Source organism: Xiphophorus hellerii, chromosome 3 (genome assembly GCF_003331165.1).
Source record: "Xiphophorus hellerii strain 12219 chromosome 3, Xiphophorus_hellerii-4.1, whole genome shotgun sequence".
Lineage (NCBI taxonomy): Eukaryota > Metazoa > Chordata > Actinopteri > Cyprinodontiformes > Poeciliidae > Xiphophorus > Xiphophorus hellerii.
Window position 1 is genome coordinate 20,955,688 of NC_045674.1, and position 70,728 is coordinate 21,026,415.

General features: G+C 37.8%; 7 protein-coding genes and 1 long non-coding RNA gene across 8 annotated transcripts in view; 4 read left to right on the top strand and 4 right to left on the bottom strand.

Moving 5' to 3' along the window:
• Positions 1-460: 460 nt before the first annotated feature.
• Positions 461-18,107, bottom strand: LOC116717201 (syndecan-2-B-like). The gene is made up of 5 exons (XM_032558402.1): positions 17,824-18,107; positions 4,899-5,037; positions 4,035-4,207; positions 3,341-3,581; positions 461-3,211 (listed from the first exon to the last, which is right to left on the bottom strand). Exons 1-5 carry the CDS (start codon positions 17,881-17,883, stop codon positions 3,048-3,050), a joined length of 777 nt encoding a protein of 258 aa, XP_032414293.1. The 5' UTR covers positions 17,884-18,107; the 3' UTR covers positions 461-3,047.
• A 1,759-nt stretch (positions 18,108-19,866) lies between these two features.
• On the bottom strand, positions 19,867-31,979 carry mrs2 (magnesium transporter MRS2). The gene is made up of 12 exons (XM_032559303.1): positions 31,160-31,979; positions 30,212-30,276; positions 29,950-29,986; positions 28,990-29,102; positions 24,860-25,021; positions 24,648-24,778; positions 24,443-24,559; positions 23,534-23,603; positions 21,961-22,043; positions 21,629-21,746; positions 21,026-21,139; positions 19,867-20,491 (listed from the first exon to the last, which is right to left on the bottom strand). The coding sequence occupies exons 1-12, from the start codon at positions 31,485-31,487 to the stop codon at positions 20,432-20,434; spliced, it is 1,398 nt and encodes a 465-aa protein (XP_032415194.1). The 5' UTR covers positions 31,488-31,979; the 3' UTR covers positions 19,867-20,431.
• LOC116717727 (integrin beta-1-like) lies at positions 25,051-28,921 on the top strand. The gene is made up of 7 exons (XM_032559304.1): positions 25,051-25,352; positions 25,450-25,695; positions 26,772-26,982; positions 27,053-27,182; positions 27,263-27,566; positions 28,248-28,526; positions 28,671-28,921. Exons 2-7 carry the CDS (start codon positions 25,451-25,453, stop codon positions 28,834-28,836), a joined length of 1,335 nt encoding a protein of 444 aa, XP_032415195.1. The 5' UTR covers positions 25,051-25,352; position 25,450; the 3' UTR covers positions 28,837-28,921.
• A 1,385-nt stretch (positions 31,980-33,364) lies between the features above and the next one.
• On the top strand, positions 33,365-36,785 carry LOC116716761 (uncharacterized). Its single transcript, XM_032557596.1, has 4 exons — positions 33,365-34,339; positions 34,591-34,704; positions 35,066-35,701; positions 36,753-36,785. The coding sequence occupies exons 1-4, from the start codon at positions 33,425-33,427 to the stop codon at positions 36,783-36,785; spliced, it is 1,698 nt and encodes a 565-aa protein (XP_032413487.1). The 5' UTR covers positions 33,365-33,424.
• Positions 36,786-37,161: 376 nt separating this feature from the next.
• LOC116716081 (uncharacterized) lies at positions 37,162-39,944 on the bottom strand. The gene is made up of 2 exons (XM_032556865.1): positions 38,998-39,944; positions 37,162-37,734 (listed from the first exon to the last, which is right to left on the bottom strand). Exons 1-2 carry the CDS (start codon positions 39,832-39,834, stop codon positions 37,408-37,410), a joined length of 1,164 nt encoding a protein of 387 aa, XP_032412756.1. The 5' UTR covers positions 39,835-39,944; the 3' UTR covers positions 37,162-37,407.
• Positions 39,945-40,852: 908 nt separating this feature from the next.
• On the top strand, positions 40,853-44,271 carry LOC116716762 (uncharacterized). Its single transcript, XM_032557597.1, has 4 exons — positions 40,853-41,827; positions 42,079-42,192; positions 42,552-43,187; positions 44,239-44,271. Exons 1-4 carry the CDS (start codon positions 40,913-40,915, stop codon positions 44,269-44,271), a joined length of 1,698 nt encoding a protein of 565 aa, XP_032413488.1. The 5' UTR covers positions 40,853-40,912.
• A 376-nt stretch (positions 44,272-44,647) lies between these two features.
• LOC116715929 (uncharacterized) lies at positions 44,648-47,537 on the bottom strand. The gene is made up of 2 exons (XM_032556700.1): positions 46,484-47,537; positions 44,648-45,220 (listed from the first exon to the last, which is right to left on the bottom strand). The coding sequence occupies exons 1-2, from the start codon at positions 47,318-47,320 to the stop codon at positions 44,894-44,896; spliced, it is 1,164 nt and encodes a 387-aa protein (XP_032412591.1). The 5' UTR covers positions 47,321-47,537; the 3' UTR covers positions 44,648-44,893.
• Positions 47,538-68,250: 20,713 nt separating this feature from the next.
• LOC116717752 (uncharacterized) overlaps positions 68,251-70,728 on the top strand; it is a 15,699-nt gene continuing 13,221 nt past the window's right edge. The window contains exon 1 of the long non-coding RNA XR_004338800.1: positions 68,251-68,343. This is a non-coding gene — a long non-coding RNA (uncharacterized LOC116717752). The remainder of the gene's footprint in view (positions 68,344-70,728) is intronic.

A 70,728-nucleotide genomic window follows, 5' to 3' on the forward strand; every position in this document is an offset into this window, starting at 1 on the left:
CCCATTCATTGGCGGCTTTACTGGAGTACTGTAGATCATGTCATCACACCACCACCACCGTAGTGTTTATGCACCAGGTTGTTCTTTTGCAATGCTGTTTTATGATTACGATGGACAGAGATTCACATGTTCCAAAAAGTGACTGATATCACTTTTTGACAACAGCTTTCCAAAAAATGGGGTCAAACGCAGTTCAGACATGATTCAACAAGGTTATTTTTTCACCTCTTAATTTGCATAGGCTTTGCTCGTAATAAATGAAATAATTAAAAAAAAGGCTTTTTGTGTTTTTTCTGGCAATGCTTTCTTACCGAAATGTGCTTACCAAGAGGTTACAAAGTAATGCACAAATCAATTTGGAGATTGTTCAGCTGACATAAATTTGCAAAAACCACAATATTGTTTTATGTTTGCAAAAATTCAAAAATGTTCAGATAAAAAAGGCCACTTTCAACATTGCAATAATGTCACATTTTTATTGAGAATAAAAATGAGATCCACCAACAACACAGTTCCTCCCACAATGCATCAGCATTTTTGGTGAGTTGATTGGTGCTCACACAATTGTTTTTGTTTCTTCGACGACAAACAAGTCAGTCCATCTATCGTCAACACTGATAAAGACAATCATTATTTTTAACATGCTCCATTTTAATTATGTACCAATTAAATTTATAAGATTTTTTTTTAATAAATGACATCTATGCTGCAAAGCAACATTGAAGTTTGTCAACTACAAACCTCAATGTAGTTGACATTAGAAACAGCTTACACAAGAGGGAAAAATCATCTTGTATTCTATTCGCAAGTATCACTGACATAATGTGCTAATCTTAGAAGAGAGTATGTATAAATTATGTATAAATTAAAATGTAATTTACTTGCCATTTATGATAAAAGATAGAATAACACATACGTCGCTGTGTCCCATTACCTACTGGATTGTGGCAAATGCTAAGCCACCGTTTGCCTTCGTTCTGGTTTTTGCAACGGTCAAAGTTTTCTGGACAGCGCTGCAGTGGCCTCTGACACAGATAAGGCCGATTTTGATTGAGTGCAGCTCAAAGTTCAAAACCCAAAACTAATACTGTAACAGCACAGCAGACGAAAGCCCTGCGAGAGGCACTGACGGTTTGAGTGTTCGCTAAACACCACGTTAACAGAAGGTCGGTGACCACATCCTCCCGTTTATTCCAGCTACAGTGAATAGGTAGTTTGCATTTGCATTCAGATAACTTCATAGTGTCTCTTCTATGAACAGAGATAACTGCAAAATAACAAATCAAATATGAAAACAAAAAAAAATGACAAAGACAATGACTTTTGATTTAACATGTAATGAAATAAGGCATGACAAAAAAACCCAGCAATTCAGTAACTGTTAAAATCTTTATGACATTAAACAAAATTCATAAAAAGGCCTGAAATCTCTCTTTTGGCAATACCTTGAAAATGAGGCCCAACTATTTGCTCAATCCTCTGAATCAAAAACTGATCTCAGTTATCCAGATAAAAGCATATCTGGATCATATTCCTGGTATTCAAAAGGATACATTTTGAATCTCCAAGAAGCATTTATAAAACAATCTTCAACATATATTATAGGCAGTAAGTAAATAAAGTCCATACATAATAAAATGTCTAACCTTCCTATTAAAATATTGCATCAGCTGGGTGTATATGTATGTGCTAATAAAAATGAATACCACCCTTTTGTCATTGCTGTAACCTGTATTATTACTGTAGCTCCCGCTATGCTTCTTTGGCCATTTGAGGTAAAGTTTAACAACCAGGTAAGCCTATAAAACTTATGTACATGCATATTAAACCAATAAAAAGAATATTGTAGTTCGGAAACAGACCTTTATAGCCAACACTAAAATAATAAGTAACACAAGATGCTTTTACTTTAACTCCAAACCCTCTTTCACAGCTGCAAACAGTGGACAGTCGGGAAGGAATGTGCTTTGGCTGTCACCAGACACTTTGGTCACTTCTGTGGGTTCTGAATTATAGTCATTAGCTTTGGCTCTACCTGTCCCACATGCCTGCAGAACTCAGTCACCAAGTCAGATAATCCTGAAAATATAAGAAATGTTTGAAACATGCTATACCTGAGGGACCGTTCTGGAATGGAAATCTCTTGGCCTACAGAAATATATCTGCTAAACATCAACATAAAAGTTTTTGAAAAAGGTAAAGCATGTTTATTATATTTGGTCAGTTTCTATAACTGTTAAATACCTATAGGGAGAAAAAAACAAAAAACATACATTTATATTGAACTTGTACCTGCAGCGTAAGAAAATCTCTCATGGCAATACTGGGCAGCTTATGAAAAGATTCATTGTCATAACAAAAATATTAAGATTTCAACAAAGAAACATAAACGTTTATGCGAAATATAACAGAAGTGAACTAACGAAGAAAGCATGACCTCAACAAGAACAGGGTTTGTTTTAAGGACCCTTTGTAATACTAATATGTAGTACCATTTTAATTAAAAGCATTCAAAAATGATTGGAGTCAGGTTTTCTCAGTTTTTTTTCCCCATCTTCTTGTTGAACTCCTCTAAAAAGGGACAATGAATTACAGTGTGATTCAGCTGAAAAGGTCTGAAGGCACAGTGTTAAAACAAGTTTTAATTTGATAAACGTACAAAATTAGAACAGCTGTGGTCCATTTAGAGTGAAGGAAAGGTTCCTTTTACAAAAAAAAAAAAAAAAAATGCTCATTCAATATTTATGCCACGGTCCTTCCCAGGAAGGAAATGACACAAATGCATTTTAGGAGCAATGCATTTGTTTCCTTATGACCCTTTCTGCATAGAAAGCTGAGCATTAAGTAGAGAAAAGCAGAAAATGGTGGCAAACACAAACAGACGGGGATGGATGAGGATGCAAAAAAAACCTTATGTCTGCAGCACTGGAGGAGAACAGACACTTCAAACTTCATCTGAAGGAATCTTCTTCAGCTGTTTAAAGATCCTTATTTAGTCCTGATCAGAAGGAGCCAGACTCCACATTAGATTGTCCCTGCTGGTCAGTTCAGGCATAGAACTCCTTGGTGGGCGCTTTGTGATAAGCTGTTGCAGACATTTTGGTGTCGCCCAAATCATAACTTCCTTCATCCTTCTTCTTCATGCGGTAGGCGAGGAGGAGGAGGAGGGAAATGGCACAAAGGAATCCGACCACTCCACAGGCAATGACAGCTGAGGACAAAAATGATAACAATTGATTTTATTTGCAGTCTTAAACTGTTAAAAAGTCATTTTTAAAAAAAAATTTTCAGAGCCTTATTTGAATTAGAAATCCAACTAACTTATAAAACTTATCCTCACCTGCAAGAACCTCTGTCCTCTCCCACAGGTTCTCAGAGGTGACTTCCTGTGGAGAGTTGAGCTCGTTCCGCCGGTTGTTTCGTCCGCCTTCAGGAAAATTGTCACTTTCAACTTTGATCAGGACTTTGGTGTCCACTAGGATCTCTTCATTCACAGGAGGGCTAAAGTCAGTAGTTGCATCGACAGGACTGGCACTGGTACTCAGGTCTTCATCGACAAAGTTGGATGTGGAGTCTGGAGTCTGTAGTGATCATAGACATGACACATCTGAAAACAAACCTGACACGTTGTCTAGTTTTATTGCTTTTAATTAGTGTTCACATACTGCACAGTGCAGTTATTTACATTTCATCAATGTTCAACAAAAACGAGAAAGCATACAACGAAACCTTTTCAAATTGTAAACAAAATTGCTTCAGCAATTTTTTTTTTAATGTTTGGTTTCATTTTCCCATTATGCCACATTACAAAATACAGATCAACAGTGCATTAATGAAAAACAAAAAGCAGAGGTACTGAGGGTCAGTGACTGAATGTGTGTGTGTATAGGAGCAAATTATAGATGATTAAAATGAAACTGAGATTATCATCAATGAATAAAAAGTTAATAATGTCCCTATTAATAACGTAACAGGGACAAAATAATAATAATAAACAGTAAAATTAAAATTAAAATGATGTGTGTTTGTTCTACCTCATCAGTGTCATCTGGTTCTGGATCCTGCTTGTCTGCTGATTTGGTTTGTGGGTCGGAAATGGAGCTCACAGTCGGCTGTGCTGGAAGTGGCAGCACCTCTTTGTAAAGGATGCTCTCAGTGATGTTCAGGAACCTGAATACTTCGTCTTGATCTGACAGGATACTGAAACCTGTGTCAAAAGTAGATATAAGGTGTAAGACAAAATTTAAATTGAAACTATTGAGAGAAAGAGTCAGCAAGACTTTCAGGGTGTTGACAGAAAGACTTCTGGTCTTCTGGCTTTTTTAGTAAAGCCAGTAGCGCTAACCTAAGGTGATGTAGACAGTCGAATTTCCAGTCGTGACAAAAATTATTTATTGTGATAACAATAATATCCAATTAATGATGTCTGAAAACCCCAAAGACTGACAGTAATGTTAGTTTTACAAGAAACTACTAATGAATATTAATTAATTCAAAAGTATTATTACAATAAATGCAGTAACTCTGTACAGTTGAGTGATTAAAACATAGATAAAAATCACACTTGTTTATATAACTGGTGCCCTGAAGAAGACACATTAGTCTTGCATGTTTTTTAATGGCAGTAATTGCATTTGCGGAGCTTTGACTGCAGTGAGTGAAGTCACAGGCATGTTTGTAATTCTCTAAAAAGGATTGCAAATATATTAGAAATACTTTTTTTTATTGTCACTTTCCTCATTATCACAAAAAAATTGCACAAAATATTATGATGAAATTTAAGTTTGTATCGCCCTTCTCTCTGCTGGGATGGATATATAAATTCATATATATAAATTTTAAATTTGCATTGAACTAAAACCACCAAAATAAGCTTACAAAAGCAAAGCCACTCTTACCATGGTCTCCAGACCCTGACCCAGAGCCAGATCCATCATCTTCACCGTCTTCATCATCTATGGGGACGTCACCTGATCCTGGTTCCTCTATGTAAAGATCATCTGCTTGGGAAGTAGTTGAATGGGACAGGACAAGGAGCTGGAAAAAAGAAGAAAAACAGTACAGTAATTTAAGGGGAGGGGGCATACAAAGAAAGACATAAAAGGAAACGAGAGACACTGATGCACATAAATTTACACTTTCAGAAATCCACCCACTAATTGAAACCATGTGAAAACCTCTGCAGATCTAGAGTAAGACAATACCTCTCGTAACCAATGATGTATGCAGGCCAAATATGCTGGAAGTGTGCACTGCTGTCTGTGAGAGAAACCACGGTGTGAGTTGTGAGCTGCAGCCATTCTATTGTATGAATAGTTGGCCTAAGCTGGATTTATGCTCATTTCATGTCATGATTGTAATTTGTGATACTCCCCAGAGCCAGACAGCTGAGACCAAAGTGTTTTTGAGAGGAGTGGGAGTGAGAAAGAAAAGAGATAGAGCAACTTCAAAGACAACAGACAAAACAGACAAAGTGCATACACATGTTAAAAAGGTTACTGCCGTTGCTCTGGATACCCTCCTAGCAACCCAGCGCTACACAAATGTGACGTGCTGAAAACCATTGAGAAACTGCACGCAAAGCCCAGTCGGTGAGGAGCTGATGCAACGAACACACTAGGCAGGCAAAATGGAAAACAAGAGAAGCCTAATAATGACTGAGATGTTTAAAAAAAAAAGTGAAGGAGAGAGGGGAATCACACAGTTGGTGTTAAGACAGAAAGACACACACAGACATGGATGAATATGGTCCTTTGAGACTTCAGCTATGTCTGGTATGTATACTATGCTTCCACTAACACAGGTGCTGAGAGAGTTAGAGAGGAGAAAGCCTGGAGAAAGGAAAGGGAGAGAGAGGAAGAAGAGAGGCAAAAAAAGCTATTTGTCTGACAAAACAGGTGCTGACGACAACAAAAAGTGTGAGATAAGGTGACCGATTCAGTTTTACTACAACTATTGTAAATGACTCAAACTTAGCATTACAAAGAGATCATCAGCATCAGCTTTAGGGAGAAAACCGAACACGCGGTTTAAAAACTCACTACAACGGTAATTTTTTATCATATGCTCTTGCTTAAGGTGTTCAATGGACCAAGCTGGCCCAGAATAGACTAATAGGCATTAGCCTATTACTAATAGGCATTAGCCTATTCTGCTAATAGAGGCAGAAACTTCTGCCTCTATTAGCAGAATAGAGGCCAGATCCCTCTGAGCAAAAGATCTCTCTGTAAGAGATCTGTGGCTCAGATCTGTGGCTCAGATCTCTTACAGACAAATGACTAATTTGAGGTAAAACTAAAGAACACCAAATAAGCTCACACTGTGGCAATAGAGAAAATCTCCACCCGTTTCTAAAGGCAGCAGAATAGGCTAATGCACAACATGGCTAAACAACAGAAGAGGCTTCTGTTTTTAGCCAACAATTACAAATCCAGATGATGAAAACTTATGAGCAGACATAAAGGACTGAACTTTTATCTTATTCCAACAGATACGGCCAACAATTAGACCAAATGGCTTTAAATTCAGTCTGTGCTGATGAAGAAAGATAGTTGTTATCTTTAAACTGTTTGAGATTCACCTCCGAGCTCCAACTGAGGCCAGACATCAGTTGTTTAAACTGTGTCTGCTGCAAAGCAAAAAGAGCAGGTCACGCCCACCTCTACAATGGCCTCCGCACACCCCTTGGGATTTTTCCACATTTACTCACAGGACAACTTCAAAGTGTCTTGTTGAGATCTGAAGTCATAGATAAACAAGAAGTGGTGCAGATAGGTGAAATGAAAGAAAGACAATTTGCTTTTAATTTCTTTTTCCAAACAAAAATCTGAAAAGCGTGCATTTGTACTCCGCCCTACTCAGTCACTCCTTTATAGAACCAATTACAGCTGCAAGCCTTTTAACATATGTCCCCACAACAAAACACAGTTGTTGCCCTTTTTTCTTATGTAAATTCATTCAAGCTCACACTGATGGGATATAGAGGTTATAACAAACAGCAAGTTTCCAAATCTTGCCACAGCCAAACAAATGCATTCCAGTCTAGAATCTACTGGGCCATACAAATGTAGTGGGTTGAGAAAAAAAGGTTTAAAAAAATCAATAAATAAATAGAAAATACACCCCCTATTTTTCTATCGGAGTTGGTCTTGTCTTTTGTCTTTGTTTTTTTCCTGTGTGTGTAGACGTGTTTGTTGTGTGCGTGTGTCTTCTTGCCAGTGGGGGCGCTCTCGCGCCGCTGTGGGTCTAGCGAGGAGAACGAGTTTCCTGGCTCTGGGCATGCGCGGCTCAGAATAAACGAGCTCTGCCAGAGTAACATTGTTTCAACTCGCTTCCTCTGTGATCCACAGGTAAGATAGAAGGCCACTCTTATAAGCCATGTAAAATGATCTGTATAAAGATTAATTTCAGAGTCTATTGTATAACTTACATATATAATTGCAAAGTTTTGTATTGCCGTTGATCTGTGTCGGCGTGTAGCTTGCTTTTTGTTGTTGGAGCCTTGGGGATTTTAAAATTTATTTATATCACTTGATCGGTCAGTATTGTTTGGGCAGCATTATAATATTTTTGTTTCTTATAACAGTGTATTTATTTGTGGTGGGCTTGATCTCTTTTGTGGCCGCTGTAACGGTTACAACTGACAAACGTTAAAAAAACAGTTGTAACTGACAAACGTTGGTGTGTCAGTTTACTGTGTGTTGTAGATGGAATGTTTTGTTCAGTTGGGTTATGTTAATTTAGGATTAGATTTTCTTAATTTCTTTTGTTATTATGTTATTTTATTTGAGGATTTTATTTTATTTTATTTTACTTTATTTTATTTCTTTGTGGAAACTCCGGATGTTGTTGACTGCATTTGAATTGTATTGTGGTTGTGTTTGTTTAATTGAAAATGCTCAGAATAAACGAGCTCTGCCAGAGTAACATTGTTTCAACTCGCTTCCTCTGTGATCCACAGAAATTGGTTGCAAAGGATTCATGTGCCTTTGCACCGCTTGATACTGGCTCAGATTCCCCTAGGTCTGGTGCCAGTAACAATTGGGGGCTCGTCCGGGATCCCGAGTTTCGTGCCAGGAGAGGTTGGTGTGGAGACGACGAGAGACGGTTCCTGAGGCTTCAGGGAAGGCTGCATTGAGTGTGTCATCCAGAGAGCTAAGGCAATCGGTGAAACGTCAGCATGGCTACCATCAATCCACGGCGAGTACTCATATTCAAGATACAAAAAAAACTTTGCACATTGAGTACACAGCAGCTGACAGAGCAGTCGAGGCTTTGGTTTCTGCCCTCCAGATTTCAACCTCTGATGAGGCTACCCATTGCAGTGTGAGGACTGGTAATAAAGGTGTGATCATTCCAGCAGGACATATTTGTGAAGTGGAGTGCAAAGTTAGGGAACGGCCAAGAGGTGGTTCAATGCTATTCCAGCCTAGTGTTGAGAATAATTGCCCTGAAGGTCTAGAGCTTTTCCCAGCTCTTGTTGAGGTTCTCAGTGGATTAACAGCGGTTGTTAAAATCCCCATTCAAAACCCCACTAAACGTGACATCTACCTTGGTAAGAGAACAATTATAGGAAATTTAGAGGAGGTCATAGAAGTGAATCCAGTTCAGTACAACCAAAATGATTCATGGACAACCCCTCATCTTCCTTTAACCTCATGCACAGCACAGTTAGTACCAGAAACCAGTGAGACACAAGATGAGACGTGTCTGAGGTGGCATCCTCCTGTTGATTTGTCTCACTTGGGGAAGAATGAACAGAAATTAGTCAGGGATATGTTGTATGAGGAGTCGGAAGTCTTTGCTCAGCATGACTCTGACATTGGCTGCATTCCAAATTTGCAGTTGAAAATTCACCTTAAGGATGAAACACCTGTCCAGATGTCCTATAATGCAATTCCTAAACCCTTATATAAGGAGGTGAAAGAATATGTACAAAATCTTCTCGACCATGATTGGATTAGGAAATCCACCTCACCATATTCGTCCCCTGTCGTCTGCGTCAGAAAGAAGGACCAGAGTTTACGACTTTGTATTGATTTTAGGAAACTGAACCAAAGAACTATTGCTGACCGCCACCCACTTCCACGTATCCAAGATTTGTTGGACAATCTGGGGGGTTACTCGTGGTTTTCACTACTTGACCAAGGCAGTACATATCATCAAGGCTTTGTTGATGGGAGTTCAAGACACATGACTGCATTCAGCACACCTTGGGGCTTGTATGAGTGGGTCCGCCTCCCATTTGGCCTTACTAATGCACCAGCTGCTTTCCAAAGATGCATGGAAGGGATCCTCGATGGTCTGAGGGATGAGTGCTGCTCTCCATATTTGGATGATGTGCTTTGTTTTTCCAGAACTTTCCAGGATCACATTGATGATTTGAGGCTTGTGCTTCGCCGCCTGCGAGAGCACGGTGTCAAACTGCGACCAAAAAAATGTGAGTTTTTTAAACGTCAGGTCAGATATGTTGGCCGATTAGTAACTGGTGAAGGTGTTCAGATTGACCCACAAGATCTTGAGGCGGTGAGACAACTTAAAGACAGAGAACCAAAAAACGTGGGAGAGGTTAGGGCCCTTCTAGGTTTCCTAGGCTATTACCGCACTTTCATTCAGGACTTTTCCAGGGTAGCTAAACCACTGTTCAAACTCATAGAAAGCTCCAGAGAGTGTAATCAGAAACCTGACTCAGCTAATTCGGAAACCCGGTCGAAGTCTAAGAATGGTGGCCAGTTACCATCCAAAACCCCAGTAAAGTGGACAACAACACACAGCAATGTAGTGTCCCAGCTTGTTGACATGCTAACAAGTCCACCCATATTGGCCTACCCAGATTTTAATGTACCCTTTGTCCTCCACACTGATGCATCAAATGAAGGTCTGGGAGCAGTACTTTATCAGCAACAGGAAAACAAGCTCCGTGTTATCGCATATGGGTCCAGAACACTCACACCTGCTGAGAAAAATTACCATCTTCATTCCGGCAAGCTAGAATTTTTGGCTTTAAAGTGGGCTATTTGTGATAAATTTAGGGATTATCTGTACTATGCACCCACCTTCACTGTGTACACTGATAATAATCCCCTTACTTATGTCCTGAGCACAGCTAAGTTAAATGCCACTGGACATCGCTGGGTTGGGGAGCTAGCTGACTTTCATTTCACCATAAAGTATAGGCCTGGAAAAACTAACGCTGATGCTGACACCCTCTCACGTTACCCAGTCCCTCTAGAGAATCATCTGAGTGAATATACAGAAGTCATGCCCCCAGAGGTGGTCTCTGCAACCTGGCAGGGGGACAAAGCTATGAGAGATGGTGATGTACCATGGGTGGCTGCATTAAATTTGCACCACATTGATGACGACACAAACATTGAAGGCACCCCAGTTATTACCCCAGATAATATTAGTGCAGCACAGAGGGAAGATTCTGTCATCTGTGAGGTGATAAACCTGAAAATGAAAGGGTGGAAGCCAAACAGTAAAGATAAGAGTCAGATGGGTCGAGAGACACGCAGGCTTGTAAATGAGTGGAAAAGACTAACATTGGACAGGGAAGTGTTGTACAGACAGACAGAACACAGAAAACAGCTAGTTTTACCCAGTAAACTGAAGCAAACTGTGTTAAAAACGCTACATGATGATATGGGGCATGTTGGTGCTGACAAAGTCATCCAGCTTGCCAGAGAGAGGTTTTATTGGCCTTTTATGCAAAATGACATTGAAGATTATGTCATTCGTCAGTGCAGTTGTGTCAAGCAGAAACAACCAAACCAGCTCCAGAAAGCACCAATGGGTTCAATAACAACCACCAGCCCTTTTGAGCTCATTTCTGTAGATTATTTGCACCTTGAACCAAGCAGAGGTGGTTATGAGTACATTCTGGTACTGGTTGATCATTTTACTCGCTTTGCACAAGCCTATGCAACTAAGAACAAATCAGGCAAAACGGCAGCGGAGAAGATTTTTTATGACTTTATTCCCCGCTTTGGCTACCCTGAAAAGTTACATCATGACCAGGGAAAAGAGTTTGAGAACAATCTGTTCCACCGACTCCAACAACTAGCAGGAATAACCCATTCTCGAACAACTCCATATCATCCCCAGGGGAACCCAGTCGAGCGTCTAAACCGAACTCTTCTTCAGATGCTTCGCACCCTGCATGAAAAAAAAAAATCTGAGTGGAAAGACCACCTGCCACACATAGTTCATGCATACAATTGTACTAAACACGAGTCAACAGGTTACTCACCTTTCTTTCTTCTGTATGGCAGAGATCCCCGTTTGCCAATTGATTTGCTTTTTGATTTAAAATCTAAAGAGAAGCAACATTCTAGACATGAGTATGCACAAAAATGGGCTTCACGGATGCAGGAGGCATACAAAATTGCTTCAGAGAACAGTGCGAAATCCTCTGAAAAAGGGAAACAATATTATGATCGCCATGCTAAAGGGGTTGTATTACAACTAGGAGATCGGGTTCTTGTAAGAAATCTATCTGAGAGAGGTGGTCCAGGAAAAACTCCGTGCTTATTGGGAGAAAAATATTCATCGAGTTGTTGACAGGATCGGTGATGGGCCCATCTACCGTGTACAACCAGAAACTGGAAACAAAACATTCCGTGTTCTGCATCGGAATCTACTGCTACCTGTTAATGAATTGCCCTTTGATCAAGATGAACAGATTAAATCCTCAAACCAAACACGAAGACAGACTGAATGCCAGAATAATGACAATCTGACAGTCGAGCAGAAATATGAAAATTCTGACGAGGAAGAAGAGTACAACTATGTCCTCAGAACTATTCCTGTTTATGTTCCTCAGCCAAATATCCACCGTAATCTCAGAGCAGGAGCTTCAGAGTTCCAGCCTGCAGGACATTTAGGACAGAATGCTGAAATGCCACATCAAAGTTCAACACAGTTGGGGGTACAAGAATTTGTACCTCCAGGGGCACCATTAACTGAAGAACTGTATGGAGAACCATTAATGCAGAATGAGGTGGAAAATGGAGGGTTGGAGGAACAAGGGGATAGTTCTGAATCTGGCATGCACACACCAGAAGAAGAAGTGCTGCCAGTAAGGAGGTCAGCCAGAGCTGTAAAAGCTAGAGAGGTCTTCACATATGACCATCTGGGTCAACCATCCTATCACCCATTGCAACCTGGAGTAAACCTGATGATTGCATGTCTTCCTTGCCCCATACTGTCTTACCCTGCTACATCTGACTGTATGCCAATATGGACATTTTAAGGACAGTGACACTTTGACAAATGATAGACATTTCAAGCGACAAACCTGACTTTTCATGGTTATATTTGTTAATTCTATTCCGGATGTCTGGAGACATCTTTTAAAACGGGGGAGAGTGTAGTGGGTTGAGAAAAAAAGGTTTAAAAAAATCAATAAATAAATAGAAAATACACCCCCTATTTTTCTATCGGAGTTGGTCTTGTCTTTTGTCTTTGTTTTTTTCCTGTGTGTGTAGACGTGTTTGTTGTGTGCGTGTGTCTTCTTGCCAGTGGGGGCGCTCTCGCGCCGCTGTGGGTCTAGCGAGGAGAACGAGTTTCCTGGCTCTGGGCATGCGCGGCTCAGAATAAACGAGCTCTGCCAGAGTAACATTGTTTCAGCTCGCTTCCTCTGTGATCCACAGGTAAGATAGAAGGCCACTCTTATAAGCCATGTAAAATGATCTGTATAAAGATTAATTTCAGAGTCTATTGTATAACTTACATGTATAATTGCAAAGTTTTGTATTGCCGTTGATCTGTGTCGGCGTGTAGCTTGCTTTTTGTTGTTGGAGCCTTGGGGATTTTAAAATTTATTTATATCACTTGATCGGTCAGTATTGTTTGGGCAGCATTATAATATTTTTGTTTCTTATAACAGTGTATTTATTTGTGGTGGGCTTGATCTCTTTTGTGGCCGCTGTAACGGTTACAACTGACAAACGTTAAAAAAACAGTTGTAACTGACAAACGTTGGTGTGTCAGTTTACTGTGTGTTGTAGATGGAATGTTTTGTTCAGTTGGGTTATGTTAATTTAGGATTAGATTTTCTTAATTTCTTTTGTTATTATGTTATTTTATTTGAGGATTTTATTTTATTTTATTTTACTTTATTTTATTTCTTTGTGGAAACTCCGGATGTTGTTGACTGCATTTGAATTGTATTGTGGTTGTGTTTGTTTAATTGAAAATGCTCAGAATAAACGAGCTCTGCCAGAGTAACATTGTTTCAACTCGCTTCCTCTGTGATCCACAGAAATTGGTTGCAAAGGATTCATGTGCCTTTGCACCGCTTGATACTGGCTCAGATTCCCCTAGGTCTGGTGCCAGTAACACAAACACATTAATTGCTTTAAATCAAAACCATGTAATCATAAATCCAGCTGTAGGGCCACTGGATCCCCACTCCTTTTTCAGCCGTCTAACACGATTTTTTCCCCCAGGATTTTTTTCTGAAAAGCATCCCCACACCAAGATGCTGCCACCACTATGTGTCACATTGAAGTTTGGGTTGTATTGTGACAAAAGAGTTGATTAAATTCTTAGATTATTAAGAATGTGTCAGTACACTGACTTTGCTGCATCAATGAAAAAGCCTTCTAAGAGTGCAATAAGTTTGAATTTAATTTAGGTTTTAGTGAATTAGCAGCTAAAGTTGTGAACTTCATGATTCATCATTATCATCAAAAGAAAAAAAAAGATCATTGTAGGTTAGTTGATATATATATATATCACAATATTGAAACATTGTAATTGAATGCTTTTATTAAATTAAATAATAAGACTAACTCCAGATAGTGCCCCTTAAGCAATTTGTTTTAGCTTAATAAACGTTAAATAAAGATGACATGTTTTGGTGGATAAGTCAGGCTAATCTTTTATTCAAGTAATTTTCTGTTGAGCTATTACTTTGATTAATGGACATAAACACCATATTTTCTGTTAAGGTAAATATTTTAATACATCTAATTGATAAATATAACAACATTTATAAGTTGTTAAAGAGAATCATAAGTATCCACACTTGAAATCAGCAGAGCAGACCCCAGGTTTGCAGTAAAAAAAAAGATTAAAATTATGTATGAAAAGTTAATTTTCATACCAACATCCCGCCTTCCTTATTGCTTTTTCCTTTTAATTGAACAAAAATTGTTGAAACATAAAATCCATAATGTAACAAACGAGCCAATACTCTGTGCTTTCCTCGCTAGAAGTAGGTTGTGTCAGAGTTTACTGGTAGATGTGACACAAAGGTCAAACATCTGGAAAACACACATATGCAATGTACATAGCGTATACACTGGTGTGGTTTTCTAAAGCTTTATCAAACTGAGGACAGTTTACTGGAAACAGCTGGAACGGGGCAGTACAGCTATTTAAACATTCAGTGGGGGTGAGTGTGTTAGAAGAGTGTGTTATAAAATTTAGCAACCCCCTCCTATCGTGCGTTTCTGGGGATGACATGTAAATATTTCTCCTGGGAGATGGGAGCCAGTGAGTAGAGACAAGAGAGAGATTGTGTAACAGGCCAAAGCACACAGAGAGCCTATCATCGTCATCGAGATGCCTGCTTTACACAATGCTGTGTAAAGAGGGTGCATGTTTGATCAAGGCAACAAAGAACAGAACGTTTGACCACCTCAACATCAAGCCAGCGTCTTTTTAACAGCTTCAAAGGTGTCAGAAATAAACAAATCTGAGCATTTTTGTTGTAGCTCAGCAGGCCTTCATGATCTTTAAACTTTAGAGTGTAGTTTCCAGACATCTAACTGTGACATTATCTGTCGCTAAGGGGTTCAGCATGGAGATAACGACAGAGCAGAACTGTAATGCAAAGGTCCTGGTCCACACAATAGGAAAGTCATTACAAAGTTTTAGCTACGGGAAGAAAGGAGGAAGAGTGATCCTCAAAAAAATAACTAAAACAACCTGCCTTGGTTTATTGGGTCGGACCTGAAGTGGTTGCCTTATCTCTGTTCAACAATGCCGTGACTCACACTGTTAAAACCTGAAACTGCAGCTACGCAGCACAGCGCCACAAGTAATACTAGCCTACTTTTATTTACATTTCATTATATCTCATTTTACTGAGCAGGGGAAGAGTAATTTTACAGCCACATGTGCGTTTTGGGAGCAGGCTTTTAAAGCGCCATAAAAAGACTCATTAAAACCAGTGTGACAAAGTGTCACTGTCTTCCTCCTTCTTTGTGTGGTTCGGCAGAAAACTACGTGTGCTCCACGCAGTAACGTGCCTGCCTGGACAAGTCCGGAGGGACTCACTGTGAGTCATCCATCCAGAAAATGACACAACTACCGGCCCACATGCTGGCATGGACCAAACGCCCGCTTCGATGTTCTGCTTTCAGAGGAAAGCAGCGCTACCGGCTGACGAAGCACTCACTCTTTAGCCAACTCAACCACACAAGGAGAAGGATAGTTTGGAGATATATATATATATATATATATATATATATATATATATATATATGTGTGATGCAACCCATCACACCCAGCAATTTAGTCCTGGAGCCTGTATTAGAGACATAAAGTAAGGAGGAATCTGAGCAGAATGGTGAAATAAGTATCAGCCACTATTCTGGGAAGATAATGTTTCTGTTGCCTCTGAGAAAAAAGAAACACAATTAGATATGCTTTTTTTGGGTGGGGGGAGAATACAAGGTTTTCATTTTCTTTTAGGCCTGATTTTCAATGGGTTTTGGTTTCCCGAGAACTTCAGCAAATGACAGAGAAAAGAAAATCTTTTATGGAGGTAGGAAGTTAATCCCCATTTATGCATTGATGCATATGACTCCAACACCCACTTGATTCTAATGAAACTAAAATGCATCAACGGTCAACACGTCCACCTGGTTCCAGGTGATTTGGTTTTTCACCTGGAACCAGAAATAAACACACAAAAAAAACAAAACTGGAGTTTTTAAATTATTATTTTGGTTTTAAAATACATAAGAATATAGATCATTTTAAATTTTTGGTTTGATTCCCTTTTGTATTCTTCTACAAAAAAAATCACTGATGAAGAAAAACTGAAAGTTTGTTCATTTTTTTGACCTAAATTTTCAAAGCAAAAAATATGCTTAAACTAGTCCCTCCATGATGTTGCAAGTTTTTTGTTGTTGTTGTTGTTTTTTTGTGATTCTTGCTATCTAAAATTACAGATTTTGTGGCACCTTTTTCAAAAGTTTGTGATCAAATTTGCAAATTTCTTAAGGCTTTATTTATGCCATGACATAGTCTTACAAAAACCTAACATTGCTTTTCCCTTCTCTCTTTCTCATCAAGTTAAATAAATCCATGACATCACTGGTCATATAGGGTAGAAGTGTATATAAACATGTATACACATACACTTCATTTTAGATATGTTTTTTTTGTGATCTTTATTTACAATATTTGTTCTGCAATGAAACAAAGAAGCAGGACAACACCTTTTTGATGTACATAGTCTTAAAGTCACTACGTTCTCAGATTTATGTGCCACCTTGATTTTACTGTATTTGAGACACAGTTCAACATTATGGGGGATCAAGGCTGATTCCCAGTGATTGATTGGTGCATCTATATTTGCAAAACAGATGCATTTAAAACGAATTTAAGCAGAACTTCAATAACTGGATTGGAGAACAAACTCAACAACCGGGGTTGAGATTATCTGAGGTTTCACAAATCAACAAGCCTGGGGTCTTACGATCCTCTTCAAAAATGAGACTCAGTTAAAAATAAAATACAACAATGTGTATTCATGTGTATGAATGCACATATAGTTTATTTTTCCCCCAAGGCTACTTTGTGACTTGGTAGATCAAGAAGTTTGGCAGCCACTGATCTACAGAATAAGAACAAACAAAACAAAAATCCAAACAGTACATCCACAACTCTAAGTCTTGCTCCCCACCCCTCATTTAGCAGAATGGTCTCAAGTTTCAACTCCCTTTATTTCACAACATATAGTCCATAAATCTTAAAGAATCCTTTTTTGGGGTCTGTGGCTCTCACTCTGGATTTTTTTTTTTTTTAAAGTCAAGTCTTGTAAACAGGTTATTATTTTTATTACCCAACACAACAAACAGCTGCGTTTTATCCTATTATCTCCAAGAACATTTCTGACTATGGAACTGGGACGGCTGTAGCTGTAGAAGAATCCTGACCAAATATTGATATTTCTCTTCAGATTTCAATTATTATTATTATTATTATTATTATTAATTATTTTTGTTTTATATAATCTGTGTATTAAACCCGAAGCCCAGGGTAAATGGGAGTTCAGGTCTCAAGCTTTTGGTTTAAATGTCAAAGCTTTGAGCCAGAGGCTAGCCAGACTTGTGAACTTGACACCAGCTGGTGGAAAGCTTGAACTTGGCTATGATCCACAACATGATTATCAGCCAACATCTGTGCTAGTAACAGCATTTTTCACATCACAGCTTGATAATGTCATCCATGTTTATGTTTAACTTAATTATTTGAGACACACTTTTGATTAAAAAAAAAAAAAAAATCTAAACATGAGACTCTATAAAATAAACAAACACACTGGCAAAACAACTTCGAACAACATGAAAATACACTTTTGAGAAGATCTGGAAAATGTTGATAACTCTTCGGGAAGAACGTTAAACGAAAAACAACAAACCATCTGAACCAAAACAAACGTTATGGGATTTTTCCAAACGCATTTTAACGGCTGGAAAAGACGCTAAATTGGACGTAAAATGAGAACAAAACATCAAGTTTGTCGCTAACTATGTGAGCGAACCCACTGTGAAAGCAGAACCCAAAATAAAAGCTCGTTACCTTGTCGCCGATAAACCCAGTCGACAGCGCGACGAGGAAGAAAAGCCACAGATTATTCATCTTGACGACCAAACGGAAAAAGAAAAAAAAAATTGTACAAGGAAAAAAACTTCACGATTAAAACCACAAACCGAGAAAAAATATAAATAGTTAAGATAACTGATGAGAAAACAGAACTGCTCAAAATTTCCGTGACGGTTTGACGCTGTAAATGTAAATAGTTTGCTTAAATCTCAGATCCGTCGGGAACAACTCCCCAGCTCGGTGTGAAGCAAAGTTCCACTGTGGAGATGTTTAGACTGGCTGTGCAGCGTGGCTGCGCAATGACGTCAGCGCGGCGTGACGTTCATTCATGAAGGTGATGGGTTGGCTGGGGGTTTGTTATTCTGAGATTGGTTGACGTGACAACGCATTTATTTTCGTGGTATTTTAAAATACGTCTTTTCTACGTCGCCTCAGTTGTATTATCTTTATTTTCATAAGTAAAGTAATTCAAGCTGTTTTTTTTAATCGCTTAAATGAAGTTACCTGCTTATGGGTCCCGACTTTTTAATAAAGTGTGAAACAACCCAACTGTTTGAGGATAAAACATAAAAAAATAAAAAATCTCATTGAGCTTCTTACAGCAAAAACAGAAAAGTCACAAAACAATCATAAGTCAGGCTGGTTTGTGACATTGTGTTGCCACTCAGATAGATGGAGCAAGGCGGTATGGTCTCTGCACAGTTTGTGCCCTCTAGTGAAGAATGATAGCTAAAACAGAAAATAAAAACATTGCCTTTTTGAAGTAAGAAATAAAACAAGCAACAACAAAAAAAGAGCCCCTTTGGCTTTGTGGCAGATTCCCGAACTGATAGGTATTAATAAGGTCATTTCTCGTCTGTGTTGACTTTGGCGGTATTTCAGCCTACTTCATGTTGTCAGACTGGTTCTATTTAAGTGATTTTTTCAAATTCTAGAGGTCTGATAGTAATCAGGCCAAGTGAAATGTTGTAATCCCAGTTAATTGTTTAATAAGAGACCAATTACATAATAATGTTATAATGTAATATAAAATATATTAATAATAATATAAAATAATGTTAAAAAGGTTGAATATATCTTTTCTCTAAATAAATAAATAATCTGAAAACTTTTTGTATTTACTCAGGTTAAATACATGAGTATTTAACCTCAGGTATTTATATCAAATGCAAAGTTTGATGTAAAACTTTGCATTTTAACCAAAAAGCTAAACCAAAAGGGCAAAAAATTCCATCAACAATTATAAACTACATAAAACAAACCATTAAGACATTAGCTGCTAATGCATTAAGTTACTGATAGGATTTAGTTTGCCAAAATCAAGAGTTGAATATCAAAAACACTCAAACTGAAATGCCAAATACCTATTATAGCTGAACTTTTTTATTCAAACCATTGATATAAATAAAAATGCCTTTTAATAAGTATATTTATGACTTAGTTACCTAAAGTCCCTTTGTTTAGTGTTAAATAATAAATAAATTGCACTAAATGCTGTTGACAAAATTTACAAAAATCAGTGCCAATTATTTCATAGGTTTGAAAAGCAAACAGTGAGGCACTAATACTTTTTTGCAGAGGGGCTTAAGATTTTGCAATCAAACCAACAGTTGAATAGTATGTTTTACTGTTTTAATAGATTAGATCATCTTCAGAAAAAAACCGACTAACTATAGTTTAAAAACTTTCATCCTGAAGGGTTCAAATACCTGCAATTTTCATCGTCAGCTGCCCAATTACCTTGTTCAGTAAGAAGTAATTTTCTTCCCCAACAATTCCAATTTGTGGTTCACGTTTTAGGTTTAAAGTGATAAAACCTCTCAATTAAAAGGGATTTGCATGTTTTTCACTGATGGTTCACCATTAAATTTCTGAATAGGATTAGTGATAGAGCAAAGTCAATAGCAGCATGAAGCCTTAAAGCATTGCATGTAAATATTGTGATCATTTTTTCAACACAGGACAAACTAGTTAGACCGCTCAGCCATTGTTTTAATCGGAAATGACACGGACCAGTCGTTATGCATCAGTTAATTTTAATGACGCATGTTGGCAACCGCAGAACATACCAGATTATCATCTCAAAGTCACTCTTTCCAAAGCAGTGTGTGCCACACTGTAAGAACTCTGGTTTAAATTCAAAGCCTTTCTTTATGTAAAGTCAGAGGCCGACCTTTAGCTTTAATCACATATTAAAATTTCAAATTAAAATAAATATACATCTACTCTTGAAAACGCCACTTTTTAAAGTACCGCTCCTTTAATGGTTAGGACGGTCATCTGTCTCCGGTCAGGACCTGCCGCTCACCTTCCGAGGCTTTAACACCAGAAACAGCAAAGCAATTTTCCGTAACTTTACTCTGAATAAAACAGGTTGTGAACATATCCATTTGGAGGTCTGAAATAGCCAAATGATACAATAAAAACACAGAATAATGTGGACACATCCTCGACTGCTACTAGTACCACAAAAAAGGGGAACACAAAGGTGAGAGTCATAGTGTCTTATAGGCATGGTGATAGGATCGTCTTCACAGCTGCAGGCTCTGGTCTGTTGTTTTTTTCCTACATTGAAACCAGGACCTCATCTGACTCCAGGCTTAGTATCTTGTGGTTTTATATTTCTTTTCCAAATGGAAGGAATCTGTGTCACAAACAAAACACAAATTAGCCTTTAAAACACAATAATTTATAGGAGTTCACACAGGGATTCACATACATACATGTGCAAATACACACAACAGTGTAACTGTACACTTTAACATGTTATAACCGTGATCTTCAATGTAGTTTGCTGGGTTTTTATTTGTTAGACTAAAGCAAAATTGTTCTTAAAATAAAGAAAATTTGAAACCCCTAAATAAAACCCAGTGCAATTAACTGCCATCAGAAGTCGTAATTAATTAGTTAATAGAGCCCACATGTGAGTAATTGAATTGAAGTTGGATGGAGATAGAGGGCTGGAGGGAAATACAAATGAATACTACTCTTTTTAGATTTAAATTTGTAAAACAGAATGTAGAAAAATGACATTAGATGAAATATGCCATAATTATTGCTTTGTGATAGTCCACCTCATAATAATCCAATAAAATACTCTGGAGAACGTGGTTGCGGCGTGACAAAACGTTTAAACGTACAACAATGCGGTGTAGTGGAACTGCACAGTTTGGATTACCAGTGATGGAGCTGAGGGATGTAGATGCCGTCCTAGAAACGATAAGAGGCGTCTCCATATTAACCCGCTGCCCAAAAACATGAAGCCTGTTACCAGCCAGAAAGCACGAGGGTCCTGTGATGAACAAAGATAGGCAGACACTTAACAGATAAACAAACAATTTTAACTATAAGGCATTGTTACGGCCCTGGGCCTTGTGGGCTGGGTTGCAGGTTTTGTCTGTCTTTGTGCTCCTCCCCTTTGCAGGTTTTGCTCGTCCGTTGATTTGGAGAACAGAGTATTTAAGTCTGGCTGTCTCCACCTCTGGGTTGCCTTTGGCGTCCACTCTGCTCTCGAAGCTTGTGGTGCTCTGCTGCCAGGCCTTAGCTCCCCTCTTTTTGCACATTTGAGTTTGTCTTTGTTTTTGCACTTCAATGCTTCCATACGCACTCATACACCACATCCAAGCATTTGCCTTACACTACTGATACTGACTTTCACAATCCATTGTAGTTTTTGTTAATAAATATATCTTTTTATGCATTTTAACCATTGCATGGTCTCCTGTTTTGTAATGACTTCGAGCCAGTCGTAACAGGCATGATTAACAGTAGAATGACTTACATCTTCAAAGGCCGTCGTTAAATTCATTCCAAAAGCCACCCCGATGAGCCCAAACAAGGTCAGGGAGAAGGAACCCATAGTCAGCTGCAGATTCAGACGCATCATCACATTACGGTGGCTACAGCAGGAAAGACATAGTTACATGCAAAGCTATGTCACATGAACTGTAAATATTTTGCCAATCTTTCTGAAGAATCAAAGAAAGAATAGCAAAGTGGACAGAACAGCGGTTTCCAACAAGACCCTGACTACTTATTGTGCTGACATGTCACTTTCTCCGGACATGGTTGTACATATAACATTTTAAAATAATGTCCAATCAGGGTGTGTACCTGTCCAGATTGATAAAGATGACACTCTCTGAGTCGTCTATCAGTCCCTTGAGCTCTCTGGTCTTGTTGGCGAGCTCCTCTGCCTGTATGCAGTGAAGAGATTATGATCTGAACGCACAGTCATGGCCAAAAACAAAAACATCCTCTGTTTAATTAGGTTTCCTGTTTCAGAACACACCAGAAATCATCTGGTCCACCCTGAAAATTAAAGATAAGTGGATAAAATCCTAGATGAAAACAGTAACTGAGATACATTGAGTCATTAACATGGAGTCGAGGTCTGAGCTTTGTTTTCCACAGAGCAACATCATCATTCTTTTTGTCTTCCGGGATTCATTTGTTGATTAGGATCTTTCGTCTTAGTTTCTTTTTGTCTAATTGTCTCACTGATGTACTCAAGAACATTTTACTGAACAGAACGAGTTAATGACAGGTCCAGCCCAAAGCATCGTCCCTCCACTGCAGCTCTCAAAAACTTTTAAAAAGTTGTTTTTTGCCAACAGGCTGTGTTTAGTTTAAATCGAATACAGCTCTGTAAATTACAGACACATCTTAAATTTGGAGTTGTCTGTTTCTTCCAATCATCACCTGAAGCGGAGAAAACATTCAAAAGCAAAATTGCATCTTTTGGAAGCAACCTTCAAAAGAGACATGTTTGAGTGATTACAGTACTGATTAATTGACAAGTGATAAGATCCCAACTGCTTGGAAATGTCATTTTATTCCTGTCCAGAATGCTTGGATACGTTAATGAACACCTAAATGCTTCAGATGAGGGGAGTTGGACTCATTCTTGAGGGTTTACAACTCAACAAATGAATCTGAATAGTCACAAGCAGCGTTTTTTTTTTTTTTCACAAGTTTATTAGTCTCAGGTTGTGAGTTGTAGTTCTCTTCAACAAAAAAAGCTTTTGAGCATCTTGGAAGACAAATCCAATTTGTCAGCAAAATGTGCACTTCATTTGTCATTATTTGGCAACGCGAAAAGTGCTGCATGTTTTCTCAGCTGACCCTCCCACAAGTGCAGCTGGTGCACACTCATCTTGAGCCGCAAGCTGCATTGAACTGTGACATATGTAGTGTGACTGGTGATCTATGAATCATTCATTACAGATATTGAATATTGCATGCAGCCTGTTTATCCATGGCACCTGGCATCAGTTAAATTTTTTGAAACTGTACCTCTCCATATGTGTCTCTATAGTGACACATCCAACTCAGCATTATTTAGCACTTTTCAAAAGAAATTACTTTTCTTTCTTAAATATAAATGTATCAAAAACAAGTAGAAGTCTAGTAGAAGTCTATCAATTGTTGATAGTTTTTTTACTAAGCGATTTTCCCTCTGTGCCTTTTGTTTAAAAGTAAATAAATCAAAATTTTAGTCCAAAAGACATTTGTTTTAACATTTATTATTTATGTTAAAAAGTCAAGTCAAAGTTTATTTATATAGCACATTTACAACAGCCTCAGCTGACCAAAGTGCTTCACAACAAACACAACATCACAGGTAGATAAATGATAAAATAGAAATAAAATTATGTTTAAAAAAAAAAAAAAAAAGCACAACTACCTGCATGTAGTAATTCTCAAGTAAAAGTTCCATCTCCTCACAGTGGTCGATACCCAAACTGCTCTCCTCACTAAAAAGCAGAAACAAACAGACATATATTTATCATTTAAGAATAAAAAACATTTAAAGTGCAGCAAAATGAACCTCAGCGAGAAAGAAAATGCTGCAATAACATATAATGTTATTGCATTAAAATGTACTTTTACTTTTCCAGTATCTATTATAAAATATTCACCGCTAGCAGAAATTTAAAATTTGTGGCGTCTGCATGTATTTAACCTCCTTTACGTTGACAATTACCTTCAGTCACATAATCGGTGAATATAGTCCAGCTCAGGTTACTATGACAAAACTATAAACAGCGGACTGAGTATCAGTAGGTTTCGGCAAGTCAGATTTAAGACTTTTTAAGACATTTTTAAAGCCAGCGTGAATAAATTACAAGACTGAAAAACAATAAGTGAAGGGGATAATTGGGAGATCCTGCTGGCTTGTATGGGCAAGCGACAAACTTACATGAGGGAGTGGCAAAAACAAACATCATCCAGCCAACTGGTGATATTTGCCTTTACACATGATAGATGCAAACAAGCGAGCTGGCAGCTAGTTACTATCCGCCTATCCACCACAGAATGCAAAAATAGAAAAATAAAATTCTATCCTTTTTCTTTATACTTTTAGACTGCCTTTTGTCAGTCTATCAAAAATAAAATAACATCCAATTAAATAGACTTGATTCCTGATGTGTGAGAAGAGTGAAAAGCCGACTTTGACCGTTTACAATTGATCAAAGTGTTGGGTTTTTTTTTGTTTTCACAGAAACTACTGTACTTAACCACTGTCCTTTTAGAACTCTCAGAAATTGATTTCAGCATTTAGAAACACAAATTAAATTACACAGGAACATACAAAATCCTTGGATCTGTCCATCTGGTGAGACACAATTGCTCAATCATCGCATCCTCGTCCAGGATTTTCAGCAAGGACTCCTTGAAAACTTTGATGTCTGTTTCCAACTCCGACAAGCTGCCAGACAGAAGATAATAAGTCAAGTTAAAACATGAAAGGACTCAGTGTTTTGGGTCCAACTCTGCCATCTGATTGTGCTCTTTACCTCTTGCTGTTCTGCAGCAGAATATGCAGCTTACTTCTATCCGCAGAAACGATTTTAGGATCCACGAGAGACTCCAAGGTGTCCAGTATGCTCGGTTCGACATCGTTCAACCAGGTTTGCAAGGTGTTTACCTGTTGACACAGATCTATGAGGACACACAAACAAACACAAGGTTCCTGTTATTTTGAATGAGAGCGTAAAGCGTGTGGAACCTTGTGCTGCAGGATGGCCTCCAGTGCTCTAAACTCAAAGGGCAGAGAGTGAGTCTGCGCTGCTAGCTGAGGGGCGAGCTCCAGGACCAGCCAGCGTTCCAGACTCAAACCACGATAATCCAGCACCAAAAGCGACTCCTGGGTCAGGATAACTTTCAAAGTCTGAAAAGACAATATTTTGAATGAATTAAAACTTGCAATGTTATTACATAAGATGCAGACACTTTTTTTTGTTTTTTAAAAGCGATTTTATCTGCATGTTGTGGATGTGTTGTAGTCTGGCCACGTGTGTATTTTAAAGTCTGTCCTTTCAAGAGTTGACTCTGATCTGTAAATATTTGCAGCGAGCAGCCAGATCAATAAAATCTTACTGATCCTCTATAGGTCGGTGTATAGGGCTGGGGATGTTTGCGGGCAGCATATCGGTGTATCGCACTCTGCAGAAGTAGATCTGATAACTCTGATAAAGCACTGAGGGCTGGCAACACATCAGGTAAAGAACAAGGCATTGTATCACAACGTTTGTTACTTTTATTTATGTTAGGCTTGCAGTCGAAAGGTTATTATCCAATAATTTCCCTTGGCTGCAGGATGGCTGTGAAGCTGCTGTTTCTTTGGCTGTTGTTCTGTCTAAGCTGGGCCCAGGAACAAAGGTGTCTGCAGTCCGCCTCAAGCTGCGATGAGTGCATCCAGGCCGGCTCTGGCTGTGCTTGGTGCAACTCCCCTCAAGCTCACATTCGTTGTGCGACAACAGAAAAGCTGTGGAGCTCTGGTTGTCATGGGAGACACATATATAATCCTTCTGGCAGCATCCAGGTGGTAAAAAAGTATAGTGGGTAAGCGTCCTAACTTGTTAATGGGTGCCTATGTAGAAGCAAAAATGACTTCCTTTTGTAACTTTCCACTTGCACATTCCAATAATTTTCATGTTATTTTGCACTGACAAAACTTATTAGGAATAGCAATATTAGCTGAAATAAACTAAACCACTTTATGTTGGTTTAGTTTATTTCTTTATGTTGATAAAAAAAAAAACTGATTGGAAAAATTGTGAATGTTTATAGGATTTCTGCAGTCTAAAAAATCTACAGTTACCTTTTAGTGTTATTTTCAATACAATCAAAAACTTTAATGTACTTTATTTAGATGTTGTGTGATGAATCAACATAAAGTGTAGCTACAGTAGACGGAAAGTAAAAATAAAAATCTGAACGATGTGGCGTGAATTTGCATTTGTCCTACTTTTTGCTGGTTGCTCTTAGTATTTGTCGCTACCAGTTTTTCCACATCTAGACATTGAAATTATTCCATATTTTTCCACGCAAAACAGCTCAAGCTCAGTCAAACTGAATGCTTGCCGCAAATTTCTGTGGTATTTAGTTCTGAACTGTGACTGGGCCATCTTACCGTATCACTATGGTTTGATCTAAACGTTCTCATTGCAGCTCTGTCTTTGCAGATTCAAACATCATTATTTTTTGTGCAAAATTGTCTTCCATTTAGCTCCATTCATCCTCTAGTCAACTGATCAACTTTTCTTTCCCTGCTGAAAACAAGACACTGCCACCACCATGTGCCACTGGGGCAGAGTGAAGTACACTTTCCCAGAAAGCAGTTGTGGACGTGGGCCAAAGGTTTAGCTTTGGTCTCATCTGACTATTGGAGGCCTTCACAGAACAGTTATACATATACTGAGATTACACAGCCGTGGACACTTGGACCTCTGAAGGCAATTGGTTATACTATATTTATTTACGAGTATCAGACTATATTGCAGTGAATACAAAGGCATACCACATTTCTCAGGTTTTGTTTTGAACAACATTTTGAAAGCATCACTTTTCATCCAGGAATAATAGTATGATTACTTCCAGAAGGCGCCTTTTACATTCTGACAAATGATTTCCTGCAGGGCTGACCCAGCAGATGACGAAGCCTTGCTCCTGCATCCCCAGGAGGTCTCCCTCCACCTAAGGCCAGGAGTTAGCGAGTCCTTTCCTCTCACCATCTCCAGAGCAACAGACCACCCTACACTAGAGCCGATTATGGACGTCAGCAATGTGCCAGCTGGAGTTCATGTCACATTCAGCAGCATAACCAAAGGAAACCCGCAGCTCTTACAGGTCAGAAAGGTAATGCAGAATAACGTGCTGAGGACAGTTTAACAATATTCATAGCTATTTTTCAATGTAGGTGAGTGTGGAAGCTGCCCAGTGTCCCAGTAAGAGTGGAACCTCAAACCAGAACAGAACTGGACCCTGGTCCATTCTTATCACACCCAGAGGGTTTTCAGTGAGCCTCAAGCTAGAGATAACATTGCTATGTAAGCCATCAGAAAGCATCTTTGTTTATTACCTGGTAAAAAAAAAAGTTTTGTTACTGAATTAATATTGCTTCCCACAGGTGAGTGTAACTGCACTGGAAGCCATGAGGAAAACAGCCCTGACTGCAGCGGCCATGGGACTCTGGTCTGTGGCCAATGTGAGTGCTATGTGTCTTATTTTGGGAAACGATGCCAGATGAATGGTGACTCAGTCTCACCACAATATGAAGATCTGTGCCGCAAGGGCCCAAACGCCCCAGTCTGCAGCGGCAGGGGCACCTGTGTGGCGGGTTTCTGTGAGTGCAACAGGCTGGAAGATCCAAAAGAGTACAGTGGACGATACTGTGAGTGCAGCAACTTTGACTGTCCACACCATAACAACAGGTACAGTACCACAAGAAAAAAAAATCAAAAGGTCTCCTTTTCATCAGTATCAAACACAACATTTTCAATGCATTCCTGATAAAGATGTGCAAAAAGGAAAGAAAATATGGTGATATTTGTGTCATAAACTCAAGCTGAAAATTATAGAAAAATACTAATTTTAACTTCAGTATGTGATTGTTTTTAATAAAACCCCCCTGCAAAAAGAATGATCGTTGTGCCGAAATATTTTTTCCCTTAATTTTCTACAAATATAGAAAAGGTCTCATCAGAAAATCATTCTCTCTTTGTTACTGTGTGATGGCCTTCATTGTTTTAAAACCCAACAGAAGAAATTAACTTGTGGTTCTTTTAATTAGCTATAAAATAAACTAATTTCATTCGGTAGACATATAAAAAACTTGAAAGGTGATCCATTCTTTAAAAGGTCATGAAGGTTTTGCAGCTCTCGTCAGATTGAGGGACAAATAGCTGTTTAACAAGCTGTGTTTTGGCCACAGACTACATTGCGTCAAGTTGAGTAGTGGATTTCTCTCTATTTCTCACTGTGAGATGAGGCTTTATTTTAAAGTTTGTTTTGTTTTTACACATCTTTACCAGGACTGAAAATAAGTGTGGCCGCCACTGTAATTTTAGAACCGATGCCAAAAACACTGACGTTGGAACATTTCTATTTACCAGACTCTGCGGAGGCAATGGGAGGTGTGAATGTGGGAGGTGTGTGTGTAACAGTGAGTGGATCGACAGTGCCTGCAGCTGCTCCATGGAAACCACTTCCTGTATGGCCAAAAACCAAATGCTGTGCAATGGCAGAGGGGTGTGTGAATGCGGAAAGTGTGATTGCATTCCTCCGTATGTCGGTGCGACCTGCGAGGAATGCTCTGATTGCGTGGACGGTTGTCAGGATCATGCTGCGTGTATGGAGTGCCGAGCGTTTCGAACCGGAGCAAAAAAGGACACGTGAGAACATATATTTATCTTAAACCACCTGAATGGTATGAAACGTTTTGAGTGCACTGTTGTATGGAAGAGTAGAACCAGTTTCTTACTGAGGTGTTAGTTTCGATCATATTTAAATAACCTGGATCTGCTTTTTTTCCTCAGCTGTGACAGATGGTGTGCCCACCTCAACGTTGAAATTGTTGAGACAAAAGATGAGCTTCAGGGAAAGCTCTGTAAAATGAGGACCAATGAGGACCGTTGCTACTTCTTCTTCTCAATCCTGCCCTCTGGTGGACAGTTTGCTGTTGCTCGAGCTAAAGAGTGCTGATCAACAATCGCTCTTGAAGTTTATCTGTCAAACTGTACCTGTTTGGGCAGCCTAATACTAATAAATCTATTTACAGTATGTCTCATTTACTTTTCTGTTTTCTGATGAACATGATTAGAAAGACAATGTCTAGAAATAAGGAGGAGAACGTACGCCCATTCGTATGATGATGCAGTTGTTTCTGGTGCTGAGGCTGGTGCTGTGTTGGAAGCGAAGGTCTCTGGCCTGAAGCTGAAGCTCCTGGCAAAGTTCTATCTTCTTCTTTTCTGGAAAATAAAAGGGCGTCACGGGAGAAATGTCTGTTATCAACATTTTATACCTTTAGCAACATTTTTATGCTTCGTAAACTGTTTCACATTTTTGGGATTTTACATGGAAATAAACACAAAGTAGAGCAAATGAGGAAAAACAAGGGTTTGCGTGGTTACATTTAATATAAAGTAATCTGAAGTGTGATATGCAAATATACTCAAATAAACTAAAATATAGTTTCTTACAAGACATTGCAAGAAACTGGTCATTTCACAAAGTTGCTTTCTGCCACAAGACATCCTGACAGACTGGGAAAGGAGAAAATGGAGCAGGGAAGCAGATCTACACATATAAGACTAATATTTGAGATTTTGGCCAGCACTGAAAATGAAATGCATCATCGACATTGTGAAACACAATGACGGCAGCCTTATGCTGTCCCAACAGACTGAAACGTACAGCCAAAGCTACAACAGACATGTTTCTACCAAAGAGTATTCATGTCTTTGAATGAAAATTTTGAAACTGCAGCTCCCAGGAGTCCTCCAAGTAATCTGGCTGAGCTTTAGCTCTTTTGTAAAAGAGAATGTCCAAAAACACTGTAATGACAGGTGGCTCTATAAGGTGCTGACAAATTTTCCTTCCAACTTACAACTATACACTACGTTGTATTGATCTATCACATAAAACCCCAATAAAACACAAAATGTAGAATTTTGTGACTAATACGCACACAAAATACTTTGTGTTTCTGGCTTAAGAAGTGTACAGTATACAGCTGGTATATTTAAATGATGTATGAATGATACAAATCTACAAACCAATTATCAGTCTTTGTTGCAGAGATTTTCTAACACTTACCGAATGATGTCACATTTCCGTCCGTATCAAACTTCATCTGTTAAATAAACGGGACATAAAACTCATCAATGACATTCAGCAGCCCGGATGTAAACAGACATTTAAATCTATTTCACCACTGAACGTATGCAGCTTCAAGGTCTTGTGTAAGTCCAATAATCTGAGAGGTTTTTTTTTAAAGCATCATAATATCAAGTTTACCAATGAAACATAACCAACAGCAGTAATACCAGTTACACAACCCTTCAGTTGATTATCTCACCACATTGAAAGTTGGAGACACAGTGGACAGGGGGGCATCGGTCACTCGGCTGCGCACAGCGGACACTGGTCAAAGAAAAGCAAAACACAACTACACTTTAAAGACAACACTTTTTTCCTTTACTTTGGCTATAAATATGCAACAATATGCTGATGTCTTTTCAATCAAGGCAGTAACAAAATATGACCCTTGATAATCAGAATCTAAAAAGCATCACATTTTTTTCATATCAGTCCATACCTTCAAAACAAAGAAGAATTAAATATTTTCTTTACTGACTAAAATGTTGAAATACTGGCGACATACTGGGTGCTGGTCATTTCATAAAGGCGTTTTCTGTCTCAGGACATCCTGAACCCACCATGAATCAGTTCATACTTACTTTGATAACTAATGTTTTATAATCAACATTTTCCCAGTGGTATTGACAATAAATAGGAAACGTTGTTAGCACCAGTCTGTCACAAATACCCAATTGTTTCCATCTCTTCAGTTGTATCCATAAAAAACCCCAAACATAGCACAGTTTAGCAGACACATCGCATCCAAGCTACAATGAGGTGATTCCTGAAGAAACAAGTTGGAAACTAGCGGTATATGAGATGATCAACTCTGCATTTATTTATTTTTTTCTCAAATACATAACCATCAGACAGTAGTCATCTGTTGTGAACAGATCCATAAAGCCTGACACATTTTCTGTTTGTCCATGTGTAGCTCACTTTTCTTTATTTTCAAGTCACAAATTGCAAAATAAAGCTGGAAACCTGGATGGACAAAAAGTAAGAAAGCAAATGAAATTCTAAAAAAAACATTTAAAAAAATCTAAGATCTACAAAGCAAAACATGTTTTTGAACTAATACCAGCTACAAGACTCCTTAGACTTAACAAAGGTGTCTCAGTTACCTGTAACTAAAGTGACTTAACCTAATCTGTGCAAATCTTACCAGCCCAGGCTGCTCCTCCTCGCAGCAGGATGTCCTTCGTGAGTCCAGCAGACTGACACCTCCTATGCAAACTTCTTAATAACACTGGCCTCTGGTAACATGTGGAAGTACAGTCAATATCCCCGCAGCTCCTGCTGAGCAAGCCCGCCTTTCTACTACCAGCTTGCCTCAGCTGGTGTGTAACTGTGTGTCCACTGAAGAGGATCAGAGTTTGACTCCCACCAAATCGTGAGCAGCAGGAGCTGAAAACTCGTTTTCTAACAGATGACATCCTGGGAGAGTTCATGCAGCCAGCAAACAGTAGCAGTCGGTGCAACTTTACCTCCATCACAACCAAACATAGACTGAAGGAGGCTGAAAAATGTTACAGGAGAAATACACACAGGGCAGCATCAGCCTCCATGAAAAAAGAGTAATGAAAATGCTTGAGTCATCTCCCGAGTTGTCCAAACTTGTATGAGCCTATAGGCTGGCGGGAAGCAAAAGGAGAGGAAAGTCGTAGCAATAACTTTAGATTAAATCCAGTTAGTGAACTTTTCAGCAGTCTCTGTACTTGTTGAACTGGTTAACCTTCCTCTCAATGTTTCCACGATGTGCTCTGGACTTCCGCCTGTACCTGCTAACTCTTCGTATGTACCTTTTGTCGGTTCTGAGAATAAACAAAAGCTCTAGGAAGATAAACCGGACAACATGCCGCTAACTACCGGCTCTCTAGACTGAAAACTTAAGGCTACTTCTCCCAGAAAACAACCCCTCCTCCAAGCTAGCAGGACCGGAGGACAGGAGCAAGAGCACCCTCCACAATGCACCGCGGTGCAAAGATCGTCTCTGCTGAAGACAACCACTCTGTAGTCACTGTTACTGAGATTTTAGCATATTTCGTTTAAATCCGATTATATCCAGGGGTGGAAGTAGTTTGAAATTCTTGGAGGGCGATATTGACACCTCGAGATGCCATGAGACCTAAATTCTGAACGTCACGGCGTGGAGTGCAAACCAGTTGTCCATGTGTGGGATATAACCATTCATTTTAGCTTTTAAACTGGTTATATCGATCCTGTGTCCAGACAGAGTGATCATCAGTAGGCCTAGCATCATGGCCTGTTTGTTCTGAAGATCCTGCAGCTTCCACTTCGTCTTCCTGACATGGCGCCTCCTCACCCTGACTCTCATACTGAGGAACCACAGAGCACTGTTAAGTTAAAAGCACATCTTCTGAAGTTGGGATATTTTTCCTCCAACAGGTTCCAGAGGAATCACCTCAAACCTACGGAGCCCCTAAGGGGACATGGAGAGGAAAAAAAAAAGGAAAGAAATCCCGACTTATTATCTCGAGATCCCGACTTATTATCTCGAGATCCCGACTTATTATCTCGAGATCCCGAGATCCCGACTTATTATCTCGAGATCCCGACTTATTATCCCGACTTATTATCTCGAGATCCCGACTTATTATCCCGACTTATTATCTCGAGATCCCGACTTATTATCTCGAGATCCCGACTTATTATCCCGACTTATTATCTCGAGATCCCGACTTATTATCCCGACTTATTATCTCGAGATCCCGACTTATTATCCCGACTTATTATCTCGAGATCCCGACTTATTATCCCGACTTATTATCTCGAGATCCCGACTTATTATCCCGACTTATTATCTCGAGATCCCGCGACATTTCTGAAAAAATCGCGAGTTACTTTTTTGGGGGGGAAAGGCATGTTTTTATGCGGTAAACGTGGGGGAGTGTGTCTACATTGATTATGGAGGACGACTTATATCATTTTCTGCGGTCCAGAGATGTCCCAGAGGAGGATATCATGCACATGCAAAGAGACAAGGTAAATATAATCGCATAAAACATTGTTTGATAAATATCCGCTCAGTGAAAAACTACGTTTGATAGCCTTAGCTAAGAACCGCTTTGTATTTTATCAAGAAAAACTTGTTTTATCTGTTAAAGTTTGACCACACATTCTACAATTTGTCTTCAAAAAAGGGGGTTACTATGGCAACGGCACAACAAATTATGCGACCCATAACTAGCAGCGATAGTGCTACACAAGAAGTCTTCGCATGGCTTTCTGAAATACAACTATTACTATATATATATATATATATATATATATATATATATATATATATATATATATATATATATATATATATATATATATATATATATATATAAAGATGTGGATGTCTTTATTCTAATTATTTTTTTATTTTTTATGTCTCCAGGTGGACAAGGCTGTGCTGTCTATAATGACAGACGAACAGATGACCAATTACATCACTTCATATGGTGACAGAATAGCAGTTCTGTCTTTTTGTCAGCAAAGTACACTTATTGCAGAAAAAGATACTCTTCTCCAGAACTTAAGAGATAAAATTGGAGCACGGAAAATGAGATCTAGGACCAAAAGAGCTGTTTGTAGCACATCTGGTTTGTTCCAAATGCAAGGGGTGGAGATGGCAAGAGGAAGAAGTAAGGCAGCAGGGAGGACTTCGAGAAAAATTGAAATTGGGTGGCTTCATTTTCACATTGATGAATACCAACAAGTGAGAACAAGAAATGGTGGAGGAACGAGGCATGCAACAGTGGATAAAAGTACAACTGTTTCTCAAATTCTTGAAATGGGAAAGGAGCTTTTTTTTCCAGATGGGACCTCCACCAAAGGGGTAATTGAAGACTTTCTTTTTGAAGTTTGTGACTTCAAAAAAAATCTGATTTCTTTAGATGAAACAGTCGGAAATCTTTATGAAAAAACCAAGCTGAAGCTTCTACGGTTTTACATGTGCACAAAGAAAGAAGAAACAGTTCAGTATTCATCTGAAGAAGATTGTCAAAGTCCTGAACAACCAAATGACATGGATTCAACCCCAACAGCTAGAAAAGGATCTTTTGGTGAAATGGAGGATTGTGATGATCAAACTTTGAATCACCTAGACTCTTCCTACAACCATTCTGGAGTTGTTGATTTTACAGATCCACCTCATTCTGGATCCACACCTCGGCAGCCCCAGCCCTTCAGCTCTGAAAATTCTGGATCTGTTCCACACATGGATGAGGGAGACACGGTTGTATGGAATCCTGAAGAGGACCTAATTGGATTGGATGATGACAGTGACATAGTCGTTGTAACACTAAATTATGACAACACTGAAGAAGTTGTACAGGTAAGATCAGAAACGCTTTGGCGTGATACGATTTAGATACTTATAGAAGTGATATGTGACATTTGAATTGAGGTAAAATAGTAACATATTATTTGGTAGAATTTACATAGTTTTTTTGTGATGTATTTTTAATCAACTGTGAAATAAATATCTATCTTAAGGCAAAGGTATGAATAGTTTAACACTTGTGTTGTGTGCTGTAATCAAACATAACTTTATATATTACAATACTGTACAACTTTGTCATTCAGGACGATCTCAGCAGTCCCTTTGGACACGGTTCCCCGATACTGTTGCCTTCAGCAAGGAGTCTCTTCTCATCACAAATGCAAACCAGTAATATGGAGGCAGGACAAACTGGCCAGGTGAAATGGACACAGTCAATACAACCCAGAGCTCATTTTCTCCTCTGTAATGAACAACTCAGTACCACCTTTTTTTTAAAGGTCATGCAATTATTACATCTTTTGAATTGAATATATATTTTTCATTTAACTGAATTGGTATTTTCTATTTAATTTAAAAAAATCATATGAAAGTATTAAAGTATGGATTAAGCAGAAGGGTTAGTGTTCCACCAGATCTTCCAAAGTTCTACAAATTAGCTTGGTAATCATAACATAGTAATGAAGAGAATATTAACAAACAAATGTCCAATCTGTTTGTAGAAATCTTATATTTGTATCTGTGTTGTTAATAATGGTTATTGCTTTATCTTTTACCCAGGACTCTGGCTTGATTCCACCCGAAGATTCTCACCCAAGTTCAAGCGGTCTACTGCCCCAATCTGTTTCAGCTGGTAACTCAGAAAATCTAGCAAACCATCTACATGTGTCAATTCGCAGGATCAAGGTTGTGGAAGATCTTTTGGCTGTGTTTATGGAAAACAACCTTTTGAATCAGACTTTAAAAATGGAGTTTGTGAATGAAAGAGCAATCGATGATGCTGGGGTATCAAGGGAGGTTTACACTGCATTTTGGGAGCAGTTTTTGGAACAGTGTGAGGGTGAAACAGAGCGAGTTCCCAGGTTGAGGCCTGACTTTTGTGAGTCTGAATGGCAAGCCATTGGACACGTTTGGGTCAAAGGATTTCTAGACCATGGAGTCATTCCAGTGAGGCTATCGAAAGCTTTCATTTTAGCTTGTGTCCATGGAATTGAATCAGTGGGTGATGATGTATTGATCCCATCATTTCTCAACTACCTCCCTCTAGTAGAGAGATCAGCTGTTGAGAAGGCTCTACAGGGCACCATGGATCAAGGTGATGAAGAGGACTTGCTAGACCTCTTCACAAGGATGGGGTCCCACTTCCTGCCTCCCAATGAGAACATTCAGCAGGCCATTGAAACCATGGCTCACAAGGCAATTCTTCAAGAGCCAAAGTATATATTGGATTGCTTCTCCACATCCATGGCATGTGTACAAGTGGAACTTGCTGACAAGAAAAGTCTGTTGTCTTTGTATGAAAAAAAGAAGGCCTCAGGTAAAAGACTGTTACAGCTGTTTGAATCAGCAAATGTGACGCTGTCCCAGAGAGAACAGACAACCTTTAACCACCTTCAACGTTTTGTAAAAAATGCTGATGAAGACAAGGCCGAAAAAATACTGCGTTTCTGCACCGGCTCTTCTGTAATCTGTGTTGACAAAATTCTCATTTGTTTCAACACTGAAACCGGGCTTAATAGAAGGCCTGTTGCTCGCACCTGTGGAGCTACCCTAGAACTTCCTTGCACTTATAGTTCTTACCCAGACTTTCGCACAGAGTTCGACAACATCCTCTCCAGTAATTACTTTGAAATGGACATAATTTGAAGTTGATGGGAGGTATTTACAGCACCTTTTTGTTTTGGTTGGAAATTTTGAATGCAGTTTTTTTTTTTTCTAAATTTCATATTTAAATATTTAATGCATTCAGTCATATAGCAATTGATTTTATGTTTTCATGGTTTGGCTGTATGTTTTTGTTACTTTACATTTCAATTGTATTTATTTTCAAAGATACCTTGTGAATAATACAAATTAATGTAAAAATTACTTTTCCGCAAGATTTTAAGATCTTGTTTTAAGTAAATAATTCCTTAATATTGATCAAAAAGTACTGTTTATATTGGAAAATTATTTAACTTATAACAAGATATTTTTCCTATAAGTTAATTTATCTGCCAATAGAGCAAGTACTTTCTCATCAATATTAAAGAATTACTTACTTAAAACTCTATATGTTGCTGAAAAGTTACTTTTAAGTTAATTTGTCTTATTTTAAGTGTAATAGGATATTTTCACTAGAAACTAGACCAGAATCACTTGTTAAGATTTTGTTTTTCAATGTATGAAGAAGTGCTCCTTTGATTTTATCATATTCTAACCCCTTTTTTTGTAATTAAACAGAAATGTGTTCTCATTTTCTTTCAAGATGCTGTACTACAAGACCGATCTGTTGATGTAGCCTCTGTGCAATGTTGCTTTAAGCAGAGTTTGTTCTTTCAGTAAGGTTTACTGTTTAAGCTTTTAGATGTTTTTACAGATTTTTTAAAAAGTTCATAATTGTGTTTACAACCCTTATTAACTTCAGAGGCAAGAAATATGCATTTTGCTTTGTATCATGTTGATTGTTTCAAATACTTTTCCTTTCTTTATAGCATTTCAAATTTTAAAAAGTTAATTAATGCAACATTTATTTTAAAAATAGAATGGCAGGACAGAGTTTATCACTTAAAAGAAGCATTTTGTTTTGATCACAGAATTACATTTTCAGATAAATATTATTTATACTAAATACCCTTATTTTCCTTTTATGTTTATCTTTGTTTGACAAGTAAATATTTGCTTTCACAGAGTTTATTTTCATCTGAAACAGATATTGCATATTTACAAAATGGTTAGAAGCAGTTGAATAAACTGGCAGTTCATGAAACTCAAATGAACAATACATTTCTTCATTGTCCCTTCTAGAGAACATAATGAAATACTTTTGAAAGAAAAGAAACACAGTTTGTTTACATCTGCATGCCATTCTAAGTGGGCTTGTAAAGGTGCTGAAAAATGTTCTTGCTTGCAGTCAGCACATTTTAAAGTGATGCAATGATTGCCTCTCTTAGATGCATATACAAGTTCAAAGCCTGGTAAGCGTCTGTGGGTAAGGTCAGATGGGACTCTGCCATAAGGATGTTGCAGAGGTCAAAGACATCTGGATCACATGGTTTGGTCAGTCGAGAAATGCACTCATTTTTGCATACTTCAACATGTTCCTCTTCAACAAGGCAAAGAAAGTCTCTTGTCCTGTAGAGCTCAGGTAATGCATACATCACATTGGGTCGACCACTGGGGACATTTCTGTTGTTTGATGGCCTGATGGAGTGTGCATTCCAAACCTGGGCAGTATCATCCAGCTCATCCTGTCACAAAGAACACATGAATATGAGAATCATACACACTCATCTGTCTTAAAATTAGTAAATTATAAGAGTCATAAATAGGGATAGGAATTCCTAAAAACTTTGCAATACCAATTTCATTATGATTATTAATTATTGATTTTATTTTCATCAATTCTCAATGAGTTAGAGAATAAAGTCCTTAATTTAAAATTTGCACCATGTTGTATTCAATTCAAACAAAACTGAAGGTGGCTTAAAAAAGAAGAATCCTGCAGTTAGATTACAATTTTAACATGAAATTCAACTTTTTGCACATCAACAATGTTTGCGAACACAATTTTGCATGTTTCACATCTCAGGAAAAATCTTTCAAGACTTACAGTGTCTCCAGCTATGGTTAAACACATTATTATATGTGTATTGTTATTTAAACATCTGAGAAAGCTAAGCAACTTCAAGTATGCAAGATCAAATCATGGTCATACTGATTTATTTAGTCCACTGCTTAAACTAGTGGACTTAACACATAGCATTTATGTGTTAATGAAAATGATGTCTTGCTTACAGCTAAGGAAAATATAACATTTTAGATTAGAATATTACATCACACCAATAAAAACACTAAACTCCTGCTTTAAGGTTATTTTAAAGTGCTTTTAATTTGACAATACTCATCCCAAATTCTAATTTATTGAATATGACTGTACATATAACTGAGATTGAGACTATTCATACAGTACAGAGCTGATATTAAAACAATAACCTTGATATGGAAGCATCTAAACTTGCCTGGCAGAAGAGCCAGAGTCCATTCCTCCCCCAGGGACCCTCAGACCTCCCTGAGGATCACGGCTAAGCAACATGTCAAACACTTTACATTCAATAGTCATTTGCATGATGTGTGTTAATTTTTTGGGACGTTGGAAGGATTTGTTCCCTTTATTGTGATTCAAGCTTTGTTTGGGTCCTAGTCTTTTTTTGTAGAATATAACCACACTTTGGAACCCATAATGTGTCCTCGGTCCAAAGTAGACTGATCTCGCTATTCTGTTGAGTTCTCCAGAGTTCTGGTATGACTTTATTATTTGATCTGAATGTCAAATGAACTACGTTGGGACTATTTGTTTGGAAACACAGCGGATGCGTGTGCGAGCACCGGCCACTGGCTCTTGCTGCAGTTAAGTTGCGCAGCATCCGCTGTGTTTAAAAACAAGTAATCCCTCTAGGATCTCAGTTTGCTATTATTATCCAAACATAAATAAATTATTAAGATTAACTCACCTGTATGATCCCCATGCAGCAAAACTGAAGAAGGTTTTTGTCTAAAAATCCACCATCAAAGTAACCGTTGTCTCTGATGTCTCCAAAAAGGGACAACCAGAACTCCACACACTGGTTACGAAGGAAACGCCACCAATATTCAATTCTTTGATTAGCTGTACTTGCTCCTTCCAGGTAACTGTCAAGGGTCTCGTTTGGTTCCGTTGGTACAAGGAAACGCTGGAAACTTCTCACATGGCCATTTTCGGTTCCAAGATCACCACGTACAACTCTAGGGCAGCCATTTAAACGCTGCACCGCTTCGATGTAATACCCCCCGATCACCTTTGGATTACTACTTGTTGTGTAAGCATTAAGCCAGATTATTTTTCTTGAAAACCCATCAATACTTGCGTTGATGCATATTCCATATGGTTTAAGTTTGTCGTAGGAGTCCATGTGCCAGATGAAGTTTGGTCCCTTTGAAAAGTAATTTCTCCGTCTGAGACGTCTTGCCTGCCTCAGTGCCACCCCTTGGGGATCCAATTCCTTCAACACAAAGCGCACATCTTCTTTTCTCACACGAAGTCCATGCTCTCTGCATTTAGCGTACATCCATCGGTAACCGTGAAGCTGTCCAGAGGACTGTAGCTGGTTATTAATGAATTCTACCAAAACTGCCAAGTCGGAAAAGGACTTGCGCCGAATGAGTCCCCGCGCTCTGAAAACTCTCTTCAGATGTCTCTCACTAATACTAAATCCATGTCTGCTGTCAAGCACTGATTTAATGTGTTTATACTCAAGCCCAAGCTCGAAATAAAAATCTATATATCTACCCCATGGGTGGGTGTCCTCCATCACTGTGATTAGGTCGTTATGTACTGATGTCGGGATCTCGAGATAATAAGTCGGGATCTCGAGATAATAAGTCGGGATCTCGAGATAATAAGTCGGGATAATAAGTCGGGATCTCGAGATAATAAGTCGGGATCTCGAGATAATAAGTCGGGATCTCGAGATAATAAGTCGGGATTTCTTTCCTTTTTTTTTTCCTCTCCATGTCCCCTTAGGGGCTCCCGACTTATTATCTCGAGATCCCGACTTATTATCCCGACTTATTATCTCGAGATCCCGACTTATTATCCCGACTTATTATCTCGAGATCCCGACTTATTATCTCGAGATCCCGACTTATTATCCCGACTTATTATCTCGAGATCCCGACTTATTATCCCGACTTATTATCTCGAGATCCCGACTTATTATCCCGACTTATTATCTCGAGATCCCGACTTATTATCCCGACTTATTATCTCGAGATCCCGACTTATTATCCCGACTTATTATCTCGAGATCCCGCGACATTTCTGAAAAAATCGCGAGTTACTTTTTTGGGGGGGAAAGGCATGTTTTTATGCGGTAAACGTGGGGGAGTGTGTCTACATTGATTATGGAGGACGACTTATATCATTTTCTGCGGTCCAGAGATGTCCCAGAGGAGGATATCATGCACATGCAAAGAGACAAGGTAAATATAATCGCATAAAACATTGTTTGATAAATATCCGCTCAGTGAAAAACTACGTTTGATAGCCTTAGCTAAGAACCGCTTTGTATTTTATCAAGAAAAACTTGTTTTATCTGTTAAAGTTTGACCACACATTCTACAATTTGTCTTCAAAAAAGGGGGTTACTATGGCAACGGCACAACAAATTATGCGACCCATAACTAGCAGCGATAGTGCTACACAAGAAGTCTTCGCATGGCTTTCTGAAATACAACTATTACTATATATATATATATATATATATATATATATATATATATATATATATATATATATATATATATATATATATAAAGATGTGGATGTCTTTATTCTAATTATTTTTTTATTTTTTATGTCTCCAGGTGGACAAGGCTGTGCTGTCTATAATGACAGACGAACAGATGACCAATTACATCACTTCATATGGTGACAGAATAGCAGTTCTGTCTTTTTGTCAGCAAAGTACACTTATTGCAGAAAAAGATACTCTTCTCCAGAACTTAAGAGATAAAATTGGAGCACGGAAAATGAGATCTAGGACCAAAAGAGCTGTTTGTAGCACATCTGGTTTGTTCCAAATGCAAGGGGTGGAGATGGCAAGAGGAAGAAGTAAGGCAGCAGGGAGGACTTCGAGAAAAATTGAAATTGGGTGGCTTCATTTTCACATTGATGAATACCAACAAGTGAGAACAAGAAATGGTGGAGGAACGAGGCATGCAACAGTGGATAAAAGTACAACTGTTTCTCAAATTCTTGAAATGGGAAAGGAGCTTTTTTTTCCAGATGGGACCTCCACCAAAGGGGTAATTGAAGACTTTCTTTTTGAAGTTTGTGACTTCAAAAAAAATCTGATTTCTTTAGATGAAACAGTCGGAAATCTTTATGAAAAAACCAAGCTGAAGCTTCTACGGTTTTACATGTGCACAAAGAAAGAAGAAACAGTTCAGTATTCATCTGAAGAAGATTGTCAAAGTCCTGAACAACCAAATGACATGGATTCAACCCCAACAGCTAGAAAAGGATCTTTTGGTGAAATGGAGGATTGTGATGATCAAACTTTGAATCACCTAGACTCTTCCTACAACCATTCTGGAGTTGTTGATTTTACAGATCCACCTCATTCTGGATCCACACCTCGGCAGCCCCAGCCCTTCAGCTCTGAAAATTCTGGATCTGTTCCACACATGGATGAGGGAGACACGGTTGTATGGAATCCTGAAGAGGACCTAATTGGATTGGATGATGACAGTGACATAGTCGTTGTAACACTAAATTATGACAACACTGAAGAAGTTGTACAGGTAAGATCAGAAACGCTTTGGCGTGATACGATTTAGATACTTATAGAAGTGATATGTGACATTTGAATTGAGGTAAAATAGTAACATATTATTTGGTAGAATTTACATAGTTTTTTTGTGATGTATTTTTAATCAACTGTGAAATAAATATCTATCTTAAGGCAAAGGTATGAATAGTTTAACACTTGTGTTGTGTGCTGTAATCAAACATAACTTTATATATTACAATACTGTACAACTTTGTCATTCAGGACGATCTCAGCAGTCCCTTTGGACACGGTTCCCCGATACTGTTGCCTTCAGCAAGGAGTCTCTTCTCATCACAAATGCAAACCAGTAATATGGAGGCAGGACAAACTGGCCAGGTGAAATGGACACAGTCAATACAACCCAGAGCTCATTTTCTCCTCTGTAATGAACAACTCAGTACCACCTTTTTTTAAAGGTCATGCAATTATTACATCTTTTGAATTGAATATATATTTTTCATTTAACTGAATTGGTATTTTCTATTTAATTTAAAAAATCATATGAAAGTATTAAAGTATGGATTAAGCAGAAGGGTTAGTGTTCCACCAGATCTTCCAAAGTTCTACAAATTAGCTTGGTAATCATAACATAGTAATGAAGAGAATATTAACAAACAAATGTCCAATCTGTTTGTAGAAATCTTATATTTGTATCTGTGTTGTTAATAATGGTTATTGCTTTATCTTTTACCCAGGACTCTGGCTTGATTCCACCCGAAGATTCTCACCCAAGTTCAAGCGGTCTACTGCCCCAATCTGTTTCAGCTGGTAACTCAGAAAATCTAGCAAACCATCTACATGTGTCAATTCGCAGGATCAAGGTTGTGGAAGATCTTTTGGCTGTGTTTATGGAAAACAACCTTTTGAATCAGACTTTAAAAATGGAGTTTGTGAATGAAAGAGCAATCGATGATGCTGGGGTATCAAGGGAGGTTTACACTGCATTTTGGGAGCAGTTTTTGGAACAGTGTGAGGGTGAAACAGAGCGAGTTCCCAGGTTGAGGCCTGACTTTTGTGAGTCTGAATGGCAAGCCATTGGACACGTTTGGGTCAAAGGATTTCTAGACCATGGAGTCATTCCAGTGAGGCTATCGAAAGCTTTCATTTTAGCTTGTGTCCATGGAATTGAATCAGTGGGTGATGATGTATTGATCCCATCATTTCTCAACTACCTCCCTCTAGTAGAGAGATCAGCTGTTGAGAAGGCTCTACAGGGCACCATGGATCAAGGTGATGAAGAGGACTTGCTAGACCTCTTCACAAGGATGGGGTCCCACTTCCTGCCTCCCAATGAGAACATTCAGCAGGCCATTGAAACCATGGCTCACAAGGCAATTCTTCAAGAGCCAAAGTATATATTGGATTGCTTCTCCACATCCATGGCATGTGTACAAGTGGAACTTGCTGACAAGAAAAGTCTGTTGTCTTTGTATGAAAAAAAGAAGGCCTCAGGTAAAAGACTGTTACAGCTGTTTGAATCAGCAAATGTGACGCTGTCCCAGAGAGAACAGACAACCTTTAACCACCTTCAACGTTTTGTAAAAAATGCTGATGAAGACAAGGCCGAAAAAATACTGCGTTTCTGCACCGGCTCTTCTGTAATCTGTGTTGACAAAATTCTCATTTGTTTCAACACTGAAACCGGGCTTAATAGAAGGCCTGTTGCTCGCACCTGTGGAGCTACCCTAGAACTTCCTTGCACTTATAGTTCTTACCCAGACTTTCGCACAGAGTTCGACAACATCCTCTCCAGTAATTACTTTGAAATGGACATAATTTGAAGTTGATGGGAGGTATTTACAGCACCTTTTTGTTTTGGTTGGAAATTTTGAATGCAGTTTTTTTTTTTTCTAAATTTCATATTTAAATATTTAATGCATTCAGTCATATAGCAATTGATTTTATGTTTTCATGGTTTGGCTGTATGTTTTTGTTACTTTACATTTCAATTGTATTTATTTTCAAAGATACCTTGTGAATAATACAAATTAATGTAAAAATTACTTTTCCGCAAGATTTTAAGATCTTGTTTTAAGTAAATAATTCCTTAATATTGATCAAAAAGTACTGTTTATATTGGAAAATTATTTAACTTATAACAAGATATTTTTCCTATAAGTTAATTTATCTGCCAATAGAGCAAGTACTTTCTCATCAATATTAAAGAATTACTTACTTAAAACTCTATATGTTGCTGAAAAGTTACTTTTAAGTTAATTTGTCTTATTTTAAGTGTAATAGGATATTTTCACTAGAAACTAGACCAGAATCACTTGTTAAGATTTTGTTTTTCAATGTATGAAGAAGTGCTCCTTTGATTTTATCATATTCTAACCCCTTTTTTTGTAATTAAACAGAAATGTGTTCTCATTTTCTTTCAAGATGCTGTACTACAAGACCGATCTGTTGATGTAGCCTCTGTGCAATGTTGCTTTAAGCAGAGTTTGTTCTTTCAGTAAGGTTTACTGTTTAAGCTTTTAGATGTTTTTACAGATTTTTTAAAAAGTTCATAATTGTGTTTACAACCCTTATTAACTTCAGAGGCAAGAAATATGCATTTTGCTTTGTATCATGTTGATTGTTTCAAATACTTTTCCTTTCTTTATAGCATTTCAAATTTTAAAAAGTTAATTAATGCAACATTTATTTTAAAAATAGAATGGCAGGACAGAGTTTATCACTTAAAAGAAGCATTTTGTTTTGATCACAGAATTACATTTTCAGATAAATATTATTTATACTAAATACCCTTATTTTCCTTTTATGTTTATCTTTGTTTGACAAGTAAATATTTGCTTTCACAGAGTTTATTTTCATCTGAAACAGATATTGCATATTTACAAAATGGTTAGAAGCAGTTGAATAAACTGGCAGTTCATGAAACTCAAATGAACAATACATTTCTTCATTGTCCCTTCTAGAGAACATAATGAAATACTTTTGAAAGAAAAGAAACACAGTTTGTTTACATCTGCATGCCATTCTAAGTGGGCTTGTAAAGGTGCTGAAAAATGTTCTTGCTTGCAGTCAGCACATTTTAAAGTGATGCAATGATTGCCTCTCTTAGATGCATATACAAGTTCAAAGCCTGGTAAGCGTCTGTGGGTAAGGTCAGATGGGACTCTGCCATAAGGATGTTGCAGAGGTCAAAGACATCTGGATCACATGGTTTGGTCAGTCGAGAAATGCACTCATTTTTGCATACTTCAACATGTTCCTCTTCAACAAGGCAAAGAAAGTCTCTTGTCCTGTAGAGCTCAGGTAATGCATACATCACATTGGGTCGACCACTGGGGACATTTCTGTTGTTTGATGGCCTGATGGAGTGTGCATTCCAAACCTGGGCAGTATCATCCAGCTCATCCTGTCACAAAGAACACATGAATATGAGAATCATACACACTCATCTGTCTTAAAATTAGTAAATTATAAGAGTCATAAATAGGGATAGGAATTCCTAAAAACTTTGCAATACCAATTTCATTATGATTATTAATTATTGATTTTATTTTCATCAATTCTCAATGAGTTAGAGAATAAAGTCCTTAATTTAAAATTTGCACCATGTTGTATTCAATTCAAACAAAACTGAAGGTGGCTTAAAAAAGAAGAATCCTGCAGTTAGATTACAATTTTAACATGAAATTCAACTTTTTGCACATCAACAATGTTTGCGAACACAATTTTGCATGTTTCACATCTCAGGAAAAATCTTTCAAGACTTACAGTGTCTCCAGCTATGGTTAAACACATTATTATATGTGTATTGTTATTTAAACATCTGAGAAAGCTAAGCAACTTCAAGTATGCAAGATCAAATCATGGTCATACTGATTTATTTAGTCCACTGCTTAAACTAGTGGACTTAACACATAGCATTTATGTGTTAATGAAAATGATGTCTTGCTTACAGCTAAGGAAAATATAACATTTTAGATTAGAATATTACATCACACCAATAAAAACACTAAACTCCTGCTTTAAGGTTATTTTAAAGTGCTTTTAATTTGACAATACTCATCCCAAATTCTAATTTATTGAATATGACTGTACATATAACTGAGATTGAGACTATTCATACAGTACAGAGCTGATATTAAAACAATAACCTTGATATGGAAGCATCTAAACTTGCCTGGCAGAAGAGCCAGAGTCCATTCCTCCCCCAGGGACCCTCAGACCTCCCTGAGGATCACGGCTAAGCAACATGTCAAACACTTTACATTCAATAGTCATTTGCATGATGTGTGTTAATTTTTTGGGACGTTGGAAGGATTTGTTCCCTTTATTGTGATTCAAGCTTTGTTTGGGTCCTAGTCTTTTTTTGTAGAATATAACCACACTTTGGAACCCATAATGTGTCCTCGGTCCAAAGTAGACTGATCTCGCTATTCTGTTGAGTTCTCCAGAGTTCTGGTATGACTTTATTATTTGATCTGAATGTCAAATGAACTACGTTGGGACTATTTGTTTGGAAACACAGCGGATGCGTGTGCGAGCACCGGCCACTGGCTCTTGCTGCAGTTAAGTTGCGCAGCATCCGCTGTGTTTAAAAACAAGTAATCCCTCTAGGATCTCAGTTTGCTATTATTATCCAAACATAAATAAATTATTAAGATTAACTCACCTGTATGATCCCCATGCAGCAAAACTGAAGAAGGTTTTTGTCTAAAAATCCACCATCAAAGTAACCGTTGTCTCTGATGTCTCCAAAAAGGGACAACCAGAACTCCACACACTGGTTACGAAGGAAACGCCACCAATATTCAATTCTTTGATTAGCTGTACTTGCTCCTTCCAGGTAACTGTCAAGGGTCTCGTTTGGTTCCGTTGGTACAAGGAAACGCTGGAAACTTCTCACATGGCCATTTTCGGTTCCAAGATCACCACGTACAACTCTAGGGCAGCCATTTAAACGCTGCACCGCTTCGATGTAATACCCCCCGATCACCTTTGGATTACTACTTGTTGTGTAAGCATTAAGCCAGATTATTTTTCTTGAAAACCCATCAATACTTGCGTTGATGCATATTCCATATGGTTTAAGTTTGTCGTAGGAGTCCATGTGCCAGATGAAGTTTGGTCCCTTTGAAAAGTAATTTCTCCGTCTGAGACGTCTTGCCTGCCTCAGTGCCACCCCTTGGGGATCCAATTCCTTCAACACAAAGCGCACATCTTCTTTTCTCACACGAAGTCCATGCTCTCTGCATTTAGCGTACATCCATCGGTAACCGTGAAGCTGTCCAGAGGACTGTAGCTGGTTATTAATGAATTCTACCAAAACTGCCAAGTCGGAAAAGGACTTGCGCCGAATGAGTCCCCGCGCTCTGAAAACTCTCTTCAGATGTCTCTCACTAATACTAAATCCATGTCTGCTGTCAAGCACTGATTTAATGTGTTTATACTCAAGCCCAAGCTCGAAATAAAAATCTATATATCTACCCCATGGGTGGGTGTCCTCCATCACTGTGATTAGGTCGTTATGTACTGATGTCGGGATCTCGAGATAATAAGTCGGGATCTCGAGATAATAAGTCGGGATCTCGAGATAATAAGTCGGGATAATAAGTCGGGATCTCGAGATAATAAGTCGGGATCTCGAGATAATAAGTCGGGATCTCGAGATAATAAGTCGGGATTTCTTTCCTTTTTTTTCCTCTCCATGTCCCCTTAGGGGCTCCGTACTAATCCTCTTCCGTAGTCTTTGAATGTGTTATCTGTGATAATTTAGTCACTTTGTCTTTTCGTTGTCACGTCAATATTTGTAAAAACTGAAAACAAAATATTCTACTAGCTTGTATAATTACATCATATAAAATGCATACTTATGTAGCGTATAAGCTGTTAATGACTTATTTTAACTGAGATGCGTCGCTTTGAAAATAATTAAACTTTAAGACTTAAAAGCAAGAGAAAAGAATACAGCAAACTCAAACCCCGAATCACACGTCACAGATTAACGTTAATGACCGCCTGAAGCAGAGTCTTTGAATGTAGGCCTTCTGCGATCATTTGGTCACTAATCATTTTCTTTGTCTTGCAGGTAAATGCTTGTAAATACAAAAGCCATTAAAGATAGGTTATCCTTTCTAAAATGGACGAGCATCGCTATGCAGGATAAAAAGAGAATTTTTAGTCCGGGTCTTTATTTAAAGGCCTGTATGAAAAGGAGGTGGATATGTGGTCACGTGTCTCTGGTAAACAAGCTCGTATCGGTTCCGCTCCGCTGGCGGGCAAAAACAAGGAGGAGGCCGATGAATGCTTTACGAACTTTGTTCCTCTTTTGGCAGGATGAACAAGTACAACGTACTGGACAGCTAGCTTCCCTGAAACTAACACACTGAGCTCCTCACAACAACCGGACACTTTTCTCGCTCTTCTTCTTCCTCCCACCACCTGCACGTTGCTCTCTACTGCCCCCTCGGGAAAGGCTGGGCCTGTAATAGCAGGTTATTGTTTTAACTGACGGCAATATGTGTCGTTTGACTAAACTTTAATAGTCGCATGATATGTGATATAGATATATGATGTTGCTATATAGAAATAGATATTTAAATCTTCATCAGAGCATTTTTTATACAGTCTTTGCATGTATATTATCTGCGATTATTTAGTCACTCTGTCTTTTGTAAAACCAAAAAACTAAATATTCTACTAGCTTATTTAAAGTATAATTATATTAAATAAAATTCATACTTATGTACTGTATAAGCAGTTAATGACTTGTTTTAACTGAGATGTTTGCTTTGAAAATAATTACACTTTAAGACTAAAAAGGAAGAGGAAAGAATACAGCAAACTCAAAGCCCGAATCACACGTCACACATTGACGTCAATGACCGTCAAAATAATTAAACCTTAAGACTAAAAAGGAAGAGGAACGCATTCAGGTAACTCAAACCCGGAAGCACACGTCACACATTGACGTCAATGACCGCCTGAAGCAGAGTCTTTGAATGTAGGCCTTCTGCGATCATTTGGTCACTAATCATTTTCTTTGTCTTGCAGGTAAATGCTTCTAAATACAAAAGCCATTAAAGATAGGTTATCCTTTCTAAAATGGACGAGCATCGGTATGCAGGATAAAAAGAGAATTTTTGGTCCGGGTCTTTATTTAAAGACCTGTAAGGAGGAGGATATGTGGAGTCTGATTGGCTCAGGAGATTATTGGTTTTAAACAACGGCAATCTGTGTCATGTGACTAAACTTCAATAGTCACGTAACATTTGATATAGATTTATGATGCTGCTATACAGAAATAGATATTTAAATCTTCGTCACAGTATTTTTTATACAGTCTTTGAATGTGTTATCTGTGATAATTTAGTCACTTTGTCTTTTCGTTGTCACGTCAATATTTGTAAAAACTGAAAACAAAATATTCTACTAGCTTGTATAATTACATCATATAAAATACATACTTATGTAGCGTAAAAGCTGTTAATGACTTATTTTAACTGAGATGCGTCGCTTTGAAAATAATTAAACTTTAAGACTTAAAAGCAAGAGAAAAGAATACAGCAAACTCAAACCCCGAATCACACGTCACAGATTAACGTTAATGACCGCCTGAAGCAGAGTCTTTGAATGTAGGCCTTCTGCGATCATTTGGTCACTAATCATTTTCTTTGTCTTGCAGGTAAATGCTTGTAAATACAAAAGCCATTAAAGATAGGTTATCCTTTCTAAAATGGACGAGCATCGCTATGCAGGATAAAAAGAGAATTTTTAGTCCGGGTCTTTATTTAAAGGCCTGTATGAAAAGGAGGTGGATATGTGGTCACGTGTCTCTGGTAAACAAGCTCGTATCGGTTCCGCTCCGCTGGCGGGCAAAAACAAGGAGGAGGCCGATGAATGCTTTACGAACTTTGTTCCTCTTTTGGCAGGATGAACAAGTACAACGTACTGGACAGCTAGCTTCCCTGAAACTAACACACTGAGCTCCTCACAACAACCGGACACTTTTCTCGCTCTTCTTCTTCCTCCCACCACCTGCACGTTGCTCTCTACTGCCCCCTCGGGAAAGGCTGGGCCTGTAATAGCAGGTTATTGTTTTAACTGACGGCAATATGTGTCGTTTGACTAAACTTTAATAGTCGCATGATATGTGATATAGATATATGATGTTGCTATATAGAAATAGATATTTAAATCTTCATCAGAGCATTTTTTATACAGTCTTTGCATGTATATTATCTGCGATTATTTAGTCACTCTGTCTTTTGTAAAACCAAAAAACTAAATATTCTACTAGCTTATTTAAAGTATAATTATATTAAATAAAATTCATACTTATGTACTGTATAAGCAGTTAATGACTTGTTTTAACTGAGATGTTTGCTTTGAAAATAATTACACTTTAAGACTAAAAAGGAAGAGGAAAGAATACAGCAAACTCAAAGCCCGAATCACACGTCACACATTGACGTCAATGACCGTCAAAATAATTAAACCTTAAGACTAAAAAGGAAGAGGAACGCATTCAGGTAACTCAAACCCGGAAGCACACGTCACACATTGACGTCAATGACCGTCAAATTCATTAAACCTTAAGACTAAAAAGGAAGAGGAACGCATTCAGGTAACTCAAACCCGGAAGCACACGTCACACATTGACGTCAATGACCGCCTGAAGCAGAGTCTTTGAATGTAGGCCTTCTGCGATCATTTGGTCACTAATCATTTTCTTTGTCTTGCAGGTAAATGCTTCTAAATACAAAAGCCATTAAAGATAGGTTATCCTTTCTAAAATGGACGAGCATCGGTATGCAGGATAAAAAGAGAATTTTTGGTCCGGGTCTTTATTTAAAGACCTGTAAGGAGGAGGATATGTGGACTCTGATTGGCTCAGGAGATTATTGGTTTTAAACAACGGCAATCTGTGTCATGTGACTAAACTTCAATAGTCACGTAACATTTGATATAGATTTATGATGCTGCTATACAGAAATAGATATTTAAATCTTCGTCACAGTATTTTTTATACAGTCTTTGAATGTGTTATCTGTGATAATTTAGTCACTTTGTCTTTTCGTTGTCACGTCAATATTTGTAAAAACTGAAAACAAAATATTCTACTAGCTTGTATAATTACATCATATAAACTACATACTTATGTAGCGTATAAGCTGTTAATGACTTATTTTAACTGAGATGCGTCGCTTTGAAAATAATTAAACTTTAAGACTTAAAAGCAAGAGAAAAGAATACAGCAAACTCAAACCCCGAATCACACGTCACAGATTAACGTTAATGACCGCCTGAAGCAGAGTCTTTGAATGTAGGCCTTCTGCGATCATTTGGTCACTAATCATTTTCTTTGTCTTGCAGGTAAATGCTTGTAAATACAAAAGCCATTAAAGATAGGTTATCCTTTCTAAAATGGACGAGCATCGCTATGCAGGATAAAAAGAGAATTTTTAGTCCGGGTCTTTATTTAAAGGCCTGTATGAAAAGGAGGTGGATATGTGGTCACGTGTCTCTGGTAAACAAGCTCGTATCGGTTCCGCTCCGCTGGCGGGCAAAAACAAGGAGGAGGCCGATGAATGCTTTACGAACTTTGTTCCTCTTTTGGCAGGATGAACAAGTACAACGTACTGGACAGCTAGCTTCCCTGAAACTAACACACTGAGCTCCTCACAACAACCGGACACTTTTCTCGCTCTTCTTCTTCCTCCCACCACCTGCACGTTGCTCTCTACTGCCCCCTCGGGAAAGGCTGGGCCTGTAATAGCAGGTTATTGTTTTAACTGACGGCAATATGTGTCGTTTGACTAAACTTTAATAGTCGCATGATATGTGATATAGATATATGATGTTGCTATATAGAAATAGATATTTAAATCTTCATCAGAGTATTTTTTATACAGTCTTTGAATGTATATTATCTGCGATTATTTAGTCACTCTGTCTTTTGTAAAAACAAAAAACTAAATATTCTACTAGCTTATTTAAAGTATAATTATATTAAATAAAATTCATACTTATGTACTGTATAAGCAGTTAATGACTTGTTTTAACTGAGATGTTTGCTTTGAAAATAATTACACTTTAAGACTAAAAAGGAAGAGGAAAGAATACAGCAAACTCAAAGCCCGAATCACACGTCACACATTGACGTCAATGACCGTCAAAATAATTAAACCTTAAGACTAAAAAGGAAGAGGAACGCATTCAGGTAACTCAAACCCGGAAGCACACGTCACACATTGACGTCAATGACCGTCAAATTCATTAAACCTTAAGACTAAAAAGGAAGAGGAACGCATTCAGGTAACTCAAACCCGGAAGCACACGTCACACATTGACGTCAATGACCGCCTGAAGCAGAGTCTTTGAATGTAGGCCTTCTGCGATCATTTGGTCACTAATCATTTTCTTTGTCTTGCAGGTAAATGCTTCTAAATACAAAAGCCATTAAAGATAGGTTATCCTTTCTAAAATGGACGAGCATCGGTATGCAGGATAAAAAGAGAATTTTTGGTCCGGGTCTTTATTTAAAGACCTGTAAGGAGGAGGATATGTGGACTCTGATTGGCTCAGGAGATTATTGGTTTTAAACAACGGCAATCTGTGTCATGTGACTAAACTTCAATAGTCACGTAACATTTGATATAGATTTATGATGCTGCTATACAGAAATAGATATTTAAATCTTCGTCACAGTATTTTTTATACAGTCTTTGAATGTGTTATCTGTGATAATTTAGTCACTTTGTCTTTTCGTTGTCACGTCAATATTTGTAAAAACTGAAAACAAAATATTCTACTAGCTTGTATAATTACATCATATAAACTACATACTTATGTAGCGTATAAGCTGTTAATGACTTATTTTAACTGAGATGCGTCGCTTTGAAAATAATTAAACTTTAAGACTTAAAAGCAAGAGAAAAGAATACAGCAAACTCAAACCCCGAATCACACGTCACAGATTAACGTTAATGACCGCCTGAAGCAGAGTCTTTGAATGTAGGCCTTCTGCGATCATTTGGTCACTAATCATTTTCTTTGTCTTGCAGGTAAATGCTTGTAAATACAAAAGCCATTAAAGATAGGTTATCCTTTCTAAAATGGACGAGCATCGCTATGCAGGATAAAAAGAGAATTTTTAGTCCGGGTCTTTATTTAAAGGCCTGTATGAAAAGGAGGTGGATATGTGGTCACGTGTCTCTGGTAAACAAGCTCGTATCGGTTCCGCTCCGCTGGCGGGCAAAAACAAGGAGGAGGCCGATGAATGCTTTACGAACTTTGTTCCTCTTTTGGCAGGATGAACAAGTACAACGTACTGGACAGCTAGCTTCCCTGAAACTAACACACTGAGCTCCTCACAACAACCGGACACTTTTCTCGCTCTTCTTCTTCCTCCCACCACCTGCACGTTGCTCTCTACTGCCCCCTCGGGAAAGGCTGGGCCTGTAATAGCAGGTTATTGTTTTAACTGACGGCAATATGTGTCGTTTGACTAAACTTTAATAGTCGCATGATATGTGATATAGATATATGATGTTGCTATATAGAAATAGATATTTAAATCTTCATCAGAGTATTTTTTATACAGTCTTTGAATGTATATTATCTGCGATTATTTAGTCACTCTGTCTTTTGTAAAAACAAAAAACTAAATATTCTACTAGCTTATTTAAAGTATAATTATATTAAATAAAATTCATACTTATGTACTGTATAAGCAGTTAATGACTTGTTTTAACTGAGATGTTTGCTTTGAAAATAATTACACTTTAAGACTAAAAAGGAAGAGGAAAGAATACAGCAAACTCAAAGCCCGAATCACACGTCACACATTGACGTCAATGACCGTCAAAATAATTAAACCTTAAGACTAAAAAGGAAGAGGAACGCATTCAGGTAACTCAAACCCGGAAGCACACGTCACACATTGACGTCAATGACCGTCAAATTCATTAAACCTTAAGACTAAAAAGGAAGAGGAACGCATTCAGGTAACTCAAACCCGGAAGCACACGTCACACATTGACGTCAATGACCGCCTGAAGCAGAGTCTTTGAATGTAGGCCTTCTGCGATCATTTGGTCACTAATCATTTTCTTTGTCTTGCAGGTAAATGCTTCTAAATACAAAAGCCATTAAAGATAGGTTATCCTTTCTAAAATGGACGAGCATCGGTATGCAGGATAAAAAGAGAATTTTTGGTCCGGGTCTTTATTTAAAGACCTGTAAGGAGGAGGATATGTGGACTCTGATTGGCTCAGGAGATTATTGGTTTTAAACAACGGCAATCTGTGTCATGTGACTAAACTTCAATAGTCACGTAACATTTGATATAGATTTATGATGCTGCTATACAGAAATAGATATTTAAATCTTCGTCACAGTATTTTTTATACAGTCTTTGAATGTGTTATCTGTGATAATTTAGTCACTTTGTCTTTTCGTTGTCACGTCAATATTTGTAAAAACTGAAAACAAAATATTCTACTAGCTTGTATAATTACATCATATAAACTACATACTTATGTAGCGTATAAGCTGTTAATGACTTATTTTAACTGAGATGCGTCGCTTTGAAAATAATTAAACTTTAAGACTTAAAAGCAAGAGAAAAGAATACAGCAAACTCAAACCCCGAATCACACGTCACAGATTAACGTTAATGACCGCCTGAAGCAGAGTCTTTGAATGTAGGCCTTCTGCGATCATTTGGTCACTAATCATTTTCTTTGTCTTGCAGGTAAATGCTTGTAAATACAAAAGCCATTAAAGATAGGTTATCCTTTCTAAAATGGACGAGCATCGCTATGCAGGATAAAAAGAGAATTTTTAGTCCGGGTCTTTATTTAAAGGCCTGTATGAAAAGGAGGTGGATATGTGGTCACGTGTCTCTGGTAAACAAGCTCGTATCGGTTCCGCTCCGCTGGCGGGCAAAAACAAGGAGGAGGCCGATGAATGCTTTACGAACTTTGTTCCTCTTTTGGCAGGATGAACAAGTACAACGTACTGGACAGCTAGCTTCCCTGAAACTAACACACTGAGCTCCTCACAACAACCGGACACTTTTCTCGCTCTTCTTCTTCCTCCCACCACCTGCACGTTGCTCTCTACTGCCCCCTCGGGAAAGGCTGGGCCTGTAATAGCAGGTTATTGTTTTAACTGACGGCAATATGTGTCGTTTGACTAAACTTTAATAGTCGCATGATATGTGATATAGATATATGATGTTGCTATATAGAAATAGATATTTAAATCTTCATCAGAGTATTTTTTATACAGTCTTTGAATGTATATTATCTGCGATTATTTAGTCACTCTGTCTTTTGTAAAAACAAAAAACTAAATATTCTACTAGCTTATTTAAAGTATAATTATATTAAATAAAATTCATACTTATGTACTGTATAAGCAGTTAATGACTTGTTTTAACTGAGATGTTTGCTTTGAAAATAATTACACTTTAAGACTAAAAAGGAAGAGGAAAGAATACAGCAAACTCAAAGCCCGAATCACACGTCACACATTGACGTCAATGACCGTCAAAATAATTAAACCTTAAGACTAAAAAGGAAGAGGAACGCATTCAGGTAACTCAAACCCGGAAGCACACGTCACACATTGACGTCAATGACCGTCAAATTCATTAAACCTTAAGACTAAAAAGGAAGAGGAACGCATTCAGGTAACTCAAACCCGGAAGCACACGTCACACATTGACGTCAATGACCGCCTGAAGCAGAGTCTTTGAATGTAGGCCTTCTGCGATCATTTGGTCACTAATCATTTTCTTTGTCTTGCAGGTAAATGCTTCTAAATACAAAAGCCATTAAAGATAGGTTATCCTTTCTAAAATGGACGAGCATCGGTATGCAGGATAAAAAGAGAATTTTTGGTCCGGGTCTTTATTTAAAGACCTGTAAGGAGGAGGATATGTGGACTCTGATTGGCTCAGGAGATTATTGGTTTTAAACAACGGCAATCTGTGTCATGTGACTAAACTTCAATAGTCACGTAACATTTGATATAGATTTATGATGCTGCTATACAGAAATAGATATTTAAATCTTCGTCACAGTATTTTTTATACAGTCTTTGAATGTGTTATCTGTGATAATTTAGTCACTTTGTCTTTTCGTTGTCACGTCAATATTTGTAAAAACTGAAAACAAAATATTCTACTAGCTTGTATAATTACATCATATAAACTACATACTTATGTAGCGTATAAGCTGTTAATGACTTATTTTAACTGAGATGCGTCGCTTTGAAAATAATTAAACTTTAAGACTTAAAAGCAAGAGAAAAGAATACAGCAAACTCAAACCCCGAATCACACGTCACAGATTAACGTTAATGACCGCCTGAAGCAGAGTCTTTGAATGTAGGCCTTCTGCGATCATTTGGTCACTAATCATTTTCTTTGTCTTGCAGGTAAATGCTTGTAAATACAAAAGCCATTAAAGATAGGTTATCCTTTCTAAAATGGACGAGCATCGCTATGCAGGATAAAAAGAGAATTTTTAGTCCGGGTCTTTATTTAAAGGCCTGTATGAAAAGGAGGTGGATATGTGGTCACGTGTCTCTGGTAAACAAGCTCGTATCGGTTCCGCTCCGCTGGCGGGCAAAAACAAGGAGGAGGCCGATGAATGCTTTACGAACTTTGTTCCTCTTTTGGCAGGATGAACAAGTACAACGTACTGGACAGCTAGCTTCCCTGAAACTAACACACTGAGCTCCTCACAACAACCGGACACTTTTCTCGCTCTTCTTCTTCCTCCCACCACCTGCACGTTGCTCTCTACTGCCCCCTCGGGAAAGGCTGGGCCTGTAATAGCAGGTTATTGTTTTAACTGACGGCAATATGTGTCGTTTGACTAAACTTTAATAGTCGCATGATATGTGATATAGATATATGATGTTGCTATATAGAAATAGATATTTAAATCTTCATCAGAGTATTTTTTATACAGTCTTTGAATGTATATTATCTGCGATTATTTAGTCACTCTGTCTTTTGTAAAAACAAAAAACTAAATATTCTACTAGCTTATTTAAAGTATAATTATATTAAATAAAATTCATACTTATGTACTGTATAAGCAGTTAATGACTTGTTTTAACTGAGATGTTTGCTTTGAAAATAATTACACTTTAAGACTAAAAAGGAAGAGGAAAGAATACAGCAAACTCAAAGCCCGAATCACACGTCACACATTGACGTCAATGACCGTCAAAATAATTAAACCTTAAGACTAAAAAGGAAGAGGAACGCATTCAGGTAACTCAAACCCGGAAGCACACGTCACACATTGACGTCAATGACCGTCAAATTCATTAAACCTTAAGACTAAAAAGGAAGAGGAACGCATTCAGGTAACTCAAACCCGGAAGCACACGTCACACATTGACGTCAATGACCGCCTGAAGCAGAGTCTTTGAATGTAGGCCTTCTGCGATCATTTGGTCACTAATCATTTTCTTTGTCTTGCAGGTAAATGCTTCTAAATACAAAAGCCATTAAAGATAGGTTATCCTTTCTAAAATGGACGAGCATCGGTATGCAGGATAAAAAGAGAATTTTTGGTCCGGGTCTTTATTTAAAGACCTGTAAGGAGGAGGATATGTGGACTCTGATTGGCTCAGGAGATTATTGGTTTTAAACAACGGCAATCTGTGTCATGTGACTAAACTTCAATAGTCACGTAACATTTGATATAGATTTATGATGCTGCTATACAGAAATAGATATTTAAATCTTCGTCACAGTATTTTTTATACAGTCTTTGAATGTGTTATCTGTGATAATTTAGTCACTTTGTCTTTTCGTTGTCACGTCAATATTTGTAAAAACTGAAAACAAAATATTCTACTAGCTTGTATAATTACATCATATAAACTACATACTTATGTAGCGTATAAGCTGTTAATGACTTATTTTAACTGAGATGCGTCGCTTTGAAAATAATTAAACTTTAAGACTTAAAAGCAAGAGAAAAGAATACAGCAAACTCAAACCCCGAATCACACGTCACAGATTAACGTTAATGACCGCCTGAAGCAGAGTCTTTGAATGTAGGCCTTCTGCGATCATTTGGTCACTAATCATTTTCTTTGTCTTGCAGGTAAATGCTTGTAAATACAAAAGCCATTAAAGATAGGTTATCCTTTCTAAAATGGACGAGCATCGCTATGCAGGATAAAAAGAGAATTTTTAGTCCGGGTCTTTATTTAAAGGCCTGTATGAAAAGGAGGTGGATATGTGGTCACGTGTCTCTGGTAAACAAGCTCGTATCGGTTCCGCTCCGCTGGCGGGCAAAAACAAGGAGGAGGCCGATGAATGCTTTACGAACTTTGTTCCTCTTTTGGCAGGATGAACAAGTACAACGTACTGGACAGCTAGCTTCCCTGAAACTAACACACTGAGCTCCTCACAACAACCGGACACTTTTCTCGCTCTTCTTCTTCCTCCCACCACCTGCACGTTGCTCTCTACTGCCCCCTCGGGAAAGGCTGGGCCTGTAATAGCAGGTTATTGTTTTAACTGACGGCAATATGTGTCGTTTGACTAAACTTTAATAGTCGCATGATATGTGATATAGATATATGATGTTGCTATATAGAAATAGATATTTAAATCTTCATCAGAGTATTTTTTATACAGTCTTTGCATGTATATTATCTGCGATTATTTAGTCACTCTGTCTTTTGTAAAACCAAAAAACTAAATATTCTACTAGCTTATTTAAAGTATAATTATATTAAATAAAATTCATACTTATGTACTGTATAAGCAGTTAATGACTTGTTTTAACTGAGATGTTTGCTTTGAAAATAATTACACTTTAAGACTAAAAAGGAAGAGGAAAGAATACAGCAAACTCAAAGCCCGAATCACACGTCACACATTGACGTCAATGACCGTCAAAATAATTAAACCTTAAGACTAAAAAGGAAGAGGAACGCATTCAGGTAACTCAAACCCGGAAGCACACGTCACACATTGACGTCAATGACCGTCAAATTCATTAAACCTTAAGACTAAAAAGGAAGAGGAACGCATTCAGGTAACTCAAACCCGGAAGCACACGTCACACATTGACGTCAATGACCGCCTGAAGCAGAGTCTTTGAATGTAGGCCTTCTGCGATCATTTGGTCACTAATCATTTTCTTTGTCTTGCAGGTAAATGCTTCTAAATACAAAAGCCATTAAAGATAGGTTATCCTTTCTAAAATGGACGAGCATCGGTATGCAGGATAAAAAGAGAATTTTTGGTCCGGGTCTTTATTTAAAGACCTGTAAGGAGGAGGATATGTGGACTCTGATTGGCTCAGGAGATTATTGGTTTTAAACAACGGCAATCTGTGTCATGTGACTAAACTTCAATAGTCACGTAACATTTGATATAGATTTATGATGCTGCTATACAGAAATAGATATTTAAATCTTCGTCACAGTATTTTTTATACAGTCTTTGAATGTGTTATCTGTGATAATTTAGTCACTTTGTCTTTTCGTTGTCACGTCAATATTTGTAAAAACTGAAAACAAAATATTCTACTAGCTTGTATAATTACATCATATAAACTACATACTTATGTAGCGTATAAGCTGTTAATGACTTATTTTAACTGAGATGCGTCGCTTTGAAAATAATTAAACTTTAAGACTTAAAAGCAAGAGAAAAGAATACAGCAAACTCAAACCCCGAATCACACGTCACAGATTAACGTTAATGACCGCCTGAAGCAGAGTCTTTGAATGTAGGCCTTCTGCGATCATTTGGTCACTAATCATTTTCTTTGTCTTGCAGGTAAATGCTTGTAAATACAAAAGCCATTAAAGATAGGTTATCCTTTCTAAAATGGACGAGCATCGCTATGCAGGATAAAAAGAGAATTTTTAGTCCGGGTCTTTATTTAAAGGCCTGTATGAAAAGGAGGTGGATATGTGGTCACGTGTCTCTGGTAAACAAGCTCGTATCGGTTCCGCTCCGCTGGCGGGCAAAAACAAGGAGGAGGCCGATGAATGCTTTACGAACTTTGTTCCTCTTTTGGCAGGATGAACAAGTACAACGTACTGGACAGCTAGCTTCCCTGAAACTAACACACTGAGCTCCTCACAACAACCGGACACTTTTCTCGCTCTTCTTCTTCCTCCCACCACCTGCACGTTGCTCTCTACTGCCCCCTCGGGAAAGGCTGGGCCTGTAATAGCAGGTTATTGTTTTAACTGACGGCAATATGTGTCGTTTGACTAAACTTTAATAGTCGCATGATATGTGATATAGATATATGATGTTGCTATATAGAAATAGATATTTAAATCTTCATCAGAGTATTTTTTATACAGTCTTTGAATGTATATTATCTGCGATTATTTAGTCACTCTGTCTTTTGTAAAACCAAAAAACTAAATATTCTACTAGCTTATTTAAAGTATAATTATATTAAATAAAATTCATACTTATGTACTGTATAAGCAGTTAATGACTTGTTTTAACTGAGATGTTTGCTTTGAAAATAATTACACTTTAAGACTAAAAAGGAAGAGGAAAGAATACAGCAAACTCAAAGCCCGAATCACACGTCACACATTGACGTCAATGACCGTCAAAATAATTAAACCTTAAGACTAAAAAGGAAGAGGAACGCATTCAGGTAACTCAAACCCGGAAGCACACGTCACACATTGACGTCAATGACCGTCAAATTCATTAAACCTTAAGACTAAAAAGGAAGAGGAACGCATTCAGGTAACTCAAACCCGGAAGCACACGTCACACATTGACGTCAATGACCGCCTGAAGCAGAGTCTTTGAATGTAGGCCTTCTGCGATCATTTGGTCACTAATCATTTTCTTTGTCTTGCAGGTAAATGCTTCTAAATACAAAAGCCATTAAAGATAGGTTATCCTTTCTAAAATGGACGAGCATCGGTATGCAGGATAAAAAGAGAATTTTTGGTCCGGGTCTTTATTTAAAGACCTGTAAGGAGGAGGATATGTGGACTCTGATTGGCTCAGGAGATTATTGGTTTTAAACAACGGCAATCTGTGTCATGTGACTAAACTTCAATAGTCACGTAACATTTGATATAGATTTATGATGCTGCTATACAGAAATAGATATTTAAATCTTCGTCACAGTATTTTTTATACAGTCTTTGAATGTGTTATCTGTGATAATTTAGTCACTTTGTCTTTTCGTTGTCACGTCAATATTTGTAAAAACTGAAAACAAAATATTCTACTAGCTTGTATAATTACATCATATAAAATGCATACTTATGTAGCGTATAAGCTGTTAATGACTTATTTTAACTGAGATGCGTCGCTTTGAAAATAATTAAACTTTAAGACTTAAAAGCAAGAGAAAAGAATACAGCAAACTCAAACCCCGAATCACACGTCACAGATTAACGTTAATGACCGCCTGAAGCAGAGTCTTTGAATGTAGGCCTTCTGCGATCATTTGGTCACTAATCATTTTCTTTGTCTTGCAGGTAAATGCTTGTAAATACAAAAGCCATTAAAGATAGGTTATCCTTTCTAAAATGGACGAGCATCGCTATGCAGGATAAAAAGAGAATTTTTAGTCCGGGTCTTTATTTAAAGGCCTGTATGAAAAGGAGGTGGATATGTGGTCACGTGTCTCTGGTAAACAAGCTCGTATCGGTTCCGCTCCGCTGGCGGGCAAAAACAAGGAGGAGGCCGATGAATGCTTTACGAACTTTGTTCCTCTTTTGGCAGGATGAACAAGTACAACGTACTGGACAGCTAGCTTCCCTGAAACTAACACACTGAGCTCCTCACAACAACCGGACACTTTTCTCGCTCTTCTTCTTCCTCCCACCACCTGCACGTTGCTCTCTACTGCCCCCTCGGGAAAGGCTGGGCCTGTAATAGCAGGTTATTGTTTTAACTGACGGCAATATGTGTCGTTTGACTAAACTTTAATAGTCGCATGATATGTGATATAGATATATGATGTTGCTATATAGAAATAGATATTTAAATCTTCATCAGAGCATTTTTTATACAGTCTTTGCATGTATATTATCTGCGATTATTTAGTCACTCTGTCTTTTGTAAAACCAAAAAACTAAATATTCTACTAGCTTATTTAAAGTATAATTATATTAAATAAAATTCATACTTATGTACTGTATAAGCAGTTAATGACTTGTTTTAACTGAGATGTTTGCTTTGAAAATAATTACACTTTAAGACTAAAAAGGAAGAGGAAAGAATACAGCAAACTCAAAGCCCGAATCACACGTCACACATTGACGTCAATGACCGTCAAAATAATTAAACCTTAAGACTAAAAAGGAAGAGGAACGCATTCAGGTAACTCAAACCCGGAAGCACACGTCACACATTGACGTCAATGACCGTCAAATTCATTAAACCTTAAGACTAAAAAGGAAGAGGAACGCATTCAGGTAACTCAAACCCGGAAGCACACGTCACACATTGACGTCAATGACCGCCTGAAGCAGAGTCTTTGAATGTAGGCCTTCTGCGATCATTTGGTCACTAATCATTTTCTTTGTCTTGCAGGTAAATGCTTCTAAATACAAAAGCCATTAAAGATAGGTTATCCTTTCTAAAATGGACGAGCATCGGTATGCAGGATAAAAAGAGAATTTTTGGTCCGGGTCTTTATTTAAAGACCTGTAAGGAGGAGGATATGTGGACTCTGATTGGCTCAGGAGATTATTGGTTTTAAACAACGGCAATCTGTGTCATGTGACTAAACTTCAATAGTCACGTAACATTTGATATAGATTTATGATGCTGCTATACAGAAATAGATATTTAAATCTTCGTCACAGTATTTTTTATACAGTCTTTGAATGTGTTATCTGTGATAATTTAGTCACTTTGTCTTTTCGTTGTCACGTCAATATTTGTAAAAACTGAAAACAAAATATTCTACTAGCTTGTATAATTACATCATATAAAATGCATACTTATGTAGCGTATAAGCTGTTAATGACTTATTTTAACTGAGATGCGTCGCTTTGAAAATAATTAAACTTTAAGACTTAAAAGCAAGAGAAAAGAATACAGCAAACTCAAACCCCGAATCACACGTCACAGATTAACGTTAATGACCGCCTGAAGCAGAGTCTTTGAATGTAGGCCTTCTGCGATCATTTGGTCACTAATCATTTTCTTTGTCTTGCAGGTAAATGCTTGTAAATACAAAAGCCATTAAAGATAGGTTATCCTTTCTAAAATGGACGAGCATCGCTATGCAGGATAAAAAGAGAATTTTTAGTCCGGGTCTTTATTTAAAGGCCTGTATGAAAAGGAGGTGGATATGTGGTCACGTGTCTCTGGTAAACAAGCTCGTATCGGTTCCGCTCCGCTGGCGGGCAAAAACAAGGAGGAGGCCGATGAATGCTTTACGAACTTTGTTCCTCTTTTGGCAGGATGAACAAGTACAACGTACTGGACAGCTAGCTTCCCTGAAACTAACACACTGAGCTCCTCACAACAACCGGACACTTTTCTCGCTCTTCTTCTTCCTCCCACCACCTGCACGTTGCTCTCTACTGCCCCCTCGGGAAAGGCTGGGCCTGTAATAGCAGGTTATTGTTTTAACTGACGGCAATATGTGTCGTTTGACTAAACTTTAATAGTCGCATGATATGTGATATAGATATATGATGTTGCTATATAGAAATAGATATTTAAATCTTCATCAGAGCATTTTTTATACAGTCTTTGCATGTATATTATCTGCGATTATTTAGTCACTCTGTCTTTTGTAAAACCAAAAAACTAAATATTCTACTAGCTTATTTAAAGTATAATTATATTAAATAAAATTCATACTTATGTACTGTATAAGCAGTTAATGACTTGTTTTAACTGAGATGTTTGCTTTGAAAATAATTACACTTTAAGACTAAAAAGGAAGAGGAAAGAATACAGCAAACTCAAAGCCCGAATCACACGTCACACATTGACGTCAATGACCGTCAAAATAATTAAACCTTAAGACTAAAAAGGAAGAGGAACGCATTCAGGTAACTCAAACCCGGAAGCACACGTCACACATTGACGTCAATGACCGTCAAATTCATTAAACCTTAAGACTAAAAAGGAAGAGGAACGCATTCAGGTAACTCAAACCCGGAAGCACACGTCACACATTGACGTCAATGACCGCCTGAAGCAGAGTCTTTGAATGTAGGCCTTCTGCGATCATTTGGTCACTAATCATTTTCTTTGTCTTGCAGGTAAATGCTTGTAAATACAAAAGCCATTAAAGATAGGTTATCCTTTCTAAAATGGACGAGCATCGCTATGCAGGATAAAAAGAGAATTTTTAGTCCGGGTCTTTATTTAAAGGCCTGTATGAAAAGGAGGTGGATATGTGGTCACGTGTCTCTGGTAAACAAGCTCGTATCGGTTCCGCTCCGCTGGCGGGCAAAAACAAGGAGGAGGCCGATGAATGCTTTACGAACTTTGTTCCTCTTTTGGCAGGATGAACAAGTACAACGTACTGGACAGCTAGCTTCCCTGAAACTAACACACTGAGCTCCTCACAACAACCGGACACTTTTCTCGCTCTTCTTCTTCCTCCCACCACCTGCACGTTGCTCTCTACTGCCCCCTCGGGAAAGGCTGGGCCTGTAATAGCAGGTTATTGTTTTAACTGACGGCAATATGTGTCATTTGACTAAACTTTAATAGTCGCATGATATGTGATATAGATATATGATGTTGCTATATAGAAATAGATATTTAAATCTTCATCAGAGTATTTTTTATACTTTCTTTGAATGTATATTATCTGCGATTATTTAGTCACTCTGTCTTTTGTAAAAACAAAAACTAAATATTCTACTAGCTTATTTAAAGTATAATTATATTAAATAAAATTCATACTTATGTACTGTATAAGCAGTTAATGACTTGTTTTAACTGAGATGTTTGCTTTGAAAATAATTACACTTTAAGACTAAAAAGGAAGAGGAAAGAATACAGCAAACTCAAAGCCCGAATCACACGTCACACATTGACGTCAATGACCGTCAAAATAATTAAACCTTAAGACTAAAAAGGAAGAGGAACGCATTCAGGTAACTCAAACCCGGAAGCACACGTCACACATTGACGTCAATGACCGTCAAATTCATTAAACCTTAAGACTAAAAAGGAAGAGGAACGCATTCAGGTAACTCAAACCCGGAAGCACACGTCACACATTGACGTCAATGACCGCCTGAAGCAGAGTCTTTGAATGTAGGCCTTCTGCGATCATTTGGTCACTAATCATTTTCTTTGTCTTGCAGGTAAATGCTTCTAAATACAAAAGCCATTAAAGATAGGTTATCCTTTCTAAAATGGACGAGCATCGGTACGCAGGATAAAAAGAGAATTTTTGGTCCGGGTCTTTATTTAAAGACCTGTAAGGAGGAGGATATGTGGACTCTGATTGGCTCAGGAGATTATTGGTTTTAAACAACGGCAATCTGTGTCATGTGACTAAACTTCAATAGTCACGTAACATTTGATATAGATTTATGATGCTGCTATACAGAAATAGATATTTAAATCTTCGTCACAGTATTTTTTATACAGTCTTTGAATGTGTTATCTGTGATAATTTAGTCACTTTGTCTTTTCGTTGTCACGTCAATATTTGTAAAAACTGAAAACAAAATATTCTACTAGCTTGTATAATTACATCATATAAAATGCATACTTACGTAGCGTATAAGCTGTTAATGACTTATTTTAACTGAGATGCGTCGCTTTGAAAATAATTAAACTTTAAGACTTAAAAGCAAGAGAAAAGAATACAGCAAACTCAAACCCCGAATCACACGTCACAGATTAACGTTAATGACCGCCTGAAGCAGAGTCTTTGAATGTAGGCCTTCTGCGATCATTTGGTCACTAATCATTTTCTTTGTCTTGCAGGTAAATGCTTGTAAATACAAAAGCCATTAAAGATAGGTTATCCTTTCTAAAATGGACGAGCATCGCTATGCAGGATAAAAAGAGAATTTTTAGTCCGGGTCTTTATTTAAAGGCCTGTATGAAAAGGAGGTGGATATGTGGTCACGTGTCTCTGGTAAACAAGCTCGTATCGGTTCCGCTCCGCTGGCGGGCAAAAACAAGGAGGAGGCCGATGAATGCTTTACGAACTTTGTTCCTCTTTTGGCAGGATGAACAAGTACAACGTACTGGACAGCTAGCTTCCCTGAAACTAACACACTGAGCTCCTCACAACAACCGGACACTTTTCTCGCTCTTCTTCTTCCTCCCACCACCTGCACGTTGCTCTCTACTGCCCCCTCGGGAAAGGCTGGGCCTGTAATAGCAGGTTATTGTTTTAACTGACGGCAATATGTGTCATTTGACTAAACTTTAATAGTCGCATGATATGTGATATAGATATATGATGTTGCTATATAGAAATAGATATTTAAATCTTCATCAGAGTATTTTTTATACTTTCTTTGAATGTATATTATCTGCGATTATTTAGTCACTCTGTCTTTTGTAAAAACAAAAACTAAATATTCTACTAGCTTATTTAAAGTATAATTATATTAAATAAAATTCATACTTATGTACTGTATAAGCAGTTAATGACTTGTTTTAACTGAGATGTTTGCTTTGAAAATAATTACACTTTAAGACTAAAAAGGAAGAGGAAAGAATACAGCAAACTCAAAGCCCGAATCACACGTCACACATTGACGTCAATGACCGTCAAAATAATTAAACCTTAAGACTAAAAAGGAAGAGGAACGCATTCAGGTAACTCAAACCCGGAAGCACACGTCACACATTGACGTCAATGACCGTCAAATTCATTAAACCTTAAGACTAAAAAGGAAGAGGAACGCATTCAGGTAACTCAAACCCGGAAGCACACGTCACACATTGACGTCAATGACCGCCTGAAGCAGAGTCTTTGAATGTAGGCCTTCTGCGATCATTTGGTCACTAATCATTTTCTTTGTCTTGCAGGTAAATGCTTCTAAATACAAAAGCCATTAAAGATAGGTTATCCTTTCTAAAATGGACGAGCATCGGTACGCAGGATAAAAAGAGAATTTTTGGTCCGGGTCTTTATTTAAAGACCTGTAAGGAGGAGGATATGTGGACTCTGATTGGCTCAGGAGATTATTGGTTTTAAACAACGGCAATCTGTGTCATGTGACTAAACTTCAATAGTCACGTAACATTTGATATAGATTTATGATGCTGCTATACAGAAATAGATATTTAAATCTTCGTCACAGTATTTTTTATACAGTCTTTGAATGTGTTATCTGTGATAATTTAGTCACTTTGTCTTTTCGTTGTCACGTCAATATTTGTAAAAACTGAAAACAAAATATTCTACTAGCTTGTATAATTACATCATATAAAATGCATACTTATGTAGCGTATAAGCTGTTAATGACTTATTTTAACTGAGATGCGTCGCTTTGAAAATAATTAAACTTTAAGACTTAAAAGCAAGAGAAAAGAATACAGCAAACTCAAACCCCGAATCACACGTCACAGATTAACGTTAATGACCGCCTGAAGCAGAGTCTTTGAATGTAGGCCTTCTGCGATCATTTGGTCACTAATCATTTTCTTTGTCTTGCAGGTAAATGCTTGTAAATACAAAAGCCATTAAAGATAGGTTATCCTTTCTAAAATGGACGAGCATCGCTATGCAGGATAAAAAGAGAATTTTTAGTCCGGGTCTTTATTTAAAGGCCTGTATGAAAAGGAGGTGGATATGTGGTCACGTGTCTCTGGTAAACAAGCTCGTATCGGTTCCGCTCCGCTGGCGGGCAAAAACAAGGAGGAGGCCGATGAATGCTTTACGAACTTTGTTCCTCTTTTGGCAGGATGAACAAGTACAACGTACTGGACAGCTAGCTTCCCTGAAACTAACACACTGAGCTCCTCACAACAACCGGACACTTTTCTCGCTCTTCTTCTTCCTCCCACCACCTGCACGTTGCTCTCTACTGCCCCCTCGGGAAAGGCTGGGCCTGTAATAGCAGGTTATTGTTTTAACTGACGGCAATATGTGTCGTTTGACTAAACTTTAATAGTCGCATGATATGTGATATAGATATATGATGTTGCTATTATTAAAAAAGAAGATCATTTAATGCTAGCTTTGGACAAAACGTTTGGCTCTTTTCCTCCTTTTTCTTCCGAGTCCTTGGCGAGCGACGGCGTTCTCCGTGTGCGCCGTGCAGCGACCGCGTGCTGCCAAAACGAAACAACAACAAAGCGTGTTGACGTCACAGATCACAGAGTTTAATCTCATACAAAGCAATCGACAACAAAGCTGCAGAGGAACAGAGATATGCATTTTCTCATAAAAATAAGACACACAAGGGAAGACACACGAAACACATAAGACAGACAAAGGCGCCCACGTGGAGTAAAAAGATGGAAAAAAACTCTCCGGTCTCGGGTACGGACCTGGAATTATAAACTAAAAGGTGTTTCCCTATTTAATATATGCAGTCAAGGCGTTCGGGCGACTTCGTCTTGGGCCGCGCCAGGTACGAGGGAGAGGCGCCAAAGAGTCTGTAACTCCTATCAGAGTGTAAATTTTATAGCTTTGTGTCTGTCAGCGGGGGAGGAAAAAAGGCCCTGCTTTGGCCTGCTTCTTCAGCTGAATTCCCAAATGTTCAACAGAAAACTGTTCCAAATAAGAGTGTTGGCTATACCTTTACACATGTCGTGGATTAGCTGTATTAAGCACCAAACAATAATTATTTTCTTTACAGTTCCCCCTTTTGAGGTCTTAATCAAAAGACCTCAATAAAAATTGATTAAGCCTTCTAATACAGAACCAAAACTATGTATTAAAAAATAAAACAAAACAAAAAAATAGAAAACAAAAGGTTTACGTAACCTAATTATATACAGTTCCCCCTTTTCAAACAAAACCCAAGGGTAAGAACGACTTATCCTTACAGAAATGTAAAATCATAAAACAAAATTATCACAAAACACCCAAAAACACAGGACAAACAAAAACCCAAAGTGTAAAACAAAAATAAAACATAAAGCTGGGACATACATAGAAAATCAGGAAGAAATGCTCTGCAACTTAAAAGACAACATTCACCACAAAATTACAATCTATCAAATGAGAAAGACACAAAATTACAATCTGCTGTTCGTCTTTTTCTGTTTTTTTTTTTTTTTTTTCAAATGTCCATCGACAGTCTCTCAAAAAATACGAAGTCTTCGTCAGGAAATGTTCAAAAAAAATGCGCGCAAAAAACGAAACGAAAGTCCTTTTCAGAGTTCACAACGAACGAAAAACACGCAATAAAAAGTTAATGATGATCCTCTTGCAGGCTGATCTTCTTCGACTGGAAACCTCAAGAAACGACCTGTCACAGGTCATTACACAGACATTTTGTGTTCAACATGAATTTCATTAGCATCAGAAACACAATTACAACATTCTTTAATATCATCTTCATCATTGTCAGCATAATCAAACGACGGTTTCACCTAAAAATAAATTTGTTTTGTTATTTTCCATCCAGGGAAATTATTTTAATCCTTTTTATCAAAGAACGCAGACTTTGAAGGAGACCACATCCGCAGGGCACCAGGAAACCAGCTGCAAAACTATAATGACAAAACAGAGATCAGATTTATCCAAAGGCATCATTCATTTGTGTAATTCAACACAAACATCTTCAATTCACTTTGTGTTCAAGTGAATCCTCCAACGCTCGTGGCTCTGTGGCTGTTATCTTCGAAATAAGTGTGAAGCCGCTTCTCCAAGCAGCCCCACCCCGCCTCGCATGACACAGCTTGTATGACAGAGTCCAGAGTTCCACCTGGAGCTCGGAGCTCCAGGGCAGTCTGTGTGTAAAAACCATGAGCAACTCATCCCATGAAGCCTTATCTCCCAGTTTGTCCAGTTCTGCTCATCAAGTAGTGGATGTGATCCCCTCAATTTACGTTTCTATTATAATATACTATAGCTCCTAACCGATGGAAAACACCAAAACCCTGTAATCATTTGCTTCAAAAGACATGTTTCCAAAGTAACATTTTGCCAGAATGTTAAACATATGCAGATCTTTTCTTAAACCAATCTTGTAAAAATAGGATTAAACAAACGAAACAAAACAATAACAAAAACTTAAAAATGTAGTTGTAAAGCTTACATTTACCATCAAAAAAATGAATATCAATATAAATTAACAGTCCAGTTTAAATTACTTTTACAGAACAAACTAGATCTTACTGGTTGTTTGTCTAAATCATTTTACATGCGTTCCTTAAACAAAATTCAAAAGTTAGACTTGGAGAAATTATAATGAAACAAATCCAGACATTTTCAAAATACACCAATTGTACCTAGGCTTATACTTGTCGTCGAATTTAAAGTTTTATTCGAAATCGTTTTAAATGTTTGTAAATCAAAAAATCAAAATCAAATTTAGAAAAATCATTATAATCCCACCTGTGTACTTTTCCTGATTAGTGATAACTTTAATCAATAACAGCTTCTTCAAAACATTTCTTAAAACATTCATGCTCCATTAAATTAATGCTCTGAAAATGGCTGACACAATAATATTTTAATTTCTATAATTATTTTCCCAAGTTAATTAACCAAACTATGCTTCATTATCACTATAAATTTGTTATCTATTGTTTCAACATACCTTAGCCCATTGTCAGAAAATCTTTTAATGGAGAACAACTCAAATCCATTTAAAATAAGCACATATAATACCAGACCATATTTTCGTTTCACTTTTATGTGTAACACAGATCAGACATGTTCTTCAAAAAATTTGTTTAAGTAATAAAAGTTTCAGTAAATTACGTAAGTAATATAAAAATAAAAATAAATCCGTAACATATTCTCC

Excerpts from the sequence above, each read along its gene's own strand:
- LOC116717201 (XM_032558402.1), bottom strand. The coding sequence starts at position 17,883 with ATGAATAATCTGTGGCTTTTCTTCCTCGTCGCGCTGTCGACTGGGTTT. Across the intron at positions 5,038-17,823 it reads CTGGGTTTATCGGCGACAAG|CTCCTTGTCCTGTCCCATTC; the intron begins GTAACGAGCTTT and ends TCTTTTTTCCAG. Across the intron at positions 3,582-4,034 it reads AACCAGATGACACTGATGAG|ACTCCAGACTCCACATCCAA; the intron begins GTAGAACAAACA and ends TGATCACTACAG.
- LOC116717727 (XM_032559304.1), top strand. The coding sequence starts at position 25,451 with ATGGCTGTGAAGCTGCTGTTTCTTTGGCTGTTGTTCTGTCTAAGCTGG. Across the intron at positions 25,696-26,771 it reads GTGGTAAAAAAGTATAGTGG|GGCTGACCCAGCAGATGACG; the intron begins GTAAGCGTCCTA and ends GATTTCCTGCAG. Across the intron at positions 26,983-27,052 it reads GAAACCCGCAGCTCTTACAG|GTGAGTGTGGAAGCTGCCCA; the intron begins GTCAGAAAGGTA and ends TTTTCAATGTAG.
- mrs2 (XM_032559303.1), bottom strand. The coding sequence starts at position 31,487 with ATGGAGGTAAAGTTGCACCGACTGCTACTGTTTGCTGGCTGCATGAAC. Across the intron at positions 24,779-24,859 it reads AGGCCATCCTGCAGCACAAG|GTAAACACCTTGCAAACCTG; the intron begins GTTCCACACGCT and ends CTGTGTCAACAG. Across the intron at positions 21,747-21,960 it reads ATCTTTATCAATCTGGACAG|CCACCGTAATGTGATGATGC; the intron begins GTACACACCCTG and ends TTCCTGCTGTAG.
- LOC116716761 (XM_032557596.1), top strand. The coding sequence starts at position 33,425 with ATGACAGACGAACAGATGACCAATTACATCACTTCATATGGTGACAGA. Across the intron at positions 34,340-34,590 it reads ACACTGAAGAAGTTGTACAG|GACGATCTCAGCAGTCCCTT; the intron begins GTAAGATCAGAA and ends TTTGTCATTCAG. Across the intron at positions 34,705-35,065 it reads AGGCAGGACAAACTGGCCAG|GACTCTGGCTTGATTCCACC; the intron begins GTGAAATGGACA and ends TCTTTTACCCAG.
- LOC116716081 (XM_032556865.1), bottom strand. The coding sequence starts at position 39,834 with ATGGAGGACACCCACCCATGGGGTAGATATATAGATTTTTATTTCGAG. Across the intron at positions 37,735-38,997 it reads GCTGCATGGGGATCATACAG|GATGAGCTGGATGATACTGC; the intron begins GTGAGTTAATCT and ends TCTTTGTGACAG.
- LOC116716762 (XM_032557597.1), top strand. The coding sequence starts at position 40,913 with ATGACAGACGAACAGATGACCAATTACATCACTTCATATGGTGACAGA. Across the intron at positions 41,828-42,078 it reads ACACTGAAGAAGTTGTACAG|GACGATCTCAGCAGTCCCTT; the intron begins GTAAGATCAGAA and ends TTTGTCATTCAG. Across the intron at positions 43,188-44,238 it reads TTGAAACCATGGCTCACAAG|ATGCTGTACTACAAGACCGA; the intron begins GCAATTCTTCAA and ends TTTTCTTTCAAG.
- LOC116715929 (XM_032556700.1), bottom strand. The coding sequence starts at position 47,320 with ATGGAGGACACCCACCCATGGGGTAGATATATAGATTTTTATTTCGAG. Across the intron at positions 45,221-46,483 it reads GCTGCATGGGGATCATACAG|GATGAGCTGGATGATACTGC; the intron begins GTGAGTTAATCT and ends TCTTTGTGACAG.